The 72,089-nt window shown below is 44.1% G+C and overlaps 2 protein-coding genes across 3 annotated transcripts in view; both read right to left on the reverse strand.

Annotated features, from left to right (window-relative positions):
• Positions 1-20,200: 20,200 nt before the first annotated feature.
• Positions 20,201-47,964, reverse strand: LOC115197281 (mucin-2). 2 transcript variants are annotated; one of them, XM_029758668.1, is made up of 13 exons: positions 47,665-47,964; positions 28,227-33,023; positions 27,784-28,026; positions 27,547-27,653; positions 27,394-27,452; positions 27,001-27,146; positions 26,493-26,630; positions 22,949-22,991; positions 22,695-22,732; positions 22,483-22,570; positions 21,547-21,751; positions 21,098-21,130; positions 20,201-20,533 (listed from the first exon to the last, which is right to left on the reverse strand). In XM_029758668.1, exons 1-13 carry the CDS (start codon positions 47,714-47,716, stop codon positions 20,402-20,404), a joined length of 6,081 nt encoding a protein of 2,026 aa, XP_029614528.1. In that variant the 5' UTR covers positions 47,717-47,964; the 3' UTR covers positions 20,201-20,401. The 2 variants fall into 2 exon arrangements, with proteins under 2 accessions (XP_029614528.1, XP_029614536.1); XM_029758676.1 differs by lacking the exon at positions 21,098-21,130.
• Positions 47,965-68,938: 20,974 nt separating this feature from the next.
• Positions 68,939-72,089, reverse strand: part of LOC115197296 (zinc finger protein 281) — a 12,216-nt gene continuing 9,065 nt past the window's right edge. Inside the window, exon 7 of the mRNA XM_029758682.1 lies at positions 68,939-72,089. This exon is cut by the window's right edge and continues 636 nt beyond it. Coding sequence (XP_029614542.1) covers positions 71,136-72,089 — 954 coding nt within the window. The 3' untranslated portion in view covers positions 68,939-71,135.

Raw genomic sequence — 72,089 nt, forward strand, 5'->3', positions numbered from 1 at the left:
ATTATAAACTGGTTACCAACGTAATTAGAGCAGTAAAAATACATGTTTTGTCCTACCCGTGGTATACGGTCTGATATACCACGGCTGTCAGCCAATCAGCATTCAGGGCTCTAACCACCCAGTTTATAATCAAGGACAACTCGTGACAAAACCCAGCATGAGAGCTACAACGTCATCATTCACTTACATGCGTTATACGTGCCTATTACCTACGATGGGTATGTATCCTTTTAAAAGTTCCCCTCCTCCCTCTAACCACTCCTTTGAACAGCAGAGTCAGTGGATGGGGACCAGAAATAGAGAGATCAAATTTTAATGTCTCATTTTCTTATGTGCAGAGACTAGAGGTTTATAAAGACAGGGTGTGAATGCCCAATAAATCTAAGCACAAAGACAGCCGAGAGAATTGGAGCTGCAGAGAGAAGAGAGGAAGGACAGGATCACAGTGCCTCAACACACTTATCGTACTCTCAAATGAACATGTAAAAAACCACGCAGTCACAAAGACGCCCAAAAATATGAAGTTAGAGGCCCTTTCTTTTTCTAAGACATGCACAGAGAAAGACACCCGAGGACAGGACAGGGAAACACGCACAAACAGAGAGACATGCACACACACAGCGCTTCGCAGGCCCACATGGTGCCTTAGCAAGGTAGCAGAAGCATCAGTACCTTAGGTCGTAACCAGGCGATAATGAGGGTGTTGATTAGAGGCCTGGGTAGAGGCCTGGGTAGAGGCCTGGGTATACCTGACAACCCACAGGAGGCTGCTGAGGGGAGGACGGCTCATAATAATGGCTGGATTATAGTGAATGGAATAGTATCATGAGTTCGACACCATTCCATTTATTCCTTTCCAGCCATTATTATGAACCCGTCCTCCCCAATTAAGGTGCCACCAACCTCCTGTGCTGACAGCAAGGTTGTAACCTTGGCCTGGGTAGACCACAGCCTCTCTCTTGGAACAGCAGGGGTCTCCTAGTCTGACAGGCACCATACTGTGTGACAGGCACCATACTGTGTGACAGACACCATACTGTGTGACAGACACCATACTGTGTGATAGACACCATACTGTGTGACAGACACCATACTGTGTGACAGGCACCATGCTGTCTGACAGGCACCATACTGTGTGACAGGCACCATACTGTGTGACAGGCACCGTACTGTGTGACAGGCACCATACAGTATGACAGGCACCATACTGCTCTACAACCCCATCGCCGCAGGCAACAAGATACAGGGGTCATAGGCTTCTTCACCTGCATTGCTTGCTGTTTGGGGTTTTAGGCTGGCTTTCCGTACAGCACTTTGTGATATCGGCTGATGTAAAAAGGGCTTTATAAATACATGTGATTGATTGATAGGCTAGAGTATGCCCCGGAAGAAACATCAGCAGGACGTTGTCATCATCTTCATCATTTCAACCACCAACCACACGAAAGACGTCAATCCATACTATAGCATAGATTATAATGACTCCATACTGGACAGGAGCAGTGTTAGCAGAGGACAAATTAGTAGGGGACCATCCTAGGTGAATATGGATGTATGACGTCTTTACAGCAGTGAGAGGAGCTTGGTCCCCCACTGCACATAACTGCACACAACATAATGTTGTCTCTCTGTCTCTCTGCTACCAACAGACCATTTGTTCCTCTATCACAACTGCACCCATAGGAGCCCCTCAGGCAGGCTACTACAGTACAGCCACCGTATGCTACCTGCCTACCAGGCCCTTTTTTTAGAGTGTTACGTACTCCTCAACGTATGCTGTCGTTGTCGTTCTAGCGTTGTCACGGCAAACGACAGCGATTTCTGAGAGCACAGACTTCCTGGCTGGGCTGATGATGTTGGATGAGAATCCAGCACGAGGAGAGACTCAGAGGGCTGCTTCAGTGGACATACTGTACGTGGTCTAAACGCTCAGTGATCTATGGTCGTAGGGTGCGTCCCAAATGACGAAAACAAATCTGTTTTAACAGATTACCGTTTGGAGAAGGACGCGTTCACGGTTTGGGTCAACACTGTCTGTCCCACTTTTAGGGTCAAATGCTTCCGTTCTGAGCCTGCGGGTTTATATTATGCATATGGTGGGAATTGACATTTACAAAGCAGGCACCAAATGTAATGTTGCAGGCACCAAATGCTGTAGAGAGTGGCCTGATGCCAATACCAAATAGCTTCTAACTAAGTATGACAGCACATCAACATTCTACACAACAGTCAGTGAGTGGGTGATGACACGAGGTGCATACAAACTCTAAAATCAGTGAGTGATGACAAACCTACCCCCCCCACCCCGCACCCACGTACCCCTGCCACCACACTGACTAAGTGATGAACAGTTTCTCACTGACAGCCCTGATCAATAATGAGGCAGACTGTGTCTTGTCTAACACCTCTGCTCTACGATACTGGCTACTGTCTGCACAAACACTCAACTAATCCACTGCTACGAAACAGCACTGACAGCAGCGCTGACCATACTTGGGCAAGGTCCAAATGTGTCTTTCACACGCAACACACGTTACCCTCACTACTAGCCCCTCAATCTTCCTCTAACCGACATGTATTTACAGCAGCTGGGACATGAACCGTGGCACACAGCCAAAACCCTGTCTCTTTTGTACACACACACACACACACACACACACACACACACACACACACACACACACACACACACACACACACACACACACACACATACACACACACTCACACTCACACACACACACACAGAGGTGACAACATCAGGAATCTCATGTTGAGAACACACAGGAGAAGTAGCAGTGTGGTCCAAGGAGTCCAAATACCATTCATCATGTGTAATATGGAGGAAAACCTTCGGTGTTGACATTTCACATCCTTCTTGCTGCATGGTGTCAGTCAAACACACCCCGTCCCTCTCCTCTCCTCTAATGGCCAGGCAGGCTCACTTGCTTTTCCCTCTCTTCCTCTCCCTCCCATTCCCACTTCCTCTGTCTGCGTAGCATCCTCTGCCTGATGCGCCCTCTCTCCCTCTTCCTCCCTCCTTCTGTCATCCTCCTCTCTCTCTGCAGTGCTACGATGCTCTGTGTTCCTCACGTCGCCGGCCGGCCGGCCGAGAAGGAACACAGAGTATCTTCCTCTAGCTGACGCTTCACAGACAGACTAGAAACACAAAACATCAGGAGCCGACATGACAGTAACGTACACACAGACATTTCCGTACCGTTCTCTCTGTCTCTCTGTCCTTCTCTCTCTGTATGCGTCTCTCCTTCCTCACTGCAGCCACACTGTTTCTCTCGCTCTGATTCCTCCTCCGGCTTCTGCGCTCACAAACCTGCTGCTACAGAATGTCCGCCTCCTCCCCTCTCTCTCTCTTCTCTCTCTCAACTCTCCCCTCCCCTCACGGTCCTCCCTCCCCTCCCCTTCCACCAGCTCTCTCACTCTACCCCTCTCTCTCTCTCTCTTTCTCTCTCTCTCTCTCTCTCTCTCTCTCTCTCTCTCTCTCTCTCTCTCTCTCTCTCTCTCTTTCTCTCTCTCTCTCTCTACCCCCCTCTCTCATTCTCTCTGTCTACAGCATCAGACTGCTTTGGAGCTGTATTGGAGCTGACAGCTGGGATCTTTATATTGCTATCTGTTATGACATATACAGGGCATACTGTATATGGTCAGTACCCTCCAGAACAGAGTATCTATTCTCCTCCATTAGACCTATCTCCCTCTATTTTCTCAATCCCTCTCTCCTATCCTCTCCCTTCTGCCCTCCTGGTTAATTGCCTTCACCCGGCTGTCTTCGATACTCGGCGCATTCTCTCTCTCATTCACAATCAGTCTCGAGGATGAAAAAGAGACAGAGAGAGAGAGTGCTGTCCCCTCCCCCTCTCCTCCTATGTCGGTGCTGTGGCTGCTGGCTGGCTGAGGCTATGGATGATGGCTAGCTAGCGGCTGCTTCTCCTTTGTCCGCTAACGTGCAGCTCTCTCACAGAGACACACAGCGTCTGAATAAGGGGTTCCCCCCTGTATTCTCATGGTAATAAGTGTTGTCTGTGTCATGTGAGGATTTCTCCCAGGGTCCTCGGGGTAACAAGTGAGCAGCACAGAGAAACACACCCACACACACACAAAGACAGTCATCATTCTCAAATAAAGAAACACATTCTCACATATTTTATTTAACCAGGCAAGTCAGTTAAGAATAAATTCTTATTTACAATGATGGCCAAACCCAGACGACACTGGGCCAATTGTGCACCGCCCTATGGGACTCCAAATCACAGCCGGATGTGACACAGCCTGCATTTTAACCAGAGACTGTAGTGACACCGCTTGCACTGAGATGCAGTGCTTTAGACCGCTGCGCCACTCGGGAGCCCAAACAAACAACATAAACACACCTACACACATCAATAAAGGATAAAGATGTGACAGACAGCCATTCCTCTGTCTTAGTGTGTTCTCTGTACGTTATGACTTTGTGCACTGACACTGGCGCAAGCACCCACCCACACACACACCCACCCACAGACACACAGACACACGCTGTTGCTGTCGTGACCTGGAATATGTGTGTATATCAGCATCATGATACCCCTGGCCTCTGAGAGGTCACATGGTATGAGGGGTGTCCTCCTTCCTGCCAACAGACTTTGTTAATTACAGCAGAGGTCGTTATGGGTCTCTGGTCTATCTGATTCACAGGCATCTGTTAACCTCATCCTGTCTGGGGAGAAAGGATGGAGCAATGGAGGGATTTGGGGAGTGTGTGTGTGTGGGGGGGGGGGTGTCAATAGAAAAAGGAGCATTACCATCTGTCTGTTTTTCTGTACTGTACATTATGTGCTTGTCTGTTTCTTCATAGCATCCCTCTCCCCCGCTCTCCTTTTCTCAGCCGGCCCTCCATTTCACATATAGGTCACAGAGACTTGGTCTGCAATAAACATGTGACACACTGATACCTCAGTCTACAAAGACAACTTAGGGAGAGAGACAGACTAATACTACCTATCTTGTGTTGTTTCTATGATTCATATCATTCAGGTTAGAGTGAGAAGGAAGGATTCAATGTCTCATATGGACTGGACCACCTGTCACCACATACAGTGCATTTGGAATTATTCAGACCCCTTCTTTCCCGCCAGATTTTGTTATGTTACAGCCTTATCTAAAATGGATTAAATACAAATCTTCATCAATCTGCATTCAGTACACCATAACGACAACGTGAAAACATTTTTTGTTGTTGTTGCAAATTTAAAATAAAAAGCAAAGTAAGTATTCATACCCTTTGCTATGAGACTTGAAATTGAGCTCAGGTGCATCCTGTTTCCGTTGATCATCCTTGAGATGTTTCTACAACTTGATTGGGGTCCACCTGTGGTAAATTAAATTGATTGGACATGATTTGGAAAGGCACACACCTGTCTATAGAAGGTCCCACAGTTATCAGTGCTTGTCAGAGCAAAAACCAAGCATTTAGGTTTAAGTAATTGTCTGTCCGTAGAGCTCCTTGCGTCGAGGATCAGATCTGGGGAAGGGTATCAAAACATTTCTGCAGCAATGAAGGTCCCCAAGAACACAGTGGCCTCCATCATTCTTACAGTTTTTGACGATTGCTTACACACTGAAAGTGAATGTTTAGACAAAAGCATCAAAACTTCAACTTTTGTAACCATGCCTTAAACAAAGGCACCAAAAGTACAAACACATTTTCTGCTTTGCACTTTGTTTGCAATTCTGCAACACAGCTGCAAAACACTACACACTGTTTCTTACATTAGAAACTTCGTTCAAGAATTAAATCTCTTGCAATCATCGGGAAAACATACCTGAAGTTGGTAACACCCACACAAACACATGAAAACACAGTAATTGAACACCAATTAGTCTGAGCCTCAGCACTACAAATAGACCTCAGGTAAGATCACCTCTTTTGTGAGAACTTTGCAAACATGGAGGCAGTGAGAGCGAGAGGAAGAGGAAGAGAGAGAGGAGAGGGAGGAGGACGAGGACAAGAACAAAGAAGGGGACCAGGCAATAGACGGAGACATATTTCCGACAACATTAGGGCCACTTTGGTGGACCATGTCATAAATCATGGCCTGACGATGAGGGAGGCTGGGCAGAGAGTCCAGCCCAACCTGAGTCGCTACACGGTAGAATCCATAATACGGACATTTAGACTGGAGAACAGGTATGTCTTCAACTTTCTACACTAGACTGTACCTATGGAATTGTTGCACATCATTCTGCATCACAGTACAATACAATGTAGTCCTACAATATTAGGTCTATGCTCCTCAGTGAACAAAAAAATAGGTATAGTACTGTGAAGTTTTGATGTTACTGTGTACAGTCTGACAGCCTGTAGCTTGTAGTTTTGACTGAATGTGTCTGACCCAACCCACCCCCCACCCCCATAGACATTGTCGTTCTGTGTTTTGAGTTACACCATATTCACGGTACAGTGTATGCATTTTCTGTCACAGAGAGTCCCGGACTTTGATGCAGCTGCACAGCCTCAGGAGTTCATTTTCATTGATGAAGCTGGATTCAATCTGGCTCTTTGTCCAGGACAACCAGGACAAAGAGCCGTTGTGAATGTCCCTGGGCAGCGCGGGGGAAATATCACCTTGTGTGCCGCCATTAGTCTGCAAGGAGTTCTCCATCACCATGCCCCCCTAGGTCCCTACAATACTACACACATAATCATATTTCTGGATGCACTACATAATGCAGTTGTACAGGACGGACCAGAGCAGCCCAGGTTTGTTGTCATCTGGGATAATGTTAGTTTCCACCGGGCTGCTCTGGTCAGGGACTGGTTCACCAACCACAATAACTTCACAGTTGTAAACTCGCCCCCTTACTCTACATTTCTCAATCTGATTGAGGAATTACTTTTGGCTTGGCGTTGGAAAGTGTATGATCGCCAACCACATGACCGCCTGCCTCTTCTGCAAGCAATGGAAGAGGCATGCGGAGACATTGAGGTGGGGTCAGTCCAGGGTTGGATACAAGGCGATATTTTCCCCATTGCCTAGCCAGGGATGACATTGCTTGTGATGTAGTAATGTGGCCAGACCCTAACAGAAGGCGGGATCCATAAACCATCCACCCCATCCCTTACAATACTTTTTGTTTACCATTGCACTGTAATTTTACAGTAATTATTTTTGTTTCTGTGAGTTTACAGTAACATCTTGTACTGGTTACTGTACTGTAATTCTACTTTTCTTTGTGTTTTGTTGTTGTTGTAAAAACCTGCAAGGGCAAAAAAATAAGCTGTATATCTTTTTTCTGAAGCCTTTCTATTTTATATGTTCATTGAAATGTGAGTAGATTTACTGTACTGGAACAATATTTCACAGAAGCCTGTATGAGAAAAATGAAAGGTATACAAAGTACTAAAGACAGCAGTGTTTTGTATAAAGTACATCAGTGTGTTGTTGCTGCTTTGAAAGAGTTAATCAAATGGTGCATGTGTGTATCATTTTGTTAGCAAAATGCTTCATTTTGACATAGAAGTGAGATGTTTATCTCCAAGTGTTGTGTCTTTGTTTTGACACAATGAGCCAAATTCTGCAACAAGTGTGTAAGCATTCGCAAAAACCTGTAAATGGAAGAAGTTTGGAAACACCAAGACTCTTCCTAGAGTTGGCGGCCTGGCCAAACTGAGCAATTGGGGGAGGAGGGCCTTGGTCAGGGAGGTGACCAAGAACCTGATAGTCACTCTGACATAGCTCCAGAGTTCCTCTGTGGAGATGGGAGAACCTTCCAGAAGGACAACCATCTCTGCTGCATTCCACCAATCAGACCTTTATGGTAGAGTGGCCAGACGGAAGCTACTCCTCAGTAAAAGGCATGACAGCCCACTTGGAGTTCGCCAAAAGGCACCAAAAGCACTCTCAGACCATGAGAAACAAGATTTTCTGATCTGATGAAATCAAGATTGAACTATTTGACCTGAATGCCATGCATCACATCTGGAGGAAACCTGGCACCATCCCTACGGTGAAGCATGGTGGTGGCAGCATCCTGCTGTGGGGATGTTTTTCAGCGGCAGGAACTGGGAGACTAGTCAGGATGAGGGAAAGATGAATGGAGCAAAGTACAGACAGATCCTTGATGAAAACCTGCTCCAGACCTGCAGGACCTCAGACTGGGGAGAAGGTTCACCTTCCAACAGGACAACAACCCTAAGCAGGGGCGCCGCCAGGGATTTTGGGCCCCATGAAACAATATCACATTGGGCTCAACCACCACAGGCCACACCAACCCTGCGTAATTGCTGTAACCACACACCTCCAGAACCCAATCGACCCATTCAAAGCTTTAAAAAACTCTACCTTTGCAGGCTTGCAACTCTCTTGTAATCCAATATTTGAGCTGTGAAAATATAACACTGTGCAGACATACATGCAACATTCTGCATACAGTGTAATTCACTATTTGATGCAAGACTGGTACCCCTATAAGAAATGTGCTAAAGGCCATCTTTTACAGTCTAAATGTAATTTTAATGGTAAAATTCTTAAATGGAAAAATCTCTTAACATTAATGAATAACTTAAAATGAATATGACTTAAATATACATTAACCTCTTCGATTAAAATAAATTAACATTATCATCTATAGAATGATTTAACAAACAAAATAATAAAATCAGTAGCAGATTTTTGAACTAAGTATACATACCAACTAGAAAATAAGCAGCTGGAAAAGTGGAAATGGAAAACAATGGAAAATGGAAAACAAAATGGAAATGAAAAGGCCTGATGGTGGCGCTAGAGGAAAGGTCAAGTGGCCACCAAATCAATAGGTTTCTTCCACTTGGGGTCTTGATTGTGCACAACAAATTATATGGCAATCCAGCCACTACTTTGAGATATGAGTGATCCAATATCCATAGCTATGCCATTTAACAGTTATCACTGGCCCTTGCTCAGCCTTACTCAACAAGAGCCCAGTGCCGAGCCTTCTTGCTTGCAAAGTCGCTGATCAGCTTGTTTTTCAACACCCTCACTTTGTCTGTCTCTTTCTGTGCACCTTCTCTCATTTGCTCCATCCTCATCATCTGCATTGGTACTGTCTTTCACCTCTTCCTCCACTTCCACACTCCTCCCTGACAAAACGGTATCACATGAAGATGGTCCTGGCTCTGTAATGTACATGACGCATATGATAATATGTCCTATAATATAATGCCATTTGTAATAACATTATAACCACATTTTTAGTTACTACCATTTTTTTTACTTAAATTATCTGCATGCACCATTGAAAAAATTTAACAGCACTGAATCCTGAAGAATATTGACACAAATTACCTGCAGTTGCGATTACCACCACTAGATGTCAGTAAATTACAATATTTCAGTCTGCATCAAAGCCATGGAAACATACTTTGGCCATATGACTTGAAGGTATTATTTTAACATTGGCTGTCACTTATACAGACTGAGTCACTCAATGCTTCAAACTATCCAGCATCCAATACAAAAAAAATACAAAAAAATAATTACAGGGTTTGAATTCTTATCATTGAAATCATTTTAATCATTTTTTTCCCCATAATAATAAAAAAAGAAATTCCCACGGACCCCCTGCAATTATGCCAACTGACATGTCATTCATCACAATGCTGCTCACCTCCTTCTTCAGTTGGGAGTAGGGCTGGTTCAGGGGTATGGGGATGGGGAGACAGGGCTGGTTCAGGGGTATGGGGATGGGGAGACAGGGCTGGTTCAGGGGTATGGGGATGGGGAGACAGGGCTGGTTCAGGGGTATGGGGATGGGGAGACAGGGCTGGTTCAGGGGTATGGGGATGGGGAGACAGGGCGGCTGAGCCTGAAGCTACATCTGTTGGGCCTGGCACCAGGCAGGGGCAGGGACAACTGATTTAGTAAGAATAGCTTGCTAAAAGTTTGCCTGCATTGATTAAATGTCGGCTGAAAGAGGAGCGAAATTTAAACACAATTTTCTGTGAAGATATTAAGTAACTAATGTTATGGGAGCAAAAGTAGCCTATTTCACTACGGACTAAGCTAACAGGTTAATTTCCACCTCTCACGGACTACACCCACATTCCTTTGTGAAAAATAGGGTGAAATACTGTCATCTTTTCTTTTTTCTCTCCTGTCTTTCTTTTCTTTCTTTTTGTTTTTGGAAGCCAGATGTTTTTTTAGGCACCTGGTTTGGGGACAGGACCGAACCATTTCATGTAAATAGGGTGGGGGGGGGGGGGGGTTGTGCAAAACAGAGGCTCTCAGGATGTTTACTTTTTGCCAAAAACAAGAAAATAAAAAGAAACCGTTAGTTTTATTAGTACATTGTATATACACATATTATATTAACAATATTTTATGATACTTCCCCCCCCATACGGCACCCCTGACCCTAAGCACACAGCTAAGACAATGCAGTGGCTTCGGAACACGTCTCTGAATGTCCTTGAGTGGCCTATCCAGAGCCCGGACTTGAACCTGATTGAACATCTCTGGAGAGACCTGAAAATAGCTGTGCAGCTGTAATCGCTGCCAAAGGTGCTTCAACAAAGTACTGAGTAAAGGGTCTGAATACTTACAGTGGGGGGGAAAAGTATTTGATCCCCTGCTGATTTTGTACGTTTGCCCATTTACAAAGAAATGATCAGTCTATAATTTTAATGGTAGGTTTATTTGAACAGTGAGAGGCAGAATAACAACAAAAAAATCCAGAAAAACGCATGTCAAAAATGTTATAAAATGATTTGCATTTTAATGGGGGAAATAAGTATTTGACCCCTCTGCAAAACATGACTTAGTACTTGGTGGCAAAACCCTTGTTGGCAAACACAGAGGTCAGACGTTTCTTGTAGTTGGCCACCAGGTTTTCACACATCTCAGGAGGGATTTTGTCCCACTCCTCTTTGCAGATCTTCTCCAAGTCATTAAGGTTTCGAGGCTGACATTTAGCAACTCGAACCTTCAGCTCCCTCCACAGATTTTCTATGGGATTAAGGTCTGGAGACTGGCTAGGCCACTCCAGGACCTTAATGTGCTTTTTCTTGACCCACTACTTTGTTGCCTTGGCTGTGTGTTTTGGATCATTGTCATGCTGGAATACCCATCCACGGCCCCTTTTCAATGCCCTGGCTGAGGGAAGGATGTTCTCACCCAAGATTTGACGGTACATGGCCCCGTCCATCGTCCCTTTGATGCGGTGAAGTTGTCCTGTCCCCTTAGCAGAAAAACACCCCCAAAGCATAATGTTTCCACCTCCATGTTTGACGGTGGAGATGGTGTTCTTGGGGTCATAGGCAGCATTCCTCCTCCTCCAAACACGGCGAGTTGAGTTGATGCCAAAGAGCTCCCTTTTGGTCTCATCTGACCACAACACTTTCACCAGTTGTCCTCTGAATCATTCAGATGTTCATTGGCAAACTTCAGACGGGCATGTGTATGTATTCTTGAGCAGGGGGACGTTGCGGGCGCTGCAGGATTTCAGTCCTTCACGGCGTAGTGTGTTACCAATTGTTTTCTTGGTGACTATGGTCCCAGCTGCCTTGAGATCATTGACAAGATCCTCCCGTGTAGTTCTGGGCTGATTCCTCACCGTTCTCATGATCATTGCAACCCCACGAGGTGAGATCTTGCATGGAGCCCCAGGCCAAGGGAGATTGACAGTTCTTTTGTGTTTCTTCCATTTGCGAATAATCGCACCAAATGTTGTCACCTTCTCACCAAGCTGCTTTGCGATGGTCTTGTAGCCCATTCCAGCCTTGTGTAGGTCTACAATCCTGTCCCTGACATCCTTGGAGAGCTCTTTGGTCTTGGCCATGGTGGAGAGTTTGGAATCTGATTGATTGTTTCTGTGGACAGGTGTCTTTTTGACAGGTAACAAGCTGTGGTTAGGAGCACTCCCTGTAAGAGTGTGCTCCTAATATCAGCTCGTTACCTGTATAAAAGACACCTAGGAGACAAAAATCTTTCTGATTGAGAGGGGGTCAAATACTTATTTCCCTCATTAAAATGCAAATCATTTTATAACATTTTTGATATGCGTTTTTCTGGATATTTTTGTTGTTATTCTGTCTCTCACTGTTCAAATAAACCTACTATTAAAATGATAGACTGATCATTTCTTTGTAAGTGGGCAAACGTACAAAATCAGCAGGGGATCAAATACCTTTTTCCCCCACTGTAAATAAATGTAATATGTCCGTAATCTTTTTTCATACATTTTCTAACATTTCTAAAAACCTGTTTTTGCTTTGTCATTATGTGGTATTGTGTGTAAATTGATGAGGGGGAAAAAAACTATTTAATACATTTTAGAATAAAGCTGTAACGTAACAAAATGTGGAAAAACTCAAGGGGTCTGAATATTTTTAGAATGCACTGTGTACTGTACAGCCTATCAGAATCTAACACAATATCCACAGCCAGCAGACTCAATCCAATAAGTACATTACATAATGGATTACAACAATTACATAGAAATGATCAGACATGACATCTATTAACAACAGCTCCTGATAATAACCTTTTGAGTGGAGCCACATCGTGATCTAACCTCTGGATCAGGTCGAGAGGGTGTCGTGACACATCCTAGCCTAAAACAGAACCCCACACTGGGCATGAGTCACTTCCTTACCCGCCCCCCTCTCTCCAAGGACTGGATGACTTACAGGCTCAGACAGATAAACAAACAGCCGATAAATAAATAAATTACGAGGCACACAGACTGTGCCACTGCCAAGCATCAACTTCTGTCAAGAGTTGTACTTGATTCAGTACTGATTTAAGAGGAAACGTAGGCCTTCCTCTGTTATGGAAGACGTCTGTCCTTTATAGGCACTCAATGAATGGCCCTTTTGGCCCTTACACTTAGTCTAGATAAAATATGATCTCATGAAAATTGATTACTATTGATGTTATTATTGGATTTTCCAGTGGTTGTAAAGGGACTGGGGTTATATTATTTGATATATAAAAATTGGAATGAATTAAAGGAGAAATCACAGCGTCGACTGTGCTGAAATGTCCTGATATTAACTGCCCTCATATTTATTGCTCTCGCTCTCATTCTCTCTCTCTCTCTCTCTCTCTCTCTCTCTCTCTCTCTCTCTCTCTCTCTCTCTCTCATATAAATCAGATTGCTGTCGTTTAGTTGGTCTGGAGGCTCAATGCCCTTTTAGCCTAATGCCATTCGGCGCCAGGTTCTCACTGTTTTCCTCCCTGCAGCAGCCAGGAGTGTTCGATATGATTGCCTATCTCCTCCCTCCCTACCACTCCCTGCATTAGCTCCTGGCAGACAGCCTTCTCAAGGCCATAGCTCTCAACTCAGGCCCCTCCATCTCCACTTCTCTGTCCAGGCTGCTGCAGATAACAGCTAGGAGAATGATCCGATACGACCAATAACAGTGGCACACGTTCAAGTTTGAAGCTATCAGATAGATACGTCACTTTGCCAGAGATACTGCACGTGGACAAGAAAATAGGATGAACTCATGGCACTGCAAATGAGGTCCATTTTCAGTAGAACTGATACAGTATTTAAACAACAAACCACAGGTAAGGAATAGAATTCATTTCATCCACTCCCGCTTTCTCCTTTACACTACATTTGAAATGCTTAGCTTTTTTTAAATTAAAAGTCAATATTGCAGAGCACAAAAAGGGCAACAAGGACCTCCGGATATGACGAGTGAGAAAATAAACAGATGCCTGACGGATGGATAAATGGATGGTTGTATGGTTGAAGGGACAAATGACTGAAGAAGTGAAAGGAAAGGTATAATTCTATCAGTGAGGTGGACCAAGCAACGTTTTGGCAGCTGCCACCCGGGATGCAGGGTTGCTGGGAAAATATTTAATTGTGTTTAAAGCTGCGGTTCTGCAGAAGTAGGATACATTCATTTAAGTCAATTACAGCCTGCCTGTCTGCACCAAACAGAGAGGAGTGGGAGGAAGGAGGAGAGAAGAGGGAGGGAGTAGGGAGAGAGGAGACAGTGGATGCGATCCTAACCTTTAACAGCTATAAAATAGTTGACCAGGCCAGGTGGCTCCAGCTCTCTTTGTAGTACCAGTCTTCCCTTTCATATAAATGTACTAGATTGTATTATTATCATCATCTGTCATGCACTGTTACATTTTAAGTCATAGTGATAGTAAACAATGACATCCACCATCTGCCAGTGTTACACCTCTTCTACTCCCATACAGCAGCCCTTCGACATCTGCTCTCCATGCAGCTGTTTGTGGTGCCTCTACTACCTCTATCAATATATAGTTGTTCCTATTCCATCCTATCTCAACATTTCAACACTCAAATCTCCTCCGGTAGCAGTTGACATAAGGCTGTAATGTAACAAAATGTGGAAAAAGTCAAGGGGTCGGAATAATTTCCGAAGGCACTGTACACTGAGTGTACAAAACATGCTCTTTCCGTGACATAGACTGACAAGGTGAATCCAGGTGAAAGCTATGATCCCTTTTTGATGTCACCTGTTAAATCCACGTCAAGCAGTGTAGATGAAGTGGAGGAGACAGGTTAAAGAAAGATTTTTAAGCCTTGAGAAAATTGAGACATGGATTGAATATGTTTGCCATTTAGAAGGTGAATGGGCAAGACAAAATATTAAAGTGCCTTTGAATGGGGTATTGTAGTAGGTGCCAGGCGCACCGGTTTGTGTCTAGAACTGCAACTCTGCTGGGGTTTTCACACTCCCGTGTGTATCAAGAATGGTCCACCACCCAAAGAACATTGGGCCAACTTGACACAAATGTGGAAAGCATTGGAATCAACATGGGCCAGCATCCCTGTGGAACGCTTTCGACACCTTGTGGAGTTGAAGCTGTTCTGAGGGCAAAAGAGGGTGCAAATCAATATTAGGAAGGTGTTCCTAATGTTTTGTACACTCAGTTTAGGTAGGGCTAAAGTGACTAGGCAACAGGAGAGATAATAAAAAGTAACAGCAGCGTATGTGATGAGTCAAAAGGGTTAGGACAGAAAGTGTATTGCAGATAGTTTGGGTAGCTATCGGTTAACTATTTAACTAGCTTTTTAGCTATTTAGCAGTCTTATGGCTTGGGGGTAAAAGCTGTTCAGGGTCCTGTTGGTTCCAAACTTGTCTACAACTTGCCTATGACTTGGGTGGTTGGAGTCTTAAACAATTTTTAGGGCCTTCCTTTGACACCACCTGGTATAGAGGTGCTGCTATAGGGTTTTGAATGTAGTCCCTGTCCCCCTGATAGTGGTGTGATAATCCGTGTCCCTGGGACAGTGGTGGTGTGATAAATGTTCAAACCACAGCTCTATCTCACCGTGTGAGTCTGACTGAATGAGACAGACTGGATCTCTGGGTAATTTATCTCTTTATCGGTTCAACACATGAAGAGGAAGCTGTAGAAGGCCTTTCAAAAGGAGCAGGGGAAGTTCCTCGAGACGACGCCCTGGCTCTGGTTGCTCGAGGCTCGATAGTTGTTGGATTGCATCCCCATTCCCACAGCTCCGGCGGGTCAAATGACTGGGATGTGTAGCGCACAGACACTAATTCAACTGGATGTGCCTATGGGCTGGGATGGGCTGATGTAGGCTAAATAGCATGAGGCATCTTCCATGTACAGTGCCTCAGAAAGTATTCATACCCCTTGACTTATTCCATATTTTGTTGTGTTATAGCCTGAGTAAAAAAAATAATCTCACCCTTTAATGACAAAGTGAAAACATGTTTTTCAAAATCTTTTCAAAATGTATTGAAAATGAAATACAGAAAAATCGCATTTACAGAAGTATTCACACCCCTGAGTCAATACATGTTAAAATCAATTTTGGCAGCGATTACAGCTGTGAATCTTTCTGGGTAGGTCTCTAAGAGCTTTGCACACCTGGATTATACAATATTTGACCATTATTCTGTTCTTCAAGCTCTGCAAAGTTGGTTGTTGATCATTGTTAGGCAGCCATTTTCAAGTCTTGTCATAGATTTTCAAGCCTATTTACTAAAACTGTAACTAGGCCACTCAGGAACATTCAATGTCGTGTTGGTAAGCAACTCCAGTGTATATTTGGCCTTGTGTTTAAGGTTATTGTCCTGCTGAAAGGTGAATTTGTCTCCCAGTGTCTGTTGTAAAGCAGACTGAAACAGGTTTTCCTCTAGGATTTTGCTTGTGCTTAGCTCTAATCCGATTATTTTTTATCATAAAAAACTCCCTAGTTCTTTCCGATGACAAGCATATCCATAACATGATGCAGCCACCACCATGCTTAAAAATATGAAGAGTGGTACTCAGTGATGTGTTGTGTTGGATTTGCTCTAAACATAACGCTTTGTATTCACGACATAAAGTTAATTTCTTTGCCACATTTTTTGCAGTTTTACTTTTTGCAAACAGGATGCATGTTTTGGACTATTTTGTATTCTGTACAGGCTTCCTTCTTTTCACTCTGTCATTATGGTTAGTATTGTGGCGTAACTACAATGTTGTTGATCCATCCTCAGTTTTCTCCAGCGACACAAAATCTAAATGTTATCCATTTTAAATTCAGGCTGGAAAAAGTCAACGGGTGTGAATACTTTCAGAAGGTACTGTGCTTTCTCCTATAGGGCCTACTCACGAGAGCTGTGTCTGCAGGATTTGTGTGGGTGTAGTTACAGTCAGAAGGGTGTTAAAACCTAAAACGAATGCCAATAGGGATGGACGTTAAGCTGCAGAACAGAATGATTAACACATGCACACACTGATACACACACACACACACACACAAACACACACATGCATGTACACACAAACTGAGCCCCTGATTTCAGCCCCCTCGGTGTGTGTGTGGGTTTCTGGGTGTGCTTTGGTGCCCCACTAGCCAAGATTAAGACCTCTCAAAGCCAGCATTACCAGCACCAGTTTGAATCCCTGTTTGCCTTCAAGAGCATATGAGGATCCGACTCCTAAGTCCTAATGCCACAATATCATTCTGCTTGCCAAATATTCACAGGCATTCCTCTTCCCACAGCAGGCCTCTAGAGAGGTTAGGCCAAGGCAGCAGGCCATCCTGGGTGACAATGGCTGTGTCCCAAATGGCACCCGATTACCTACGGGCCCTGGTCAGAAATATTGCACCGTCAAGAGAATATGGTGCCTTTTGGGACACAGCCTAGGTAGTACTGCCGGTGTAATAAAGGGGTGCTAGTTGAAACGATGTGAGAATAACAATAACATGAATGGCTATGTGTAGGGAAGGATCTCCTTCACACTGCGGTTGGTGTGGCGACCCAGTCAGGTTTTTATAGACTGGTGTAAAATGCATTATGTAGCCACTGCTGCGGCACTGCTGCGGCTGGTGCAGACTGCAGATTGAAGTCATGTTGAAATTCAGTCCAAACGTATTCCTGAAAAAGCGCATAAACAAAACTGCCAAATGAATTTATAGGTAGCGTCTGTTAGTTGGAACCTGAAGCTCACCACAGCAGATGTTGTTTTCACTGTACTTCCTAATTACCGTGTGAAGAAATGCAAACCATTCTGAACGAACAGAAGGTAGAAAACAGAGAAGCATTAATATCAGTGCAGGTAGTTGCTCTGCTCACGTTGATCCTTAAAAGGGTTATCCGTCCTCCGTCCCTCTCCCTTCTCGCTATATTCCGAATCTGGATCGAGGTGAGTTGTCTCACACCAAATAAGTACAGTATCTGATAGCTTTGCTATGAAATCTCCATGAAAGCACATCTGGTATCTGCAGTGTACTCTTCCTAAACAAGGTCAGAGCAGAGCCTCTACCCTCTGATGAATTTAGTGGAGATTTATTTGGACCAGCAGGTTGGGCCAATTCCAACTCTGTCCATATGGGCTAAATCCAAATCCACTCCACCTCCCTCTGCTACACACTGTGTTACCGTGGATTACCAGCACTAACATAGAGCTCTGTTCTTCCGTCTATGAAATGAGTTAAATTGGAGGCTGACATCACAGGATTTCCTAATTCCTCGGACTTGATTAAAGTGTAGTAGGCATGGCTCCACGGGCTCTGCACTGCGACTGACTGACCCTGTCCTCCTCTCGACAATGTGTGTCATGTGGTTTGTTGGTTGTCTAGCGAAGTTGTTGGGATCAGAGCAAAAAGACGAATCTCCTTCGTAACCTGTGGATTATACATAGATACATCCACTAATGTTTATTAACAACGTTTCTATGCATGATAACATAAGGCAAAGTCATGTTGTGTGTTTGAATGTATGTATTTTCATCACACTTACATCATTCTCTGCAGTAAGACGTTACATTTACAAAAGTTGTATATACATTTAGAAAATTGTGCACAAGACACACATACTCACAAATACACACAAATACATATGAGACTTCCATAAACATCATATTTTTTGCGGAAGTGTGTAGACATGGTAATTGGCACATCTGAGAACAAGCTTTGTCGAGAGTTTGTTTTGCATAATTTCCCTATTCTTCAAAAAGACCAATCAAAACAGGCACGTTTGCAGATGCAGGCAGCTTCAGCAGGGAAGGTACCAATAACAGAGGATGTAGGCCTACTCAGCTCCAGGCCAGACCAATAGACTGTAGAATAGGTCTACTCAGCTCCAGGCCAGACTAATAGACTGTAGAGTAGGCCTACTCAGCTCCAGGCCAGACTAATAGACTGTAGAGTAGGTCTACTCAGCTCCAGGCCAGACTAATAGACTGTAGAGTAGGTCTACTCAGCTCCAGGCCAGACTAATAGACTGTAGAGTAGGTCTACTCAGCTCCAGGCCAGACTAATAGACTGTAGAGTAGGTCTACTCAGCTCCAGGCCAGACTAATAGACTGTAGAGTAGGCCTACTCAGCTCCAGGCCAGACTAATAGACTGTAGAGTAGGTCTACTCAGCTCCAGGCCAGACTAATAGACTGTAGAGTAGGTCTACTCAGCTCCAGGCCAGACTAATAGACTGTAGAGTAGGCCTACTCAGCTCCAGGCCAGACTAATAGACTGTAGAGTAGGTCTACTCAGCTCCAGGCCAGACTAATAGACTGTAGAGTAGGCTACTCAGCTCCAGGCCAGACTAATAGACTGTAGAGTAGGTCTACTCAGCTCCAGGCCAGACTAATAGACTGTAGAGTAGGACTACTCAGCTCCAGGCCAGACTAATAGACTGTAGAGTAGGTCTACTCAGCTCCAGGCCAGACTAATAGACTGTAGAGTAGGTCTATTCAGCTCCAGGCCAGACCAATAGACTGTAGAATAGGTCTACTCAGCTCCAGGCCAGACTAATAGACTGTAGAGTAGGTCTACTCAGCTCCAGGCCAGACTAATAGACTGTAGAGTAGGCTACTCAGCTCCAGGCCAGACTAATAGACTGTAGAGTAGGTCTACTCAGCTCCAGGCCAGACTAATAGACTGTAGAGTAGGACTACTCAGCTCCAGGCCAGACTAATAGACTGTAGAGTAGGTCTACTCAGCTCCAGGCCAGACTAATAGACTGTAGAATAGGTCTACTCAGCTCCAGGCCAGACTAATAGACTGTAGAGTAGGTCTACTCAGCTCCAGGCCAGACTAATAGACTGTAGAGTAGGTCTACTCAGCTCCAGGCCAGACTAATAGACTGTAGAGTAGGTCTATCAGCTCCAGGCCAGACTAATACAAAATCTCCCTTTACTGTATAAACCCCTGAACTAGGGATCCAGCTCCTTCAGCCATTCACACACACAGCTCTCCTCATGAAAACACAATCAATCCTAAAGTAAAAATACAAAAATATATTTGCTCTCACTGAGAATGTGTCTATGATCCCCCCCCCCCCACCCAAACAAATCACATGTAGTGAAACGCAAATACATAATTTAGTGCAATTGGCAATAGATGAATCACTTTGAAATACTATGTTGATTGTGAGAGCGTAGACACTACAATGCAGAATGACCAATCTTCAATAAAATAGATCAGTAATCTCTTCAATAAGACATTGACATCCAGGTAACTAAATGTACCAGGATACTGTAGAAAAAAAGAGCACGAAAAGCTTGACCCTGAACAATGGAGACAACTAATGGCTATGACAAGCTATATTCAGCTAACTCTTCATTCAATAAGGCTGCGTTTAAGGTAGTCCAATTCTGACCAACCACATCAGATCTTTTCACACCAGATAGTTTTCAAAAGAGAAAAAATATATGATTTGGGCTGCCAGTCTTAACGCAGCCTAATGGACACAAATAAAATTTCATTTTATATATATTTTTTTTACAAATCTTGTTCAGAATCCTCTCTTTGTATTGCAGAACAGGATAAAGACTATGATCGGATGAACGGAACGTTTCAAAAGTGAACCAGGAATTTATAGTGATCCAAAGAAGGCAAAAACGATCCTAGATCAGCATTTCTGCTCAGAGACACGTTGTGAGTACGGGCCAATGTCTCCAGACGTCACTGAGCTTCTCATACGGGTCTCCTCTCATCTGCAGGTTTGAAGTAAGGGTTCTCGTGGCCCTGCACCAGGTAGGAGTAGCGAGACGGGTTCTTCCCCTTGAACGTGTTCATGCTGTCTGAGGTCAGGTCATACGACCCGGTCTGAAACATTGACAGGCGGGAATGTCAGAGATCGCGCTAGACACACGCACGCACGCACACGCACGCACGCACGCACGCACGCACGCACAGACACATATGCACAGACACATATATACACACACACACACACACACACACACACACACACACACACACACACACACACACACACACACACACACACACACACACACACACACACACACATATGCACACACGCAGACACACACACAGATACATGCAGATAACACACACAAAAGCACAAATCAAACAGCAACATACATGAAATGAAGATGACAAAACTGACCATTCATGAACGTTTGTGTTCCCAGTTATTTTTTGAACTATTGATACCCAATACGAGTTATTTTCCTCCTAAAACAAGTGGATCACATATTGGTATGTGGAAGCTACTTGACTGTTCCATCAAGCGTTCATGAAGTTTCCGTCTTTCCCATCACCAGCTCAAAGGACAGGATAGGTTTAGTAAAATCGTCAGCAGAGGTTATAGGCTTGATTAGTAAGGAGAGGGAAAGCAAAGCATTACTAGACTTAGAACCTTACCTTCTTCCCCCGTTTAGGCAGGATGTGGAATCCCTAAAGCAACACACCGGGAGTCAGGCAAGGAAGGGAGATAGCACATACATGCTAACTAACTAGCAAACATCAACACTAGCAAACACTACACTCTCTACAATGACAGCTACAGTCATAGCACAAAAAGCAAATAAAATATTACGTACGATTTTGCCGGGTAATATAGGAGTTAAATAACAAGTAGCAACACAGCATTTAAGGAGACAAAACCTCAAATCATATTAAAATATTTTACACAAGACAGAGAAGATCTTTGAGTTAGCGGATTAGGTTTCCAGAGGACAACAGCAGGGAGAGGAAAGCAGACAGGACAATAACAATTTGGGGCAATGTACAAGCAGGAGGTTTATCTGGTCTCCATATGGTCTAGAATCCATTAGGCCAGAAGAACACAGGCTTAATCACAAGTGACTCACCGCTCCGTTGGTGTGGGGCTTCATGTCAACCAGGGTGTGTGTACTGCCCCCCTCGGTCATCTCCATGGGGGTTGAGTCCCAGTTGGTGCTGGCCCGGGGGATCGGGGTGATGCCCTGGGTGGTGGACCAGGGGCCTCGGAAGTCCTCCACAGGGTACGGGCTGCTGAACTCTGCTGAAGATTTCTTCACCGACTGCGACCGGTACCTCCGAGACACACAGATAGGACAATGTAAATGCACAGCCCTTATCGGTAAGTCTCTTTGATGATACATTGTGGTGAGACGCCAATATTTTGTAGGGTGGGTGTAGAGCCAGGGGTGCAGCTAACACTTGACAGAGTAATGGTTAGAGGAGGGTGGTAGGCCTCTGATGAGGGGCAGTGTGAATGGAGGTTAGGGCTTGGCAGGAAGGGAGAGGAGAGAAGGTAGAGGAGAGGAGAGGAGAGGAGAGGAGAGGAGAGGAGGGAGAGAAGGTAGAGGAGAGGAGAGAAGGGAGAGGAGAGGAGGGAGAGGAGGGAGAAGATGGAGAGGAGAGAATGGAGAGGAGAGAAGCGAAGCGAGAGGAGGGGGGAGAGAGAGGACCTCCGAGAGGAGAGGAGGGAGAGAAGGTAGAGGAGAGGAGAGAAGGGAGAGGAGAGGGGGGAGAGGACGGAGAGGAGGGAGAGGACGGAGAGGGGAGAAGGGAGAGGACAGAGAGGAGAGAAGGGAAAGGACGGAAAGGAGAGAAGGGAGAGGAGAGGAGGGATAGGAGAGGAGAGGAGGGAGAGAAGGGAGAGGACAGAGAGGAGAGAAGGGAGAGGAGAGGAGGGGACGGAGAGGGGAGAAGGGAGAGGACAGACAGGAGAGAAGGGAGAGGAGGGAGAGGAGAGACGGGACAGGAGAGGAGAGGAGAGGAGGGGAGAGGAGAGAAGGGAGAGGAGGGTGTTATATTCTTACCAGCAGCAGTATGCAAGCAGGGCCAGCAGCATGATGAGGAGGACTCCCCCTAGTACACAGGCGATGACTACCACTGCCAACAGAGCCGCTACACAGAGAGAGATACACACATGAACACACTTCAGATAACAAGGAAATACAAACACCACACTAACTTTTATCACATCTCTGGATCCATTTGGTTCAGTAAGAGGAACTTTAGTCCAACTTACAGTCAGCGCAGTTGAATCCAGCGTAGCCAAACGTGCATCTGGAATAGAACAATAATAGCAAACATGATACACATTTCATATCATCTGACTACAATATATTGTTTTAGGTGACAGCAGTTCCTGGTGCAATTACACAGTCAGGGCACAAGGGGGCGCTAGTTACTTGCAGCTATCTACGATGCTTTAATGCATTCTCAACAGGGGAACTCTGCCTGTCTCAACCAAACAAAAAGAGATTCAATTAAAATACTCACGGCACACATGTGTCTCCCTCTGCCCTTTGACCACTGGGACAGGCTATGGAGAAAGAGGAAATAGGTGAGAGACAGCCATAGAATTACATATACAACCATGTGATTTATAGGATCTCTATGGAGACAATGATGTCACAGTTTCACAGAGAGGAACTAACATGAGAACACTGTGATCTTAACACCCACTCTGTGTACTGTAGCTCCGCTATCACAGGAGAGAACAGGTGAATAACAATAACCAACATAATAAACACGTGCTCTTAGAGAAGTTGATATATGTTGTAACATCAGTACGTACAATTTTAGATTTGAGGAACAGGCTACACAATATGTGTAGTTTAACATGGGGCTGTGGGGAGCAGGGTCATCTATGTTTAGTAGTTCTCCCCAACCCATAACTTCCCTGCTGGACAAAACTAATCCAGCCCCTGGCTCGGCAGATAGCCACCATGATTCTTCAACTGGTTTCCAGGGTAACACCCCCTTTGCAGACGAATACATTAAAGAGAGAGTGCCATGGGTCAGAGCGGAGAAACGTCTACACAGCACTTGACCCTCTCTCTTTCTCTCTCAATTCAATTTCAGTTTTAATTTTCAATTTAAGGGCTGTCTGTAAACAATCTGTAAGTCGCTCTGGATAAGAGCGTCTGCTAAATGACGTAAATGTAAATGTTTATTGGCATGGGAAACATATGTTAACATTGCCAAAGCAAGTGAACTAGATAATAAACAAAAGTGAAATAAACAATACAAATTTACTGTAAACATTACACTCACAAAGGTTCCAAAATAGTAAAGACATTACAAACGTCATATTATGTGCAAATAGTTAAAGTGCAAAAGGGAAAATAAATAAACATAAATATGGGTAGTACACTGCTCAAAAAAATAAAGGGAACACTTAAACAACACATCCTAGATCTGAATGAAAGAAATAATCTTATTAAATACTTTTTTCTTTACATAGTTAAATGTGCTGACAACAAAATCACACAAAAATAATCAATGGAAATCCAATTTATCAACCCATGGAAGTCTGGATTTGGAGTCACACTCAAAATTAAAGTGGAACACCACACTACAGGCTGATCCAACTTTGATGTAATGTCCTTAAAACAAGTCAAAATGAGGCTCAGTAGTGTGTGTGGCCTCCACGTGCCTGTATGACCTCCCTATAACGCCTGGGCATGCTCCTGATGAGGTGGTGGATGGTCTCCTGAGGGATCTCCTCCCAGACCTGGACTAAAGCATCCGCCAACTCCTGGACAGTCTGTGGTGCAACGTGGCGTTGGTGGATGGAGCGAGACATGATGTCCGAGATGTGCTCAATTGGATTCAGGTCTGGGGAACGGGCGGGCCAGTCCATAGCATCAATGCCTTCCTCTTGCAGGAACTGCTGACACACTCCAGCCACATGAGGTCTAGCATTGTCTTGCATTAGGAGGAACCCAGGGCCAACCGCACCAGCATACGGTCTCACAAGGGGTCTGAGGATCTCATCTCGGTACCAAATGGCAGTCAGGCTACCTCTGGCGAGCACATGGAGGGCTGTGCGGCCCCCCAAAGAAATGCCACCCCACACCATGACTGACCCACCGCCAAACCGGTCATGCTGGAGGATGTTGCAGGCAGCAGAACGTTCTCCACGGCGTCTCCAGACTCTGTCACGTCTGTCATGTGCTCAGTGTGAACCTGCTTTCATCTGTGAAGAGCACAGGGCGCCAGTGGCGAATTTGCCAATCTTGGTGTTCTCTGGCAAATGCCGAACGTCCTGCACGGTGTTGGGCTGTAAGCACAACCCCCACCTGTGGACGTCGGGCCCTCATACCACCCTCATGGAGTCTGTTTCTGACCGTTTGAGCAGACACATGCACATTTGTGGCCTGCTGGAGGTCATTTTGCAGGGCTCTGGCAGTGCTCCTCCTGCTCCTCCTTGCACAAAGGCGGAGGTAGCGGTCCTGCTGCTGGGTTGTTGCCCTCCTACGGCCTCCTCCACGTCTCCTGATGTACTGGCCTGTCTCCTGGTAGCGCCTCCATGCTCTGGACACTACGCTGACAGACACAGCAAACCTTCTTGCCACAGCTCGCATTGATGTGCCATCCTGGATGAGCTGCACTACCTGAGCCACTTAGGGGGTTGTAGACTCCGTGTCATGCTACCACTAGAGTGAAAGCACCACCAGCATTCAAAAGTGACCAAAACATCAGCCAGGAAGCATAGGAACTGAGAAGTGGTCTGTGGTCTCCACCTGCAGAACCACTCCTTTATTGGGGGTGTCTTGCTTATTGCCTATCATTTCCACCTGTTGTCTATTCCATTTGCACAACAGCATGTGAAATGTATTGTCAATCAGTGTTGCTTCCTAAGTGGACAGTTTGATTTCACAGAAGTGTGATTGACTTGGAGTTACATTGTGTTGTTTAAGTGTTCCCTTTATTTTTTTTAGCAGTATATTTTCAATGGTGTTTGTTCTTCACTGGTTGCCCTTTTCTTGTGGCAACAGGTCACAAATTTTGCTGCTGTGATGGCACACTGTTGTATTTCACCCAATAGATATGAGAGTTGATCAAAATTGGGTTTGTTTTCGAATTCATTGTGTATCTGTGTAATGTGTAGGAAATATGTGTCTCTAATATGGTCATACATTTGGCAGGAGGTTAGGAAGTGCAGCTCAGTTTCCACCTCATTTTGTGTGCAGCGTGCACATAGCCTGTCTTCTCTTGAGCCGCCTTTTCTCAATTGCAAGGCTATGCTCACTGAGTCTGTACATAGTCAAAGCTTTCCTTAAGTTTGGGTCAGTCACAGTGGTCAGGTATTCAGCCATGGTGTACTCTTTGTTTATGGCCAAATAGCATTCTAGTTTGCTCTGTTTTTTTATTAATTATTTCCAATGTGTCAAGTAATTATCTTTTTGTTTTCTCATGATTTGGTTGGGTCTAATTGTGTTGCTGTCCTGGGGCTCTGTGGGGTCTGTTTGTGTTTTCTCTCTCTCTCTCATTTCAATTCAATTCAATTCAAGGGCTTTATTGGCATGGGAGACATATGTTAACATTGCCAAATCAAGTGAAGTAGATAATAAACAAAAAGAGACATAAACAATAAAATCACTCTTTCTATCTTTCTCTCTCTCTCACACACACACACGCACACGCACACGCACACGCACACGCACACGCACACACACACACACACACACACACACACACACACACAAACACAAAAGTATTTAAATGAACGCAAATGCATGCTTTTGATGCTAACTTTCCCATTTTGTTCACTCTGATGCTAAACCAAGTGCGCTTAACCTTGCTCTGAGTCTGTCTCTGTCTGTTTGTATCTCCTTTAATATTTTCTCTCTGTCAAATGGAATGTATTCAGCAGCTCTATTATACAGTAGCTAAGCTGTTATCTCGTGTCTTGTGTAACATTTCAATGCACTCAGTACACACAACCACAAAGACTAATAATACATATAATCACCGAGTCCTATCTTGAATTACCTTTCAATGAGCATAGAACCATTGGAGAAAGGTTTGTACTCACCTGTGCAGCTTTGGTTTGAGTAGAAGCTGTTGATATAGCCAGCCTTACAGGAGCATCTGGTCACTCCATCTTCTTTGTACTCGCACGTAGTAGAGCGGACATCACATGGTTGGGGGGTCTGATCACATAGGTCAGTGGCTGGGAAAAGGATATGGACACAGTCAGGATAGCGACACTATGCGATGGTACTTCATGCTTTATGGGACTTTTCATGGCTACAAAGTACGAGAATGTCAGTATTTTTTGTCTATCAATCAATCAATCAAATGTATTTATAAAGCCCTTCTTACATCAGCTGATGTCACAAAGTGCTGTACAGAAACCCAGCTTAAAACCCCAAACAGCAAGCAATGCAGGTGTAGAAGCACAATCTCCTCTGGTATAATAAAGTACGTATCTATCAATTATTTTCATTAATAGAAAGTATGGTTCAAGCTCTCAGGTAGTAAGAATCTCCCTGCTGGTCACTCCTTCTACACAGGGGGAAGCAGTAATGCACAGTACCCACCGGTAAAAGCAGCTCTTTCCAGTATAGTCCCACAGGTCATCTTACAGTCTTGTATGGCTTTATATATAGCGGCATTGGTCGAAGTCTGGGTGGCACTGGAACCTAGTTTAAACACGTTGTTCACGGTCGCTATCACACTGCCTTGCCTGTAGGGTCACAAAAACCATACATAATCACCATTACAAGCCAGCTGATAAAATGCATGGTCAAACCAATGTCCTGGTCGCCACAACAAATCCCACTGGGCACACACTGGTTGAATCAACGTTGTTTCCACGTTATCTCACTGAAAGTACGTTGAACCAACGTGGAAAAGATGTTGAAATTATGTCTGGCACGATGGGCTATACATTGGATAACAACCATTCTCGACAATGTAGCGTAGAATCCTACCTAAGCAGCACAACATCAGTTTGGGTGTATCCAGACTCGTTTTCCAAGGCTCTTCTCAGCTAAAAATAAGATAAGAGAGGATTATTGTCCCACTCCGTCGCTCTGAGAGGAGAATACACTGTAACTACTGGGCTTTGTGACTCAAGGACCTACTGCCTCTGAGATCCTGGCTGCTGTTTGCTGAAATATCACTGATGACCGGTTGCTCATTTCAGCCTGAAACGTCTGGTTGAGATGCAGGTCTCCAGAGAACACTTGGGCTGAAAATGAAGGGGAAAAAAGGAGTCAAAAAAGGAGTCATCGTCATCACCATTTATCCCCAACACCCTTATAATCTTCAGCATCATCACCATCGTTGTCTTCATTATAACACCAACAACAAGCACTAACCTTGTACACACTGGCCCTCTAAGAGGAAGGTCCCAGACATACACTGGCAGGTGCCATTGAGACAGATGCTATCATACGGACAGGGAGTGGAGGGACACACTATGGAGATGGGTGGAGGCAGGGAGGTGGCAGCAGTGATGGCTGATTCTGGCCGGGTGGTGCTTCCACCGGTAGGGGAGGTCGAGGTGTGGAAAGGAGGAAGTGGGCTCTCACTAGTTTTGCTAGTTGGTTGCCCAGGGGTTTCTGTGGTAAAAAAAAGGAAAGAAGACATAACAAAGATCAAATTAGAAAGTAAGTTTCAACATTGATTAACATCTCACAATGAAGATAATATCTTTGTTTTTAATCAGTTTGCGGCATTATATTTAGTCCTCCTTCAGACATAACACAGATCCAATCATGTTTACAACATATGACACGTACAATTCCATTTCAAAGCATACCTCCTGTAGGTGTGATGGTGGGTGAGGGGGTAGGGGTGGTGGTGGAGGTGTCTACGGGGGCAGCAGTGCTGCTGCCTGGGGTTTGGGTTGAGCCTGGAGAGGGTGGACTGGAGGAAGAGCTGGAGGTGGGGGGCGAAGCTGCAGTGCCAGCTGTGCTTGTAGAATTGGTAGTCCCCTCTGTTCCAGTGGTTTTGTCTGTATGAGGGCTCCCTGTAATGGTAGCGGTGGGGGATGAGGACGTGGAGCCATCGGTCACTGGGAGAGAGGACTCAGGGCCCCTTGTAGTGGCTGCGAGGGGTGTTGAAGACAGGGTACTAGCCTCAGTTACTGGGAGAGTGGACTGACCCATTGGTAGGATAGTGGACTTTGTGATCCCTGTACCTGTGGTCTCACTGTCTTTGGTACCTGTATCTGTGGTAGCTGTATTGATAGCTATTGTTTCACGTGTGCCTGGTTCTTTGGTACCTGTATTGATAGCTGTTGTTTCATGTGTGCCTGGCTCTTTGGTACCTGTATCTGTGGTAGCTGTATTGATAGCTGTTGTTTCATGTGTGCCTGGCTCTTTGGTACCTGTATCTGTGGTAGCTGTATTGATAGCTGTTGTTTCATGTGTGCCTGCCTCTTTGGTACCTGTATCTGTGGTAGCTGTATTGATGGCTGTTGTTTCATGTGTACCTGCCTCTTTGGTACCTGTATCTGTGGTAGCTGTATTGATGGCTGTTGTTTCATGTGTGCCAGGCTCTTTGGTACCTGTATCTGTGGTAGCTGTATTGATAGCTGTTGTTTCATGTGTGCCTGCCTCTTTGGTACCTGTATCTGTGGTAGCTGTATTGATGGCTGTTGTTTCATGTGTGCCTGCCTCTTTGGTACCTGTATCTGTGGTAGCTGTATTGATAGCTGTTGTTTCATGTGTGCCTGGCTCTTTGGTACCTGTATCTGTGGTAGCTGTATTGATAGCTGTTGTTTCATGTGTGCCTGCCTCTTTGGTACCTGTATCTGTGGTAGCTGTATTGATGGCTGTTGTTTCATGTGTACCTGCCTCTTTGGTACCTGTATCTGTGGTAGCTGTATTGATGGCTGTTGTTTCATGTGTACCTGCCTCTTTGGTACCTGTATCTGTGGTAGCTGTATTGATGGCTGTTGTTTCATGTGTGCCTGGCTCTTTGGTACCTGTATCTGTGGTAGCTGTATTGATAGCTGTTGTTTCATGTGTGCCTGCCTCTTTGGTACCTGTATCTGTGGTAGCTGTATTGATGGCTGTTGTTTCATGTGTGCCTGCCTCTTTGGTACCTGTATCTGTGGTAGCTGTATTGATAGCTGTTGTTTCATGTGTGCCTGGCTCTTTGGTACCTGTATCTGTGGTAGCTGTATTGATAGCTGTTGTTTCATGTGTGCCTGCCTCTTTGGTACCTGTATCTGTGGTAGCTGTATTGATGGCTGTTGTTTCATGTGTACCTGCCTCTTTGGTACCTGTATCTGTGGTAGCTGTATTGATGGCTGTTGTTTCATGTGTACCTGCCTCTTTGGTACCTGTATCTGTGGTAGCTGTATTGATGGCTGTTGTTTCATGTGTGCCTGGCTCTTTGGTACCTGTATCTGTGGTAGCTGTATTGATAGCTGTTGTTTCATGTGTGCCTGCCTCTTTGGTACCTGTATCTGTGGTAGCTGTATTGATGGCTGTTGTTTCATGTGTGCCTGCCTCTTTGGTACCTGTATCTGTGGTAGCTGTATTGATGGCTGTTGTTTCATGTGTACCTGCCTCTTTGGTACCGGTATCTGTGGTATCTCTATTGATGGCTGTTGTTTCATGTGTACCTGCCTCTTTGGTACCTGTATCTGTGGTAGCTGTATTGATGGCTGTTGTTTCATGTGTGCCTGCCTCTTTGGTACCTGTATCTGTGGTAGCTGTATTGATGGCTGTTGTTTCATGTGTACCTGCCTCTTTGGTACCTGTATCTGTGGTATCTGTGTTGATGGCTGTTGTTTCATGTGTGCCTGCCTCTTTGGTACCTGTATATGTGGTAGCTGTATTGATGGCTGTTGTTTCATGTGTACCTGCCTCTTTGGTACCTGTATCTGTGGTATCTGTGTTGATGGCTGTTGTTTCATGTGTGCCTGCCTCTTTGGTACCTGTATCTGTGGTAGCTGTATTGATGGCTGTTGTTTCATGTGTACCTGCCTCTTTGGTACCTGTATCTGTGGTATCTGTATTGATAGCTGTTGTTTCATGTGTACCTGCCTCTTTGGTACCTGTATCTGTGGTAGCTGTATTGATAGCTGTTGTTTCATGTGTACCTGCCTCTTTGGTACCTGTATCTGTGGTAGCTGTATTGATGGCTGTTGTTTCATGTGTGCCTGCCTCTTTGGTACCTGTATCTGTGGTAGCTGTATTGATGGCTGTTGTTTCATGTGTACCTGCCTCTTTGGTAACTGTATCTGTGGTATCTGTATTGATGGCTGTTGTTTCATGTGTGCCTGCCTCTTTGGTACCTGTATCTGTGGTATCTGTATTGATGGCTGTTGTTTCATGTGTGCCTGGCTCTTTGGTACCTGTATCTGTGGTATCTGTATTGATAGCTGTTGTTTCATGTGTGCCTGGCTCTTTGGTACCTGTATCTGTGGTATCTGTATTGATGGCTGTTGTTTCATGTGTGCCTGGCTCTTTGGTACCTGTATCTGTGGTATCTGTATTGATGGCTGTTGTTTCATGTGTACCTGCCTCTTTGGTACCTGTATCTGTGGTATCTGTGTTGATGGCTGTTGTTTCATGTGTGCCTGCCTCTTTGGTACCTGTATCTGTGGTATCTGTATTGATAGCTGTTGTTTCATGTGTACCTGCCTCTTTGGTACCTGTATCTGTGGTAGCTGTATTGATAGCTGTTGTTTCATGTGTACCTGCCTCTTTGGTACCTGTATCTGTGGTAGCTGTATTGATGGCTGTTGTTTCATGTGTGCCTGCCTCTTTGGTACCTGTATCTGTGGTAGCTGTATTGATGGCTGTTGTTTCATGTGTACCTGCCTCTTTGGTAACTGTATCTGTGGTATCTGTATTGATGGCTGTTGTTTCATGTGTGCCTGCCTCTTTGGTACCTGTATCTGTGGTATCTGTATTGATGGCTGTTGTTTCATGTGTGCCTGGCTCTTTGGTACCTGTATCTGTGGTATCTGTATTGATAGCTGTTGTTTCATGTGTGCCTGGCTCTTTGGTACCTGTATCTGTGGTATCTGTATTGATGGCTGTTGTTTCATGTGTACCTGCCTCTTTGGTACCTGTATCTGTGGTAGCTGTATTGATAGCTGTTGTTTCATGTGTGCCTGCCTCTTTGGTACCTATATCTGTGGTATCTGTATTGATGGCTGTTGTTTCATGTGTGCCTGCCTCTTTGGTACCTGTATCTGTGGTATCTGTATTGATAGCTGTTGTTTCATGTGTGCCTGCCTCTTTGGTACCTGTATCTGTGGTATCTGTATTGATGGCTGTTGTTTCATGTGTGCCTGCCTCTTTGGTACCTGTATCTGTGGTATCTGTATTGATGGCTGTTGTTTCATGTGTGCCTGGCTCTTTGGTACCTGTATCTGTGGTATCTGTATTGATAGCTGTTGTTTCATGTGTACCTGCCTCTTTGGTACCTGTATCTGTGGTATCTGTATTGATGGCTGTTGTTTCATGTGTGCCTGCCTCTTTGGTACCTGTATCTGTGGTATCTGTATTGATGGCTGTTGTTTCATGTGTGCCTGCCTCTTTGGTACCTGTATCTGTGGTATCTGTATTGATTGCTGTTGTTTCATGTGTGCCTGCCTCTTTGGTACCTGTATCTGTGGTAGCTGTATTGATGGCTGTTGTTTCATGTGTACCTGCCTCTTTGGTACCTGTATCTGTGGTATCTGTATTGATAGCTGTTGTTTCATGTGTACCTGCCTCTTTGGTACCTGTATCTGTGGTATCTGTATTGATGGCTGTTGTTTCATGTGTACCTGCCTCTTTGGTACCTGTATCTGTGGTAGCTGTATTGATGGCTGTTGTTTTATGTGTACCTGCCTCTTTGGTACCTGTATCTGTGGTATCTGTATTGATAGCTGTTGTTTCATGTGTACCTGCCTCTTTGGTACCTGTATCTGTGGTATCTGTATTGATGGCTGTTGTTTCATGTGTACCTGCCTCTTTGGTACCTGTATCTGTGGTATCTGTATTGATGGCTGTTGTTTCATGTGTGCCTGCCTCTTTGGTACTGCTGGTTGGGGTAACGTCTGGAGTTGTGTTTGACTCTGTGGGGACATCAGTTGAGGTACGGCCTGTCTCAGTGGTGACAGAGGAGGTTTCGGTATGTTCCGTGGTAGACGGAGAGACACCTCTGCTAAGGGCAGGTGTGGTGGTGGGTGTTGTCATGCCACTGTCTGTTGACGGACTGTCTTTTTCCGTCGACTCAGGGGAAGTGACAGTGTCCGCTGTGGTCTTGTGGGAGGAAGTAATCTCTGTTGTGCTGATCGACGAGATAGTTCTTGTTTCTGTCGCAGTGGTGCCGACTGTTCTCGTAGACTCTGTCGTATCAGAAGTTGAGGTCAGGTCTGTTGTAGTAGAGACCTCTTCAGTTTTAGAGATGGCTGCTGTTGTGGGTGAGGTGCCATCAGTGCTAGGGAGGACAGTTGAGGGGTCCTGGGTGGTGATGGTGGCTCTGTCTGTGGTGGTGGAGCTGGGTTCAGTGGAGACTGGGGTCATGGATGTATCTGTGGGCCCAGGACTGCCATGTGTGCCAGGAGCCGGGATGTTGGACTCTGCCCCTAAAGAAAAAGATAACACTACAAACATACAGTAAGTCATAAGCTGAGCTTCATGTGCCCCATACACACTCTGCAAAACACCCAAAACCTGCAATACTGAAACAGACCTGTTATGTTAAGGTCAAAGTTTAAGGAGTCAAAGACTGTGGTCTCAACCAGAAGTCTGAAACCTTGGGCAGTTACTCTTCTGGTGTTCCTGTCCCCCCTATAATCAGGGATGACTTAGATCTGAGACTGATGAGTGAATTTAACTACCAGGTAGAAACAAAAAAATCTGAAGTGTTTGGGCCCTCCAGAAAATAAATGGAATAGCCCTGGTTTACAGCATGCGTTCCAATACCACTTGGGCTATCTGCAAAAGAACTGGAATCTAAACACCAAAAGTGTTCAGTGTTTGAGCTCAGTGATGAAAATTCATCGTGGCATTTGCTTAAGCTTTACCTGAGCTCACCATTCCAGTTGTGTCACAAAGACGTACAAAGGTGCATCCCGTCATAAGCGTGACAAAACACACAAGTACACATCCCCTTACTGACGTACCTCAAATGCCACTGACTGCATCACGTAATAGGTCAGTGTTGTGTCTAGCCACGTTTATTACCAGTCTCTTCAAAGAGGACTCAGCGTCTTATTTATCTTAGCGTGTTGTGGTGACGCCTGTCCACTGCGCTGTTAAACCCAATCTGCTCTGGTCTCTTTCTGTTTGGAGGAGAACACAGGCATTTTCACAGCAGCTTGAGGGGCAGCACACCCAGCAGGAGGCCTTTGATAGAATACTGCCTCGGCCTGCTTACCCAGAGCCGCGGAGCTGGGACCTCATCTGTATGCGTTGGCTGAATACATTCAACCTCCTTTTCTATTTTCTCCTCCAGCTAGAGTAGAGAGGGAACACACGTACAACAGGGGCCCATTCCAAATGGCACCCTATTCCCTACATAGTGCAATACTTTTGGCTCTGGTCAATATAGGGTGCCATTTGGGATGCAGTGGTTGCCTAACGCCTTATACAAACCCTGTGTTGTTCCTACCTTACCAGGCAGCAGAGATGCAGGAGGAAGTGGGGGGGAAACCAAGACTAATATCTGATTCGGTGTGTGATTCAATTATTTTCCAGGTACACGCCAAAGTTTACATTGCATCGTGTGACCTAATGGCTCTGTAGCTTGGTAACCAAAACCCATTTACAGATGAAAAATTACCAAAGAGCACACACACACCTGTCAAGGCCAAACGGAATGGCCATCCGTATTTGAGATAGAGAACACACTTGTATCCACATAGACTCCCCCCCCCCCAGCACACACACACACACACACACACACACACACACACACTGGTATGAGGGAGTGGATTAAATAAATACAGAGCTATCTGATAGGATGGATGGTGGACTGAGGGAAAGGCTTTTATGATCACATTTTATTGGTTATGACGATAACAAGGCGAGGTGACCGAAACCAGAAAGCAGCTCCCGAAACTAGACCAGTGTGTGACCAATGCGGCAAAAGACAGACGTAGTTTACACTACTGTATCAATCTGTTAGTAACTCATGTAGATTAAGAATGGAAGAAGATAGCCCCAAGGTTCTTAGTTGCATCACCAGGGATGAAACCCAACAAAGACTAATGAGAAAACACAATATTTAATTATCCCATTTTATTCACAGTGCAAGACACAAGAAGTCAACAGTATGTTCCTATAATGACATTCCTGGCAGTTATGCCCATCCCGCTATCTTCATATGATGATATGGTGACATAGCTATGAGTAAGAGTCTTTCCCCTGAATACTGTACATTCTGGGTGTATCACCACAGTGTGTCACAGTACACTTTAATCTCTTGGTTAGCAAATTAAAACATTCTGCCCCTTGGTTAGATTCCTTCGCATAGATTTGCCAGTGGGCCTTGGCGATGCAGACATGCCTGAGAGAATGTGTTGTGTTCAGACCAGCGTCTTAGCAGAAACCTGATAAAATACACAATAATGAAACCTAGCAATGTGGTTGCTAACTAAAACCTGGCAACCTAATCTATGGTCCATTGTATTGGAAAACAACCATACAGATTCCAAACATAAGAAATCTCCCTGGCAACCTGAACAAAAAGCAGGCCTAGCATAGATCATCCAGTGTGATCCTGGACAAGGCTGGAACAATGGCTGGAATTGACTACCTATCTAAGATGCATCAATGTCAAGCGCAAACATTTACAGTAATGTAATGTGTAAATGGGTGTTAAAGCAGATGGTGGTGACAGAAAGCAGGCCCTGCCCCACAACACAACTACTGGGAAGTCAAAGCCTAATTTAGCATCTACACACAGTAGGCACTTAGCCCACTACTTCCTGCTATTCTCCATCCAACACACAGACCTTTTCCTCGGTCAGGCCCATTGGTAGCTCTGAGGTGTCGGTTAAACGCCACTTGATTTTGCACCCTCTAAGTCAGCCTTTCTTAAAGTAGGGGTTGCGACCCAAAGCGGTCTAATTGCAGGAAATTAGCTGTAAAACTGAAAGGTTTTTCTCTCTGACCCATTGTAAAATGAGCAGAATTGCATGAAATGTTTTATAAAATTGCTAAATGTCCTCTCCGCCCCATGGCATGATTTGTAGAATTGCAGAAAACTTGCTTTAAAACCGTGACATTTTCTCTACGCCCCATGGCAAAATTTGAAATGACTGAACACTGAATTTCTAATTTGGGACCCAGGCTGAAAAAGTTTAAGAACCCTTGCTCTAAGTCATGAGCTATACAAATCTGTTGTGAGAGGTGAGAATAGGTGAGAACCGTTGATAACTATTGAGAACAGTTGATAACTATTGAGAACAGTTGATAACTATTGAGAACAGTTGATAACTATTGAGAACAGTTGAGAACTATTGAAAACAGCTGAGAACAGTTGAGAACTATTGAAAACAGTTGAGAACTATTGACAACAGTTGAGAACTATTGATAACAGCTGAGAACAGTTGAGAACAATTGAGAATAGACTGGATGTCAAATCAACAACAAACCGATATCAAAATGATACTGGATGTAAAATCAACAGACTACTACGCACTATACAATACTTTCTAAAAACACCAATAGTAAATCTAGCCACATCCCCAATACTGCTGCCATGCAAACAGCCATACAACGGACACCATGATATCCAAGGCAACAGAGTGGAAACAGAGGGTAAATTGGTAAGTTAAAGTAATGACAGAGATATCTGATCACTTCTCTCTCAGCACCGCAACATTGACAAAACTGCCACGATGGTGTGTGTTTGCGGTTGTGCGTGCGTGTTTGTGATGACCTTTCCATACTCCCCCCCCCCTCATTCAAATGCTTCTGTCCTGGAAAAGTTGAACCTCTCTTGAAAACAATCACCGACGTGTCATTTCGATCCACATTAGACAGACTGGCTTGGATCACGGAGTTGGTTCTCTATGGATGGAATCATTCTGCTATATTCCAAAACACATTTTGTGCATGATGTGGGTATATCATGAGAGTGTGGCCATATTGGAAAACTGAAGATCACTTCCCAGACAGGTCAACATGAACATGAGTAAATATAGCTACTGGGGAGCCTTGACGGCGTCATAAAATACCCCCTGCCTATCTGTCACTGGACTAAGGAGGAAGTTCCGGAACTAAGGCACAATTCCCCAGGCAAGAATATCACGCCTGACACACACTCACGCACATGTGCACCCCCCCCCACACACACACACAGGTTTTCATCAAACACGCACACCGAGGCTATACTGTGTCTTACAGAGTCATCTGAGGATTGTGTCCCTGAGTACAATACTTCCACCACGGCTGATTCAGATTCAGAGTGCTCACAGTAATAGTCACATGTACATGCTTGCTGGTGTGATTGCAGGGTTCAGTGAAAATCTTAGGCTTAGAGCTCCAACATACAGGACTAAGTGAAATAAAATAATGAAAATGGCAATGAAAAAACACAATAGAAATAGCATCATATACATAATGTCACGGAGGCTCAACGCACTGCTAAAGCTAACTCTCTCTCCTCTGCTCTCATCCTTCTAGACCTATCTGCTGCCTTTGATACTGTGAACCATCAGATCCTCCTCTCCACCCTCTCCGAGTTGGGCATCTCCGGCGCGGCTCACTCTTAGAATGCGTCCTACCTGACAGGTTACTCCTACCAGGTGGCGTGGCGAGAATCCGTCTCCGCACCACGTGCTCTCACCACTGGTGTCCCCCAAGGCTCAGTTCTAGGCCCTCTCCTATTCTCGCTATACACCAAGTCACTTGGCTCTGTCATATCCTCACATGGTCTCTCCTATCATTGCTACGCAGACGACACACAATTAATCTTGTCCTTTCCCCCTTCTGATAACCAGGTGGCGAATCGCATCTCTGCATGTCTGGCAGACATATCAGTGTGGATGACGGATCACCAGCTCAAGCTGAACCTTGGCAAGACGGAGCTGCTCTTCCTCCCGGGGAAGGACTGCCCATTCCATGATCTCGCCATCACGGTTGACAACTCCATTGTGTCCTCCTCCCAGAGTGCTAAGAGCCTTGGCGTGACCCTGGACAACACCCTGTCGTTCTCCGCTAACATCAAGGCGGTGACCCGATCTTGTAGGTACATGCTCTACAACATTCGCAGAGTATGACCCTGCCTTACACAGGAAGCGGCGCAGGTCCTAATCCAGGCACTTGTCATCTCCCGTCTGGATTACTGCAACTCGCTGTTGGCGGGGCTCCTTGCCTGTGCCATTAAACCCCTACAACTCATCCAGAATGCCGCAGCCCGTCTGGTGTTCAACCTTCCCAAGTTCTCTCACGTCACCCCGCTCCGCCGCACACTCCACTGGCTTCCAGTTGAAGCTCGCATCTGCTACAAGACCATGGTGCTTGCCTACGGAGCTGTGAGGGGAACGGCACCTCCATACCTTCAGGCTCTGATCAGGCTCTGATCAGGCCCTATACCCAAACAAGGGCACTGCGTTCATCCACCTCTGGCCTGCTGGCCCCCCTACCTCTGCGGAAGCACAGTTCCCGCTCAGCCCAGTCAAAACTGTTCGCTGCTCCGGCACCCCAATGGTGGAACAAGCTCCCTCACGACGCCAGGACAGCGGAGTCAATCACCACCTTCTGGAGACACCTGAAACCCCACCTCTTTAAGGAATACCTGGGATAGGATTAAGTAATCCTTCTAACCCCCCCCCCCCCCCACACCCCCCCACCCCAAAATATATAGATGTACTATTGTAAAGTGGTTGTTCCACTGGATATCATAAGGTGAATGCACCAATTTGTAAGTCGCTCTGGATAAGAGCGTCTGCTAAATGACGTAAATGTAAATGTAAATGTAATGACAGCTGTGGCAGTGATGAATAAATACTTGTCCATTGGTGTGGAGGCAGAGTTACGACTGTTAAGGGGGTGGAGTGGAACGACCACAGGGGGAGCAGCATGGCCATTGAGGGGACCAAGTGAAATAAAAAACAATAACAATTATAATAAAAAAGTTAATATATACACATTAACAACTGCATCATTGATGAATGTTGTTGGGAGGTGGGCTGATGTTTCCCTGTTTCATGAGCAACATAAAACTAAACTGGTGAGGAATTAAACAACTCGCAGGGGAAGGTTTGTGTTTGGTTTCAAATAGCACTGCTGTCAGAGGAGGCTGGTGGTAGGAGCTATAGGAGGACGGCGCATTGTAATAGCTGGAATGGAATAAATGGAACGGTATCAAATACATCAAACATATGGAAACCACGTGTTAGACTCCGTTCCATTCATTCCATTCCAGCCATTACAATGAGCCCATCCTCCTATTGCTCCTCCCACCAGCCTCGCCGGCCTGCTATTTCGTTTAAAGTTCCACGTTCTTTTATTTTTTTACATTCTTAAACATCAGGACCGGCACGTTGTCCAACTACCACTCCTTTGAAACTTTATCTTCACTAACTTATTACCAGGAACTACTGGTAATGTTGTATTGAATAAAGCATATCAAACCAGAAGAGACACTGTACAGGTAGGGTGCAGTACAGTATAGTGTATATTATGTATAAGGTATATTGCAGGACAGTCAGAAGCCCTCTTTTAGGTATTAACCTAGTGTGACAGCCAGATAATCTCAGGCAGACACAATGAGATGATGGGGTTAAATCAGACCACACAGGGGTCAAAGGACACCTAGAGGACTTCACCATAGGCGACCACACACTCAGGAAGAGCTAATATTTTTGTAAAGTGTATTGAGACATGTGAAATGCACTGCAAATAAAACTTGACTTATAACATAGAGAAAATGGTTCAGTTTGGGTTGGACCAGATTCACATCAAGTCACTGCGACAGTGTATACATTAGTGTCATACAGTGTCACACCCAGGGTCGTACTGCGCGTCACACCCACAGTGAACTAAACACCGACAGACTCACAAACAGAATGAACTAAACATGGTCACAGTCAGTAACCCTGCCACACCCCCACCCTCCCCTTCCCACACAGGAAGAAAAGGGAACAGCGTCGAGAGGAGGCTGAGCAATGTGGGAGTGTGTCCGTTGCCAGGAGACATCCGTTACCAGCTGTCAAAGTTCTGATGGCCACACTACAAACCACTGAGGGAGAGAGACAAAGAGACAGAGAGACAGAGAGAAGGGGGAGAGGGAGTGGGGGAGAGAGAAGAGAGAGAAAGAGGGACAGAGAGAGAGAGAGAGAGAGAGAGAGAGAGAGAGAGAGAGAGAGAGAGAGAGAGAGAGAGAGACTACACGCCGATGACGCTCGTCTGTCACCCAGCGCCACACTTCACAGGCTTTCTTTTCATGTGGCACAATGGTACTCTTGTGAAGTGCCCCTTTATGAACTCAACCTACTGCCAGATAAACAATTACCTTGCTACCTGTTGCCCCCCCAACCCCAACCCCCACAGACACTACTCTGTAATGTACTTCTTAGCCAATATGTGTCCCAAATTGAGAACACCCATGAATAGGGTGGCTGGAGTTTTTGACCATTTTTAGGGCCTTCCTCTGACACCGCCTGATGTAGAGGTCCTGGATGGCAGGAAGCTTGTCCCCAGTGATGTACCAGGCAGTTGCCATACCAGGCAGTGATGCAACCAGTCAGGATGCTCTTGATGGTGCAGCTGTAGAGCCTTTTGAGGATCTGAGGACCCATGCCAAATCTTTTCAGTCTCCTGAGGGGGAATAGGCTTTGTCGTGCCCTCTTCACAACTTTCTTAGTGTGCTTGGACCATTTTAGTTTGCTGGTGATGTGGAAGCCAAGGAACTTGAAGCTCTCAACCAGTTCCACTACAGCCCCATCGATGAGAATGGGGGTGTGCTTGGTCCTCTTTTTCCTGTAGTCCACAATCATCTCCTTTGTCTTGATCACGTTGAGTCATGACGGTTCCTGCATCCAGTACACACTTTCAGTCACTTGGAGTTGCCACGGAAACATGCCCAGTTTACGGTTGGGGGATTAACGAAACGCATTCCTGAAATAGTTTTTATCACATCTACCAGCACTGTGAGAAACACAGACCTGATTACGGAATGCTCACAGAAAAATGGAGAAAGAAAGAATGAAAGAGAGACAAAGAGGGAAAGAAATATGGGCCATCAGGTTAGTGACTGACCCCACAGAGACTGATAACGGAAGGATTTTCTAATTAGCGGAATCACAGTAATGTGACGTCCCATCAGAGTTGATTACTGTAGTCTCGTCTGTCTGTCCATGCTGTTCACCGTTTACAAATTCTATACTAATAGGAATAACAGTTACTAGTAGTGCTCACAAATGACACATCAAACACTCTTAAACAATAGGGGGTGTAATAGCATGTATAACATCTCAGTACATAACATGTAAATAACAACATGTACATGGCATAGGACTAGTAATGTAGGACTTCAGTCCACGCTAATTAGAAGTTCCAGGTACATTCCTCAGAGCCGGCTAATGAGGTGGACATTTCTAACATACTGCTTTATGAACTGGTGGAGCAATGCTTGTAGGGGCTCTGTAGGGAATGTTCCCCTTCTTACATCGCACGCACGCACGCACGCACACACACACACACACAAACAAACAGTAGCAGCAAGCAGGTCAATTTCCTTCAGCTTCCCCTGGAGTAGGGAGTCTATCTGCCCTTGGGGCCCTGTCCATTTCTCTGTTACCACGGCTGCCACATCAAAGCTGGGCAGCTGACGCCAGTTCACCAGGGGTGACCCTATGTCATGGAAATGAGGAGGAGCTTTCATTTTCACCTCTTACCGACCAACCACTGCCATATCCCTGTGTCTGCTATTCTCTTTCAATCACTCCCTCCTCCCCCCCCCCACCCCTCTCTCTCTCTCTCATTGAAAAGGTGCCTGATCAAGATAATAGTCCTTTCTGAAACCTCTTCTCTCGGATATGGGGATATAAACCTTCAATTGAACCGTCATGTTTCTTCGTCCTTCTGCTTAGTCTGGCGTTTGTAAAGCAACTTTGGGTCCTTGAAAAGCGCTATATAAATACCATGCACTATTATTAAGGTTGCTGATGCCGCTGCACTGTCTCTGTGACAAAGATTCCTCACATAGTAATAAATGCTGCTTGGGGGACAGATTCCTAATTAGTCTAATCAAGCTGAACATGTCCATGGTCAATGGAAGGAATGAGAATGGTCCTATCGCACTACATTTATCCACTATCATGATGATGAAGTCTACTGTGCATAGTTGCTCATGGGAAAGTTGCTTGTGACGATGTATACCGCATCTTACACTCAAATCAACACGACAATAGCCATGTGCATTGTCATAACTGGGTAAGGCAGGTAGCCTGGCGGGTAGGAGCGCTGGGCCAGTAACCGAAAGGTTGAAGGATTGAATCCGAACCCGAGCTGACAAGGTAAAAATCTGTCGTTCTGCCCCTGAGCAAGGCAGTTAACCCACTGTTCCCCGGGTGCCAAAGACGTGGATGTCGATTAAGGCAGCCCCCCGCACCTCTCTGATTCAGAGGGTTTGGGTTAAATGCGGAAGACACATTTCAGTTGAATGAATTCAGTTGTACAACTGACTAGGTATGCCCTTTCTCTAAAGGTCTTGTATTATTTGTCTGTGAGATTACATCTATGGAATCAACAGGTTTCCACGCTGTTCTCAAATCAAAGTTAATTTGTCGCGTACACAGATTAACAGATGCTAAAGCAGGTGCAGCTAAATGCTTTTGTTTCTAGGTCCAACAGTGCAGTAAATGTCTAACAGTACAATACTAATACAGAATTATAAACTGGGTGGTTAAAACCCTGAATGCTGATTGGCTGACAGCAGCGGTATATCAGACCGTATACCACGGGTATGACAAAACATTTATTTTTACTGCTCTGATTACATTGGTAACCAGTTTATAATTGCAGTAAGGCACCTTGGGGGTTTGTGATATATGGCCAATATAACACGGCAAAGGGCTGTGTCCAGGCTCTCCGCGATGCGTCGTGTCTATGAACAGCCCTTAGCCGTGGTATATTGGCTATATACCACACCTCCTCTGGCGTTATTGCTTAACCCCCCCCCTAAAAAAGAAGAAACAAGAGATTAAGAAATATCAGAACGAGCAATGTCAGAATCTGGGATATACACGGGTTACGGGACGAGCAGATGCTTGAATTTTGTTTCAGACAGGGCGTGTTTGACATTTTTTAATTTGTCACACAATGCCTGGAGGAGAAGTAGAAATGTCCTGTTTGGCTAGATGGTGGCTGTACCGGCCATGATTACTGTATGCATATAATCTGTCAAATGTTATTTTGTTTTGCAGTGTCTTGGAAGCCTATGTGGGCTGGGCACCGGTAGGTGTATGACACTTAAATAAATCATATCATATCAAATATGTGGTGTGTATAGACAGTACGGACAATATATAAGTAGGACCAAGCTATGTACAGCAGTAGTTATATAGGAATAGCTATGTAGTAATCAATGAGTAATCATTGAGTACAATTATTCAGAGATCAAATTGAAATCTATAAATAAAGTCACACTCCATTCCCATTCTCCATGCTCATTAAACATATAAATAGATGAATAATAATCAGCAATAATTGAGCTATGCACATATTGACGTCAAAGTGTCCCTTCCCCCTAGGCTTGGTCTGGTTCACGTATGCATACAAAGCAGAGAGGAACTCATCTGGTCTCCAGCTCGTACTCTTCCTGTGCCTCGCCTGTCTGGGGTAGGGCCCACACACACACACACACACACACACACACACACACACACACACACACACACACACACACACACACACACACACACACACACACACACACACACACACACACACACACACACACACACACACACACACACACACACACACACACACACACACACACACACACACACACACACACACACATCACTCACAGACACAAAGACACACACACTGACAGAAGAAAGGCAGTAACACAGCTAGAGGGTCTTGTCTTGTATTTGTCAACACCGGGCACCACAGCAGGACTCATCACTATGGGTGGCACGGAAGGACACACAGAGCACAGTACTACTTTCTATATTAGGGAAAGATCAGAAGGTTTAAGTTGCAGTCCTTGTTTATTCTCTTGTCTTTTTCTTCATCGTTACCTCAGTTGATTTATTTACATGCTTTTCCCCCTTGGTCTCTCTCTCTCAGGGACCTCTCTACCTTCAGCTTGACCCGTGCCTTGCCCTAGTTGTAAGACTTAAGGGGAGGTGGGTTGTGTGTGTCTACGTCCCCCTCCCTATACCCTATATCAGCCCAGAGGGCTCGTCCAGCCTTGACTATCTGTAGGTAACATATGGTTCCCTAGAGCAGCTAGCGCGCCTCTCTCACTGGGCCTCTGCTCTGAGCACATATCATATCCTATTAAAGCTCGGCCGGCCCATGCTTTCCAATTACAGAGTGAGATTTACAGCCCCGGAGAGCAGCCCTAATCTAACTCAGCGAGAGGGAGGAAAGAGGAAGGGAGAGAGGTGACAAGATGAAAGACAAGATGAAAGAAAAAAGAAGAAGAAGCAAGAGTGTCTATGAAAAGGGGAGGGCAGGGAGCAAGAGAGAGAGAGAGAGATCATGGGTAAAGTCTGAGCGGTATAGTGAGGAGAAAGGAGAGGTCTCAGACAGTCTCCACTGAAAATGGCATTGTTGGACAATGATGTAATACGGTACTTTAAATGATGATTTACAACCCGATGGTGATTCAACTTTCTGGAACTGGCCTAGGATCAGTTTGCACTTTGACACAGAGAGAGAGACACTAACAAACCCATGTCACACTCACCGTACACCTTTACTCTGACCTCGGCATAGTGATCACTCGTTGATATCTGGGCTTCATCACACTTAAAAGGGAGGACTGATGAATGTGTGTGTGTATGTGTATGTGTGTGTGTGTGTGTGTGTGTGTGTGTGTGTGTGTGTGTGTGTGTGTGTGTGTGTGTGTGTGTGTGTGTGTGTGTGTGTGTGTGTGTCCTCGCTCTGTCCACCCCATCCATTACCTCCTGTAAAGACCCTGCATGCTCTGCACATATAATATCATGACTAACCACCAAACTATGAAGCTGCTGACATGAATAATGTATGTGGTCAGAGAGGAAAGAGACAGGGTTAAGAAGGGGAGGAGAAGAGACACTGAACATGCTCTTTTTTTCCCCCCTCTTTGAGAGGTTTCTTATCGGGGGCACACACACACGCTGGACGATGGCGTCCATGGCGCCAGACTCAGGGGAAGAGGTGATCGACCCTCAGGAGGTCCTTCATCTGTTTCTTTTTACTGCTGCCTGCATGCCGCACACACACACACACACACTCAGTCATGCTTCTTGTACAAGCCTCCTTCAGTTCAGAGACTAGCTCTCTCCCTGAGTTACAGAGTCCTTAAACACATGACAAGTGATTGAACTATAAAAACAGCCTGCAGGGACCAGGGGACCAACAAGGACCGAGCCACATGACAGTGGCTCCTCTCAGGCCTCTGATGGTAACCTTTGACCTTAAATATGGCCTTCCCTATAGGGCAGGGATAGGCAACTTTGATGAAGGTGAGGGCCACAAAAAATCAGAATTCATCATGAGGTCCTAGCCTTTTGGGGGCCCTAAGCGGTTTTACCATGGGGCGCAGAGAAGATTTCGTAATGTATAACTCATTTCATGCAATTGGACTCATTTTGCAAAGGGACAGCAAATTTTTTTTTACAGTTTTACAGCTTATTTCCTGCAATTGTACACATTTTCCAATAGGGTGGAGAGAAATGTTTGATGTCTTTTAATATGATATCTGAATGAGAGTGACTAACAAAATCAATGGGGGCCCCCTGGTTGGTAATTCGACCATGATACTAAAAGTTTAGATAGCTGGATGCTAGACTAACTTACCAATCTAAAAAATTTTAGCTGACATTGGCTATTTGAGTGATTGTCAGTGACAAACATAACATAGGAGAAAACCGGCTGATGCACAACCAAATTTCGAAATTGCACTTTGTGTATTCTACTATTTTAACTCGCAGCAGTAAGTTGAGATCCCGACTCAGTTCCTAAACATTTTTAAAATAATTTGTCCGTGGGCCAACAAAAGAGGGCACGCGGGCCGCCAGTTGCCCATCCCTGCTATAGTTGGCAACGTGATGAAGCAAACCCAGAGCAGCCCTAATTAAGAGACTGTGACCAATAGAATCAACTTCCATATAGGGAAGCAGGGCTAAGCAGCAGCATGGCTGAGCCTATAGGCTCATTAAGATTCCACAGTAAACTTCACCAGTGCTGCAGGCTGAAAGAGTATAGAAGAGAGATTCTCTGAATGGTTAAGATGTGTGTCGCAGGGAATTTTGACTATATCCCCCATCCCTGACTCACACCCATTCAGAGAGCATTAGAACCAATGACTCAGTCTTCAGTAAGTCTTAGCCTCTATTTGGAGATTTTGGGGGAATCTCCTGCTAAGAGTCCAAGATAGCCACTAGTTTTTAAGTATTAGTACTGTATATATGAAAAGATATCTATCAGAGCCTTCTTAAGTAATGGTTTCCTACCTTACATAATAATGGATTCAATAAAACACTTACACTATATATACAAAAGTATGTGGACACCCCTTCAAATTAGTTGATTCGGCTATTTCAGCCACACCCATTGCTGACAGGTGTATAAAATTGAGTACACAGACATGCAATCTCCTTAGACAAACATTTGCATTAGAATGGTCTTACTGAAGAGCTCAGGGACTTCCAACGTGGCACTGTCATTGGATGCCACCTTTCCAACAAGTAGGTTCGTCAAATTTCTGCCCTGCTAAAGGTGGCCCGGTCAACTCTAAGTACTTTTATTGTGAAGTGGAAACGTCTAGGAGCAACAACGGCTCAGCCGCGAAGTGTTAGGCCACACAAGCTCACAGAATGGGACCGCTGAGTGCTGAAGTGCGTAGCGCGTAACAATTGTCTGTCCTCGGTTGCAACACTCACTAGCGAGTTCCAAACTGTCTCTGGAAGCAACGTCAGCACAAAAACTGTTCGTCGGGAGCTTCATGAAATGGGTTTCCATGGCCAAGCAGCCGCACACAAGCCTAAGATCACAATGCACAATGCCAATTGTCGGCTGATGTGGTGTAAAACTCACCGCTATTGGACTCAGTGGAAACGCGTTCTCTGGAGTGATGAATCACACGTTCCCATCTGGCATTCCGTTGGACGAATCGGGGTTTGGAGGATGCAAGGAGAATGCTTCCTGTCCCAATGCATAGTGCTAACCTAAAGTTTGGTGGAAGAGGAATAATGGTCTGGGGCTGTTTTTCATGGTTCGGGCTAGGCCCCTTAGTTCCAGTTTAGGGAAATCTTAACGCTACAGGATACAATGACATTCTAGACGATTCTGTGCTTCCAACTTTGTGGCAACAGTTTGGGGATGGCCCTTTCCTGTTTCAGCATGACAATGCCCCCGTGGACAACGCGAGGTCCATACAGGAATGGTTTGTCGAGATCGGTGTGGAATAACTTGACTGGCCTGCACAGAGCCCTGACCTCCACCCCTTCGAATACCTTTGGGTTGGGACTGGGAGTCAGGCCTAGTCACCCAACATCAGTGCCCGACCTCACTAATGCTCTTGTGGCTGAATGGAAGCAAGTCCCTGCAGCAATGTTCCAACATCTAGTGGAAAGCCTTCCCTAAAGAGTGGCGGCTGTTATAGCAGCAAAGGGGGGACCAACTCCATATTAATGCCCATGATTTTGGAATGAGATGTTCGACGAGCAGGTGTCCACATACTTTCCGGTAATGTAGTGTATTTGAAAATGTAACTTACTTGACTCTAGGGTAGGCTAGTGATGGGAAATATAGTTTGAGTCTATACACTGCATTGCTATCCACCTGGCAGCTTTAATGTTATTACCTCGTTATTCTAGTGACATTGCAAACTTATGGGAACAAAAATATAAACATAGCCTATTGCAATGGATAGGCAAAAATGGTTAACGTTCAGAGATTGATTTAAATACCCTACAGAACTCAGGATTTTCCATGTATATCCTACACGAAATGGCACCTGCTTTGAGAAGTGTATTTGGAACAATATTCCACAGAATGATCCATGCGTACAAGAGCGTTTCAACAACAAGACATTATTATCCTATAAAACATTTAAATGAAGCTTACCTGTGACAACAATCCATAGGAGGATGAAAAGCTGATGAGAAAATAATATCATATTCACTCTGTGTAACGTTTCGTCCGAGTTCAGATAATCAAGAGCAACAAGAACAGCGGTGAAGTAACGGTCCTACTGGAGACGCAATAACTAACTCTCTTCGTTTGTCCGTGTCTGACACAGGTGGGTCTCTCTTTGAGCCCGTTTAGAGGTCTCAGCCGTATTAAATGCTTAGTCCCTCCTCATGGGGCGGGCTCTGCTGCCTCCCTCCAACAAGCTCGGTCACTGACAGTCCTGAGTGTCCGCTCGCCACAACCGGGAAAGTAGATAAGATGAGTGCGCCCAAGACCGAGGCCTGTGGTATTTTTGCCATTGTCTGGCATTGGCGGTTATTTTATGTGCTTTTATATTACAGTATTTTAACTATTCAACCAACACTCACTTTTGGACATTGTTTGCAAGTAAAACTTCTCTGATGACAAATTAAGTATAAAAACGTTTTATAAGACCTGCACTAATGTCCCCATCTGAAGGAAACGTTTTGATAAGTTGAAGCCTGCTACATTTTTCATAGAGGACTTGTTTATACAAATGAGCAATTAAGCTTTAATAAATACACATTTGCGAGTCTTTATGAGCTATAACCTACTGTAGGATAATGTTCCCGTTGGGGGGATTTTATGGCTGCATCTGATCAGATAGCATGTCCATCACAACACGTGGCATTTGTTTGCATCTGGCAATATCAACCCAACGTATCAACATTTATATGGTTCCTGGACCGTGGCATTTATAACTTTATGCATTCAAATATATGCGAATGGTCCGTTTAGGCAAAATTTAGAAGCATTGTAATAGCCTACTGAATAGACAAAGGCAAATGATGGACTCTACACAAAAGGTGCTATCTAGAACCTAAAAGTGTTCTTCGGCTGTCCCCATAGGAGAGCCCATTTGAATAATTATTTTTGGTTCCAGGTTGAACCCTTATGGTTCCAGGTAGAACCCTTTTGAGTTCCATGTAGAACCCTTTCCACAGAGGGTTCTACATAGAACACAAACGGGTTCTACCTGGAATCAAAAAGGGTTCTCCTATGGGGACAGCTGAAGAACCGTTTTGGAACGCTTTTTTTCTGAGTGTACCTAACCTTTTCTATAATTTAATCAAATTAGCCCGAGCTGTTCTTGCTCTGCAGGTTTTATTGATCTGAAGATGTCAGACATTTGACAGCACAAAAGCTGTCTCAAAGGGTAACATATTCATTAATACGCACGTATTTGATCTCAACACTAAACTTTCAGTTGCATCAAGTGCTTGCCTCTTATCGTCAGATATTTGAGGAGTGCCAAGGATAACACACATCACACCTGTTTGCTAGCCTATGCAGTCTCCCCACTAGATATTAACGACAACCAGAGACATCTTGCTTAATTTATGAAATTCACTCCGGGATAGGTATATCTGTCTGACAATGCCATTTTAATCGTTCCTTAGAGTTATGCGATTATTACAGGTGAATTAATTGGATTCAATTTAATTGAATTGTATGGATTTTATTGTTTGCGGCGGTGTTAGACAAAATAATCTCCAATCCATTCCCTAATCTCCAATCAAAATCACCAATTAGGCCATTTATGTGCAGGCCTAGGCTAGCCTGCATAAAAATCATATCCAGTCGACCAGTTTTTAAAAACCTCTCAAATTCAACATAAAGCTAGTGTTGTGTCTTATAAGGGGTTGCACCCTGGTCTCATAGACTGGACGTCAGCGGGGTTTATGTGGCTTAGGCTTTACAGTGATTCAAATCGTGGGCACCATCCGAGAGAGAACAAGAGACATCGGCATGGCATGCCGTGGTGCACTTGACTGGCAGGCCTTGGGGTAATTACACATGCTTAGATATTCAAACAGATAAAGCAATATTGTGCAACACTCTTCAGTGTTTCCCTTACAGTCAGTGACGGCCAGTATTATCACCGCACGCATGTAAAGCAGCAATGAGATTCAGTCCCTTGGGTGACCTGGCAGAGGTCATGGTTGGTATGAGTACAAAATTGCTAGACTCCTGGCGTCTCTTTGGGGTTCTCTCAGTTGCCATCAGTTTTCAGTTGTCTTCTCATCAGACTGTTGCATAATGGTGTTTTCTCTCCATTTGATAGCCTACAGGACTTGTTCTTGGATGTATGTTCCACTTCTATTTTCATTGGTTTTATCCAAGCATTTGTCCAGTCATAAGTTTTATATTCTTTGTGATGAGTCAGCCTGGTCTCATAGACTAGAAGTAACATATTAAACATAAATACGAAATACAGAAATTAGTATGATATGTTACATTTGGTATGGTTACATAAGACAGAAAGACTTAAAGTGGAACTGACAGCATTTTAACCACTTTGCAGATATGACACAAACAACAAAATTATGACAATTTTGTCATATCAGTCAAAAATATAAAATTCCCAGTTTATGCTTCAAAACCAACTTGATAAGAGGTTTTAAAAATAGATTATATTTGACTCAAAATTCCCTGACGTATAGTAAGGCATTGTTGACAGTATAGATAGATGGATGCAGTTCAATGCATGATTAATATAATTCACCATTACATTTCTTGGTAATCCCAAAAATATTACTCTCAGGTTGTAAGTCACAGCTGGCCTGGTACATTGCTTGCTGCCGCCACCCATTCAGTTTAAATGACTCAATATTTTGAACAAAAACAGACGACTGTCTGTAACTAAGGCTGGGAATGTCAATACAATTAAACTAGCAAATCACAAGTCAGTCACAATGTGGCTAAAAGGCTAGCGCACGTGTCAAACACAAGGCCTGCGTGCTGAATAGGACACACAAGCGAGTATAAATGAGTCAACAGTTGAGTCAACTGCTTTATGAAATTACAGCCTGATGCGCTCGCATCGCTGAATTCAACTTCAATTGCGCTGCTTTCGTGTGGCCCGTTTACAGTGTGCAGTGGAGGGAAAGTGTATAGACACATGCCAAATTCCTAGCTACTAGGCTACTAAAATGTTGCAGTCTTGCTTCAGTTTTTAAAGCTTGACAATGAATAGCCTAAAACAAAACCTGCAACAAAACACCATGCTAAGGAGAAACATGTAGGGCTATTAGAGCAACGTTTGGGCAGTAGCATACGCTGGCTAATCAGCTACAGTACATTTTGAATGCACCATACAGCAATGATGCGTTCAACTGCACCGGAGATCCATGTAGTGCAAAACAATGAAAGGGTCACACCATATTATGCACATCTGCAAGCATAGCAGCAAGGCTGGACAAATATTATTTATCTCTTCTTTTGTTTTATTATGTTAAAATGCTATAGACAACATCTTAAGTGGACATTATAAAGGGCCATATTTTTTCTAATAAAACAATGGTCAGTGTGGGTCGCAGTGGCACGAAAAAAAATGACCTGCGAATTCTGTGTTTTTTTCAATATGGCCCTTGCGCTGATTGAGTTTCACACACCTAGGCTAGCGTATCTATTTAACACAGAGTCTAACGTTAGCTATCTAGCTAACTGCTGGGAGGATATCATGTCATCGAAATAGTGCGTGAGTAACCAACTGTTTCCCCTCTTATCGTTTTTCGGTGGCAACAGCTAGAGATGCAGGTGTCATTCGGTTAGCTAGCAAGAAATGTGAATCACTTTTCCAGCTAACTAGCTATGCTGAACTTGAATGACTGTTATCCACAGTTAGCACATATCTTAGTTGTCAATCAAATGTATTTGTCATCGATCAAATGGGCTGGTAGGCAGCCAAGTTCCCATTCAGTTGTCAAAATGTGGGTTGAGACGAGCATGCATTGGCAGGCAAGCTATAGAAGGACAAGCAGGCTACTATTCCCCATAGTTTATTAGTGCAATTTTGACTGCCAACTAGCTGAAAAAGTTTGAGAGGGTTTATCTAATATTCCCTTGTTAGATTTGTAGCTCATCTCGCTCTAGCTAGCATTAGTTGTTGATCTCGTTGTTGTTGATGTGCATACGCAACTGAGGGAGAGAGCCTACCTTTTTATGGTTGTTTGATCAATACAATTGTGAAGTTCCAAAATGTAAGAGGACTCCCATGGTATTTACATATTCACAGAAATCCATTCAGGGGTATTTTGTGTCTTTTGGGGAATGTGTTTTAATGATCTAACGTTGTGCTACTGCTACTGCCTGTAAACACAGTTCAAAGATAATGAGGACAGGCCTGTGTGGCAGTAGAACACAGGCCCACCATAGCTCTGACTGGCTATGGCGCACCGGTCTGCGTAGACTCCAGTCCTGGACAAGACAGATGTTTTTATTAGATTTTATTTACTGCAGTAAATATTCATTGTCCAAACGCATGGCCTCTTTCCCACTGTATTTCTATAGAATTCACAAATGCCTTACTATAGGTCTTTCCCAAACATTCTATGAATTTATGAAAATGTGAAAATGATCAAATCTAATGTTATTGGTCACATACACATGGTTAGCAGATGTTATTGTGAGTGTAGCGAAATGCTTGTGCTTCTAGTTCCGACAGTGCAGCAATATCAACAAGTAATCTAACAATTCCACAACAACTACCTAATACACACAAATTTAAGTAAAGGGATGGAATAAGAATATGTACACTACCGTTCAAAAGCTTGGGGTCACTTAGAAATGTCCTTGTTTTTGAAAGAAAAGCTAATTTTTGTCCATTAAAATAACATCAAATTGATCATAAATACAGTGTAGATATTGTTGATGTTGTAAATGACTATTGTAGCTGGAAATGGCACATTTTTTATGTAATATCTACATAGGCGTACAGAGGTACCATTATCAGCAACCATCGCACCTCTGTTCCAATGGCACATTGTGTTAGCTAATCCAAGTTTATCATTTTAAAAGGCTAATTGATCATTAGAAAACCCTTTTTGCAATTATGTTAGCACAGCTGGAAACAGTTTGCTGATTAAAGAAGCAATTAAACTGGACTTCTTTAGACTAGTTGAGTATCTGGAGCATCAGCATTTGTGGGTTCGATTACAGGCTCAAAACGGCCAGAACAAATTTTCTTCTGAAAATTGTCAGTCTATTGTTGTTCTGATAAATGAAGGCTATTCCATGCGAGAAATTGGCAAGAAACTGAAGATCTCGTACAAGGCTGTGTACTACTCCCTTCACAGAACAGCGCAAACTGGCTCTAACCAGAATAGAAAGAGGAGTGGGAGGCCCCGGTGCACAACTGAGCAAGAGGACAAGTACATTAGAGTGTCTAGTTTGAGAAACAGACGCCTCTCAAGTCATCAACTGGCAGCTTCATTAAATAGTACCCGCAAAACACCAGTCTCAATGTCAACAGTGAAGAGGTGACTCCGGGATGCTGGCCTTCTAGGCAGAGTTCAAATATTATATCTGTTTGGGATTCTTGGAGTCAATTTCCAGTCAAATGATTTGTAATTATTTTCCGACCATACGCTCAAGATAAAAATTGTCCCTTGGCTGAATCTAATTGATGATCCCTGTCCTATGGGGACAGCCAAAGAACCGTGTTAGGTTCTAGATGGAACCTTTTTTTCTAAGGTTGTAGCCTAATAGTTGGAATAGTAACTGAAGCTTGGACACAATGTAGGCCTCGCATGTAGCCTATTATAATATTAACTCCTTCAGAATGAAGTATTCCTCACAGTAAAATGATTGACCTAATCTTAATTTTGTCTGCAGAACAGATCTCTGGGAAAATATGATTTATTTCTTTCATGATCTTGAGAGAATGTCAATGCGTGCTTAGGGACCTGTAGTGTAGCCTAAACTTTCTTTCAGCGACATAAAAACTGACAGTATTTAATTTTCAAACACTTAGAATATGCATCCAACATGTTTCTGATAGTATTTCAGTTAATCTCGGATCTTCTTTTACAGCTTTTAATTTCCTTAAAACTGGTCAAACTGATTGGTCATTTGGAAATCTCCCTGGTCCGTAAACGTCCTCACTTACACATGTCAACTATACTGATAGCTTTTATTCACTGCTCAAAAAAATAAAAGGAACACTTAAACAACACAATGTAACTCCAAGTCAATCACACTTCTGTGAAATCAAACTGTCCACTTAGGAAGCAACACTGATTGACAATACATTTCACATGCTGTTGTGCAAATGGAATAGACAACAGGTGGAAATTATAGGCAATTAGCAAGACACCCCCAATAAAGGAGTGGTTCTGCAGGTGGGGACCACAGACCACTTCTCAGTTCCTATGCTTCCTGGCTGATGTTTTGGTCACTTTTGAATGCTGGCGGTGCTTTCACTCTAGTGGTAGCATGAGACGGAGTCTACAACCCACACAAGTGGCTCAGGGAGTGCAGATCATCCAGGATGGCACATCAATGCGAGCTGTGGCAAGAAGGTTTGCTGTGTCTGTCAGCGTAGTGTCCAGAGCATGGAGGCGCTACCAGGAGACAGGCCAGTACATCAGGAGACGTGGAGGAGGCGGTAGGAGGGCAACAACCCAGCAGCAGGACCGCTACCTCCGCCTTTGTGTAAGGAGGAGCAGGAGAAGCACTGCCAGAGCCCTGCAAAATGACCTCCAGCAGGCCACAAATGTGCATGTGTCTGCTCAAACGGTCAGAAACAGACTCCATGAGGGTGGTATGAGGGCCCGACGTCCACAGGTGGGGGTTGTGCTTACAGCCCAACACCGTGCAGGACGTTTGGCATTTGCCAGAGAACACCAAGATTGGCATATTCACCACTGGCGCCCTGTGCTCTTCACAGATGAAAGCAGGTTCACACTGAGCACATGACAGACGTGACAGAGTCTGGAGACGCCGTGGAGAACGTTCTGCTGCCTGCAACATCCTCCAGCATGACCGGTTTGGCGGTGGGTCAGTCATGGTGTGGGGTGGCATTTCTTTGGGGGGCCGCACAGCCCTCCATGTGCTCGCCAGAGGTAGCCTGACTGCTACCATGACTGACGCACCGCCAAACCGGTCATGCTGGAGGATGTTGCAGGCAGCAGAACGTTCTCCACGGCGTCTCCAGACTCTGTCACGTCTGTCATGTGCTCAGTGTGAACCTGCTTTCATCCATTAGGTACCGAGATGAGATCCTCAGACCCCTTGTGAGACCATGTGCTGGTGCGGTTGGCCCTGGGTTCCTCCTAATGCAAGACAATGCTAGACCTCATGTGGCTGGAGTGTGTCAGCAGTTCCTGCAAGAGGAAGGCATTGATGCTATGGACTGGCCCGCCCGTTCCCCAGACCTGAATCCAATTGAGCACATCTGGGACATCATGTCTCGCTCCATCCACCAATGCCACGTTGCACCACAGACTGTCCAGGAGTTGGTGGATGCTTTAGTCCAGGTCTGGGAGGAGATCCCTCAGGAGACCATCCGCCACCTCATCAGGAGCATGCCCAGGCGTTGTAGGGAGGTCATACAGGCACGTGGAGGCCACACACACTACTGAGCCTCATTTTTACTTGTTTTAAGGACATTACATCAAAGTTGGATCAGCCTCTAGTGTGGTTTTCCACTTTAATTTTGAGTGTGACTCCAAATCCAGACCTCCATGGGTTGATAAATTGGCTTTCCATTGATTATTTTTGTGTGATTTTGTTGTCAGCACATTCAACTATGTAAAGAAAAAAGTATTTAATAAGATTATTTCTTTCATTCAGATCTAGGATGTGTTGTTTAAGTGTTCCCTTTATTTTTTTGAGCAGTATATATATATATATATATATATATATATATATAAATATATAAATAAAATGCAACATGTAACAGTTTCATACATTTTACTGAGTTATAGTTCATATAACGAAATCAGTCAATTGAAATAAATTCATTAGGCCCTAATCTATGGATTTCACATGACTGGGAAAGTGCGCAGCCATGGGTGGCACTGGGAGGACAGGGCCACCCACTGGGGAGCCAGCCACGCCCAGCCAATCAGAATGAGTTTTTTCCCATAAAAGGGCTTTATTACAGACAGAAATACTCCTTAGCACCCCCCTCAGACGATCTCGCAGGTGAAGTAGCCAGATGTGGAGGTCCTGGGCTGGGGTTGTTACTGCAAAATTCTCTAAAAGGACATTGAAGGCGGCTTATGATAGAGAAATTAACATTAAATTCTCTGGCAACAGCGCTGGTGGGCATTCCTGCAGTCAGCATTCCATTTGCATGCTTCCTCAAAACATGAGACATCAGTGGTATTGTGTTGTGACAAAACTGGACATTGTAGAGTGTCCTTTTATTTTCCTCATCGCAAGGTGCACCTGTGTAATTAATGATCATGATGTTTAATCAGCTTCTTGATATGCCACACCTGTCAGGTGGATGGATTATCTTGGCAAAGGAGAAATGCTCACTAACAGGAATGTAAACAAATTTGTGTACAAAATTTGAGAGAAATAAGCTTTTTGTGCATGTGGAACATTTATGGGATCTTTTTATTTCAACTCATGACACATGGGACCAACACTTTACGTGTTGCGTTAAAATTTTTGTTCAGTATAGATTGTTGATGATGCATTGGTCTTTCTATAAATGTATGACATTCTTGTGAACAAGGCTTTGTTTAGTATTCTAGACAAGCATCTAGTAATGACGGAAGAGAAGCTGCATGCATCTAATTATAGACAAGTTGACTAACAAATAGCCTACAAATTGTTGAAAATGATAAGCAGAAAAATATTTAAATGAGGCTTTAAAAACATTTTTTTCCCCCCTGCACCACCAGTCTTTCCACCGTCCTTGAGTAACGTACGCAGGTAGCCTACATGAAAACATAATGACTGGTTGTGTTTATGCCACATTAAAAGGTAGACTAATACATTTTAAACGTTAAATGACAAATCTTTACTATTAGGCCCATGGAGATTCTATTAAATGAATAGAGATTCATGTGAGTTCCTGTGTGGCTCAGTTGGTCGAGCATGGCACTTGCAATGCCATGGTTGTGGGTGTGAAACCCAATGGGGACCAATATGAAAATGTATGCACTCTGAATAAGACTCTGAATAAGAGTCTGTTAAATGACTAAAATGTAAAAACAAAAATGATTCTATGATTAGGCCCATAAAAAAAGTGTGTGCAGACATACAGTAGGAAGTCTCTGTACTGGGAATAAATTAACTCTACTTTCACCCTTGTCCATACAAATGCAACATATTATATTAATTTCAGTGTCCCGGATTTACATTTACTAGGTTATATCTACCCCAGAGTCCAGGTTGGATGAGTCCCTTTCCATAAACAAGAGAGGCCTCTAATATAGAATATATCCATATATGATGTCTCAAACTGATTGCGCAAACCTTCGAGAACAATGGCAATTTTCTTTGGATTTTCAAATACGCTTGCCCGTTTAAAATAAATTGGCTATGTTGAGTTGAAGAACAGAATGTACAATGAAAGCACAGATCTCAAAATGACCCAATCTGAAATTATTTGTGTAGCCAACTATAAAGTTAGTAAAAAGATTGTAAACTGCTGTAAACTCTCTGTTAACAACATTTCACGTAACTCATGACTAATTATCAAGGAAGTCATTTCTCAGAAATGGAGTCAATAAAATGTACCACTATGTCATTGTGTTTTCCCAAGGAGTGGTCAATAGTTTTTTACATTTATCATACTGAGATACCATAATGCAGTAACTATTTGAAGAATACCCATTATTTTGGCTTCCAAGTCTTAAAGCTTACTGGTATGCATTAAACAACAAAACTCAACCCCTCAATGCTTTGAGGATAAGAATGAGCTAGAGTATTTTTTGTTTGTTTGTCCTTAATACAGTTAAGAACAAATTCTTATTTACAATGATGGCCTAGGAACAGCGGGTTAACTGACTTGTTCAGGGGCAGAACAACAGATTTTTATCTTGTCACCTCGGGGATTCAATCTAGCAACCTTTTGGTTACTGGCCCAACGCTCTAACCACTAGGCTACCTGAGTATCGTTTGGCTAGACAATAAGTTGGAAAAACAGAAATGTACTGCCTGGCACCCAGGCTACAACTCCAATACTGAAGAATCCATGATGCAAAACAAAAGCTGCCAACTTTTTCAGACATCTGCCATAATGAATATAGAACTCTAACAAAACAAAACAAAACAAAAATCGTATATATATATTTTTTTTTGAGATAAATGGACTACTTAATGACACCCTCTTGATAACTCATAACAAAGCACAAGGAACTGCTCTCTGTTTACAGCATTTACCATAACTCATGACTAATTACCAACGAAGTTATTAGACTCAGAAATGGAGTCAATCAAATGTACTACTATGTCATTGTGTTTTCCCAAGGAGTGCTAAATAGTTTTTTAAATTTCTGATACTGAGATACCATAATGCACTGACTATTTGAAGAATATACATTCGTTTGGCTTCCAAGTCTTAAAGCTTACTGGTATGCATTAAACAACAAAACCCAAACACTCAATACTTTGTTGAAGATAAGAATGAGCTAGAGTAGTCTGGTTTCTAGATCTGTTTGTGCTTTTGCCAACTCCTCGGCCGTATGGTGTGAACAATCTTCAGGAGTTGTCTAAAGCACAACGAGATCTGGCGACCAGACTAGAGCTAGACACACCCACATGCATCTATAGGTGAATGTCTCATTGAAAAGATCCAAGATTCAGCAGGTCTGACCATCATGTATTTGGGATATCTGTCAGTCAGTTTCAGGACGAAAATGGGGTCCAACCAGAGTCGAAGGTCTCAATCTACATTTGGGCAAAATGTCCTTGTATCTCACGTACTGTACCATCCCCAAACCAACACCAGGCCCAGTCCTGGCTGAGGATCCTTCAGCTCCAGACAAGCTCAGCTCTGGCCTTGGTCAGTATGAATGGAGTTCAACTCCCTCTCTCATTATTGTTTACTACTCAATATCTCCTATATATGTAGCCTTTCTCCTACACATCCCAGATGTTGAGGGATGTGTAGGAGAACTCTGCTGAGTTATCAAGTGCTTTGACGAGAAGAAACAAGTTGATAAAGCCTAAAAGAGAGAAAACAAACTGGCAGGCCACTCTAGGCTTTCATCAAAACAGTGTTTAGAGGCCAAGGTTAAGTCAGTGCTTGGCCTCCTTGATGACCAGCCAAGAACACCTCCTTGACATTCCACTCAGCACAAACTGGGAGTCAACCCCATTGATTTGAGCTTTAATTAATACAAACATGTATGTAAACTGTATTTTTCCTTGTTGCTGCACCCCTATTGGCATTATGGGTTTCTTCCTGTACGTTTCAATTATGACAGGAAATGTGGAACGCGACTGCTTCCACATATCAGTGGAAGTATGATAGGGTGACACAGCCCATTGACTAAACCACGTATCATGTCTGATGTATTATACACCATTCATCCAAACGCGCTCACCTGATACAACTAACACAGACATACAGTAACATTGGGGAAGGGAATTAACTAACCTGAATTCCTGACAAATAAATCAAAGTCAAACCACAGGTAAATGAACAAGGCACTCCTTCATGTAGATATAAAGCAGAAGGCTTTTATCAATGTTGGCTACATATTCTTCCACGAGGGTGTAACGAAAGTCAAACACGTAGACCAATACAGCATGGCAACATCAAAAGATATGAAATTGATTACATCACTGCTAAACGCTGGTTTTGGCTAATAATTCAATAGACAGAAGTAGGTCATTCACTCAGGTCATAAAAATTCATAACATACTCTAAATCTGTAGGCTAATCAAAGGTCAATTATCAAATACATCACAACTACAATGGCAACATTAACAGAAATCAACACATACTCCTACATGTAAATGCATAGAAATCAACACAAACACCTACATGTAATGCATAGAAATCAACACAAACTCCTACATGTAATGCATAGAAATCAACACAAACTCCTACATGTAATGCATAGAAATCAACACAAACTCCTACATGTAATGCATAGAAATCAACACAAACACCTACATGTAATGCATAGAAATCAACACAAACTCCTACATGTAATGCATAGAAATCAACACAAACTCCTACATGTAATGCATAGAAATCAACACAAACTCCTACATGTAAATGCATAGAAATGGAATACATGGCAATGTTGTCTGATTTTAACCTGGGGAAGCACTTTCATTTCTCAAACAGTGTCTGAAGATGAACTGACAAGGTGTCAACTCACCAGTACATAACCATGGGAGAGTGCAGAGCTTTTGAAAGTAGGCATCCTCGTGGAAACCTCTACTAACAACGCCAACATGATTGTTATTTTGTGTAGAGGACTATGCACACAGTGATGTGTGGGTTGACTCATAACCCGCCTATTTAGGGTCATGAAATACTGTGTGGATGAAAGGCGGGTGGGTGGTGGGTTCAATAAAGTAATATAAATCCATAAATGTATAGCCTAATTATTGTGATTTACATCTATAGGCTACATTTGTTTTTATTGTATTATTGTAGGCTATCTGGCATTAGGGTCATAAAAAAGGCTCTGCATGGTCAATCTGACATCTGCAGTGGCCGTACAGCATTTACTGTGATGCAGCCTATGCAGAAGTCAGAGCATTAAGAGGCAATTTATGCTTGATCTGAAAATGTGGTCGGAGACTCCGTATGGAGGGTGGGACGCAATTGCGGATCCTCCAGAGGCATACAGAGGCCAAAATGAGCTCCGTATCGCATCACTGCGCCTCCCAAATTTTGTAACAATGCAGAGGGCTCTGTATAACTCCGCTTTGACATGATTGGTTGACGGTAGGTAGGGGTGGGAGGTCCTGTAAAGACTTTCTTCACAACAGCTCTGCGCTGCTCTGTGAAGTGCAAGAAGTATGAATGCCCTGCCAATGCAGATGTCGGATTGACCATGCAGCGCCTTTAACGAGAAGTTTGTGTTTATACAGGACCTCCCGCCCCGACCTACCGTCAACCAATCATGTCAATGTGGAGCTATACGGAGCCCTCCCAATTGTTACAAAATTTGGGGGGTGCATGGCGATGTGGTATGGAGCTCACTTTGGCCTCTGAAAGCCTCCGGATGCTCTGCATCTGCGTCACCCTCTGTATGGAGCTTCCGGGAACGCGTTTCCAGAGCAAGCTGAAATTGGTATTAACTTTACATGAGCCAAATAGCCTTACACGCCAATCGCCAAATGCTTCTAGGAACGGCAGAAAAGGTTAAGGTTCCACTGAGGCAAAAAGGACAATTTGAGTTGAATTCAATAACAGAAAAGCTGCGAAATGGAGAGTTGAAAATAAAGAGAAGGGAGGGCTAGGAAAGTAATGTTTGAGAAAGATTTGGTGAAGTGGTGAAAGAGGATGATAGCAGTACTGGCTATGTTATGTGTGATGATTGTGAGGCGCTATACAAATTCGACAGTCACAAGACGGGGACTTAAAATAGGCCTATGGCACGTCAAGGGAACTGTAGACTACTGTTCAGATTAGTTAAATTGAAATCTGGACACCAACTGTAGGTCTACATAACCTTACTATTAACTCCTGCAGAATTAAGCACTTCTTGCAGTAAAACGATACACCAAATGTACATTTTTATCAGGAATCAAGGTAAGACCCAGATGCAGACTGTCGAAGTAACAATGTTTATTGTAGCAACCAGGCAGGCAAAGACAGGCAGGAGTCGAAAATCCAGGGTAAGGCAAAGGTGCAGGCGGATTCAGGGTCAGGGACAGGCAGAGTTCAGTAATCCAGAGGTGGAGCAAAGGTACAGGACAGCAGGCAGACTCAGGGTCAGGGACAGGCAGAGTGGTCAGGCGGGCGGGTACAGGGTCAGGACAGGCAACAGTCAAAACCAGGAGGAAGAGGAAAGAGAGGCTGGGAAACGATAGGAGCTGACAGGAAAACCGCTGGTTAGCTTGAATGAACAAGATGAACTGGCAACAAACAGACAGAGAACACAGGTATAAATACACAGGGGATAATAGGGAAGAGGGGCGACGACTGGAGGGTGGTGGACACAAGCACAAGGACAGGTGAAACAGATCAGGGTGTGACATTTTTGACTTGGGAACAGGAGTGAATAAACATTTATTTCGAATGCACAGTTAGGAACATCTGTAGAGGTACTATCTTGATCAGTATCATAAAAGCTGATAGTATTTGGTCAAACTGATGCAATTTGGAAATTTCACACAGAAAATCTTTCCTGTTTTTTAGGGGAGCATTTTCTCCCCAGTGCCTAAATGTCTTTGCTTCATGAAAGAAGCAGAGATGACAGAGAACTTTACCGAAGTCGACTAGGTTGAAGCATTCATTCTATCGATTTATGACATTCTGGTGAGCAAGGGTTTATTTTGTTTTCATGGGCAACTTACACTGAGTTTCCAAAACATTAAGCCCTTTCCATGACAGACTGATCAGGTGAAAGCTATGATCCCTTATTGATGTCCCTTGTTAAATCCACTTCAAATCAGTGTAGATGAAGGGGAGGAGACAGGAAAAGATTTAAGTGCCTTTGAATGGGGTATGGTAGTGCCAGGCGCACCGGTTTGTGTCGAGAACTGCAGCGCTGCTGAGTTTTTCACGCCCAACAGTTTCCTGTGTGTATCAAGAATGATCCACCACCCGAAGGACGCCCAGCCAATTTGACACAACTGTGGGAAGCATTGGCGACATGGGCCAGCATCCCTGTGGAACACTTTCGACACATTGTGAGTCCACACCCCGACGAATTGAGGCTGTTCTGAGGGCAAAAGGGAGGGGGTGCCACTCAATATTAGGAATGCGTTCTTAATGTTTTGTACACTCAGTGTATAATGACAAGAGAAGCTGCATGTATCCAATTACAGACAGTTGACTGAGAATTGTCTTTAAAGTTCTGAACCGTGATCGATTTGAATGGCATCAGCAATTTTCTTGTATTCTTTTGAACTTAACATGAATTGGGGTATTGAGTACTATATTTAGAGCCCGTTGCACTGTAAATGAGGAAATATATGACTGTTTCTCCCTCGAGTTTTGTGAGAAACCACACGCTTGCTCCGTAAATGCACGTGAGAACTATGCACATTTATCCCAAACAACATGGGAGAAATCGGACTCTTGCGCTGACATGTCAAGACTGTTCTCTTGGTACTTAACCATGTCTCTGGACTTCACACATCTCCTGAAATATGTGGTATTAAAGACTCTGGTGACTATGGATTGTCGTTCAAGTGCTATCTGTAAATCCAAATGTCATAACCCTCGATCTAGACTTGCCATTATCTAGTTGCTTCTACTGTCTGGAAATGTGCAATCTAACCCAGGTCCTGACATTCTTACCCCTGCCAAATTAAGTAGTCAGAGAGGCCTAAAGTTTCTGCATATGAATGTAAGAAGTCTTCTGCCCAAGCTTGATTTTTGTGAATATATGGATAAAAACTGCCGACCCTGATGTATTTATGCTTTCTGAAACCTGGCTCGAAAAATCTATTAGACAAAAATATTGGCATAATTGGTTACAATGTTTTTTGTACAGATCGTAAATCTAAGGGTGGTGGTGTTGCTGTATATGTAAAAGACAAGTTCTCGGCGGCGTTCTGACTTCTGTTACTAAACCTAAGCAATTTGAATATCTGTCTTTGAACCTAAACCTTGGCTCATCTTATTGTTGTATCTTGTTGTTATAGACCACCTGCTACTGCTGGCTCTCTGGATTGTATTTTCAAATTATCACAGAATGTCAATTCTGAGTTTGTCCTGATGGGTGATCTGAATCAGGACTGGTTAGCATATAGCTCTGATCAACTCAAAATTCTATGCAATACCTATAATCTCACTCAGATTGTCAACAGTGTGACTAGGTTGAATATAAAATATCCTCAAATCCTCTTTGATTGATTTGATCTTATCCAATACCCCTCATCGTTTTAATGCTTCTGGTATTTTTGCAAATTACATAAGTGATCACTGTGCTATTGCCTGTGTGAGAGATGGTCAAATTCCTAAGCAACCTCCACGTGTCATTACGAAAAGAAACTGGAAGCGGTTTGATATTCAAGGTTTTTTACATGATGTATCTAGCATTGAATGGAATTAATCCCTGATGTTGAACCAGCCTTTTCTTACTTCCACAACGCATTCCAAAATGTATGCAAAAGGCATGCCCCTTTTAAAAAATTCAGGATTAAGGGCAGAGAGAACCCTTGGTTTACTGAGGAATTTACTAAAATCATAAGGGAACGAAATGCTATGTGGGCTAAAGCAAGAGGGTCTGGTTCGGCGGATGGCTTTTAAACGTCTTCGAAATATGGGTGTGGCTATGATCCGTAAATTGAAAGCAGACCACTCCCTGAAATCTACTTCGGATCATTTAAATAATCCATCCAAATTTTGGCAAGTAGTGAAAGGTTTGGAGTGCAAAAAAGATACACAGCTTCCCAAACAATTGTTGGTAGATACACAGATTGTAACTGAGAGAACCTCCATTCTGAAAGCCTTAAATCAGCATTTTCTAGATGCAGGCAGTTTATTTTAAAAAGTCAAATTGAGCCCCCTATAAATACATTTTAGTCATTTAGCAGACGCTCTTATCCAGAGCAACTTACAGTAGTGAGTGCATACATTTCATGCATTTTTTTTTTTTGTACTGGCCCCCCGTGGGAATCAAACTCACAACCCTGGCATTGCAAACACCATGCTCTACCAACTGAGCCACAGGGAAGGCCCTGTGGTTTTAGGTCTGGCCACAGCACTGTTTCAGCAACATTGAAGGTTTTAAATGACATCCACTGTGCTCTTGACAAGAATTTACATTGTGTCTGTCTTTATTGAGTTGTCGAAGGCATTTGACACCGTGAACCATGCTGTGTTAGTGCAAAGGCTAAAATGTTGTAGAATTGGTTTATAAATTACCTATCAAATCGTACACAACGTGTAATGGCGGATGGTTCTAAATCTGAGTCCATAGAGTTGTGCTCAGGTCCTCCGCAAGGTTCTATTTTGGGCCCACTGTTGTTCATTTTGTATATCAACAACATTGGGGATCATATTGAAACGGTGCATGTTCATTTTTATGCAGATGGATACTATTCTTTTTTCAAGTGGTAGTTGTTTCTTTAGCTTTTGAAAATGCCCAAAGAGTATTTAACATAATACAACAGAATCTTTATGATTTAAAGCTGGTTCTGAATTCAGGTAAAACAAAATGCATGGTATTTTCAAATGCTAGACATGTTACTAATCATGTCATTGCTACATTGGCTGGACATGCTACAGAGCAAGTCAAAGTGTACAAATATTTGGGTGTGTGGGTTGATGACAAGCTGAGCTTCACCGTGCATGTGGAGAACTTGATAAGGAAGCTCAAACTGAGAATCGGTTTTTGTTACCGGCGTAAGGCTTGTTTTTCTCTGGAGGCCAGGAAGGAGCTGGTACGATGTACATAGATTTTAGTGATGTTATATATATGCAGGCCTCAACCACTACAGAGTGCACTTGATTCAGTATATCATGCGGCCCTCAGGTTCATTACGAATTACAAAAACGTCTAGCATGATTGTGATCTCTACAGCGCTGTTGGCTGGTCGTCACTGACCTTGTGTAGGTTTAAACACTGGTATATACTGATTTAAAATGCCATTTTATCTCTGTTCTTTTTTAATCAGGTCGGTAAATACATATCAATTACAGTCCCATTCTCATTTGCTTTGAACAGTACCAAGAATTAGAACAAGTCATGGTAGAAATAGTTTTAGTTACTCAGCTCTGTGGTCCTGGAATTCTCTCCTAAACGTTTAAAAACTTTGATCTAGTCTCATTGGTGGAGTTTAAACACTTGATCGATGTAAATATCATAGAATAGTGTAACTGTCTTTTTGACAGCTGTTTTAGTCAAGACATTAGTGTTTTTTTAACGTAATATATATAATTGTACTGTATGTGTGTCTATAGTTTTGTTTAATGTTGTTAGTGTGTAAGTTGTTCTGAAACTTTGTTCCCCCTGTTGCTATTGGACCAGGTCTTTCGTGAAAAAGAGATGTTAACTCAATGAGAAAAACCTGTATAAATAAAGCTTAAATAAAAAAATAGGTAAAGACCATTGCACAGAACAAGGCTGTCAATAACTCATTTAATAAAAATGCTGATAGAACCTTCTAGTCCCAAGTTTTCAAAATAGCCTACCAAAATGTCAGAAATAAGCTGAAATAAACTCAAGCAAAAAAGAAGCGTCCTCTCACTGTCAACTGCGTTCATTTTCAGCAAACTTAACATGTGTAAATATTTGTATAACCATAAGGAGATTTAACAACTGAGACATGACATGGTTCACACACATGTGAATAACAGAAATTGAATAATGTGTCCCTGAACAAAGGGTCAAAAGTAACAGTATCTGGTGTGGCCACCAGCTGCAGTAAGTACTGCAGTGCATCTCCTCCTCATGGACTGCACCAGATTTGCCAGTTCTTGCTGAGATGTTACCCCACTCTTCCACCAAGGCACCTGCAATTTCCCGGACATTTCTGGCGGGAATGTCCCTAGCCCTCACCCTCCGATCCAACAGGTCCCAGACATGCTCAATGGGATTGAGATCCTGGCTCTTCGCTGGCCATGGCAGAACACTGACATTCCTGTCTTGCAGGAAATCACGCACAGAACGAGCAGTATGGCTAGTGGCATTGTCATGCTGGAGGGTCATGTCAGGATGAGCTCGCACAGCGTTGAGATTGCCTGCAATGACAACAAGCTCAGTCCGATGATGTGGTGACACACCGCCCCAGACCATGACGGACCTTCCACTTCCAAATCAATCCTGCTACAGAGTACAGGCCTCGGTGTAATGCTCATTCCTTCGACGATAAACACGAATCCGACCATCACCCCTGGTGAGACAAAACCGCGACTTGTCAGTGAAGAGAACTTTTTGCCAGTCCTGTCTGGTCCAGCGATGGTGGGTTTGTGGCCATAGGCAACGTTGTTGCCGGTGATGTCTGGTGAGGACCTGCCTTACAACATTTACATTTAAGTCATTTAGCAGACGCTCTTATCCAGAGCGACTTACAAATTGGTGCATTCACCTTATGATATCCAGTGGAACAACCACTTTACAATAGTGCATCTAAATCTTTTAAGGGGGGGGGGGGGTTAGAAGGATTACTTTATCCTATCCCAGGTATTCCTTAAAGAGGTGGGGTTTCAGGTGTCTCCGGAAGGTGGTGATTGACTCCGCTGTCCTGGCGTCGTGAGGGAGCTTGTTCCACCATTGGGGTGCCAGAGCAGCGAACAGTTTGGACTGGGCTGAGCGGGAACCGTGCTTCCTTAGAGGTAGGGGGGCCAGCAGGCCAGAGGTGGATGAACGCAGTGCCCTTGTTTGGGTGTAGGGCCTGATCAGAGCCTGAAGGTATGGAGGTGCCGTTCCCCTCACAGCTCCGTAGGCAAGCACCATGGTCTTGTAGCAGATGCGAGCTTCAACTGGAAGCCAGTGGAGAGAGCGGAGGAGCGGGGTGACGTGAGAGAACTTGGGAAGGTTGAACACCAGACGGGCTGCGGCATTCTGGATGAGTTGTAGGGGTTTAATGGCACAGGCAGGGAGCCCAGCAAACAGCGAGTTGCAGTAATCCAGACGGGAGATGACAAGTGCCTGGATTAGGACCTGCGTCGCTTCCTGTGTGAGGCAGGGTCGTACTCTGCGAATGTTGTAGAGCATGAACCTACAGGATCGGGTCACCGCCTTGATGTTAGTGGAGAACGACAGGGTGTTGTCCAGGATCACGCCAAGGTTCTTAGCACTCTGGGAGGAGGACACAAGGGAGTTGTCAACCGTGATGGCGAGATCATGGAACGGGCAGTCCTTCCCCGGGAGGAAGAGCAGCTCCGTCTTGCCGAGGTTCAGCTTGAGGTGGTGATCCGTCATCCACACTGATATGTCTGCCAGACATGCAGAGATGCGATTCGCCGCCTGGTTATCAGAAGGGGGAAAGGAGAAGATTAATTGTGTGTCGTCTGCATAGCAATGATAGGAGAGACCATGTGAGGATATGACAGAGCCAAGTGACTTGGTGTATAGCGAGAATAGGAGGGCCTAGAACAGAGCCCTGGGGGACACCAGTGGTGAGAGCACGTGGTGCGGAGACAGATTCTCGCCACGCCACCTGGTAGGAGCGACCTGTCAGGTAGGACGCAATCCAAGTGTGGGCCGTGCCGGAGATGCCCAACTCGGAGAGTTACAACAGGCCTACAAGCCCTCAGTCCAGCCTCTCTCAGCCTATTGCGGACTGTCTGAGCGCTGATGGAGGGATTGTGCGTTCCTGGTGTAACTCGGGGAGTTTTTGCCGTCCTGTACCGGTCCCGCAGCTGCGATGTTCGGCTGTACCGATCCTGTGCAGGTGTTATTACACGTGGTCTGCCACTGCAATCAGCTGTCTGTCCCGTTTCCCTGTCTTAGGCGTCTCACAGTACGGACATTGCAATTCATTGCCCTGGCCACGTTTGCAGTCCTCATGCCTCCTTGCAGCATGCCCAAGGCATATTCACGCAGATGAGCAGGGACCCTGGGCATCTTTCTTTTGGTGTTTTTCAGAGTCGGTAGAAAAGCCTCTTTAGTGGCCTAAGTTTTCATAACTGTGACCTTAATTGCCTAGCGTCTGTAAGCTGTTAGTGTCTTAACGACCGTTCCACACTTGCATGTTCATTAATTGTTTATGGTTCATTGAACAAGCATGGGAAACAGTGTTTAAACCCTTTACAATGAAGATCTGTGAAGTTATTTGGATTTTTATTAATTATCTTTGAAAAACAGGGTCCTGAAAAAGGGACGTTACTTTTTTTGCAGAGTTTATATCTACATTAGGCAACAAACCAACAAATCCTGCACTCCCTCCAAAAAAAAAAAAAAACATTCCACTGTCTGACTGTAGCCTACAATATATTTTCTATATTTGCGGGTTAGGGTCAGGGCATCAGATTTTAGCAATGGGTTATTAGTAATTGCGGACGGGTGAACAAACAGTTGACCCGCACACCACTAGCGCACAAAACGCATCTCACCAACACCATATAGTCCCAGTCACGGGACAGAAAGAAACATAAGGGCAGTAGGCCCTAATGATAAAGACAATGCCACGTGGAGGCAAAGCTGTGTATGGCAGGATACAGCTATTGCTTGCAACAGACCTTTAACATGTAAATTCAGCCTAAACATATATAAATACTATTAAGCATGCTGTGGAAGTATTTGCAATTAACACAAATCCCAGATAACTTTTGCCTTAAGTGAACACCTCATGGACAACGTGTAAAACACCATTATAACAATCCACTTGTTTAAGTGTCACACCAAAGTCAACAAAATCTCAATAACAGCATTTATTGTTTTTCCCTAATCAATTATAAATTCATTGGACAGGTACAGCCCTGCAAATCATTAGAAGAATCTGGAACAAAATAAGAGGGAAGATAACGTCAGCTACAAATTTGGTGTGCTGACAAATAGAAAATGAGAGCTGTACAAAAAAAGTTATGCGAATAATAATCCGGGGCAAGATTTAGATGTAGTGTTTTGTAAATTCTCTTGTAAACAATAGGCATACAATATAGGAAGTAACAAATGTTACCTTGGAGACAATGAGTTGAACTGTAGACTGCAACACTGGCTGGGATGATTAGGCATTTACAGAACCCTAAAGCAATAACATACCCTCCTTAACATGTCCAATAAATGTCATTAACACAAGGTTTTAAAAATGGCCACATACGCCAGCATCTCTGCTCCATACATCCAACCTTTTGTCCTGTCCCTGCTTGTGTGTTTAGTGATAACGAGGTATAGAAAAAGGTCAAAGTCTTTATTGTTCACCTCTCAGCCACCTATTCAATAAAAACAGAGCATGGTTGTAGTGGTCAGTCATTGTTCCCTATGATATTGCAACGTTACAGAATCATGAAACATGGCTGAATGACTGCAAGACAAAAGGGGCATAAGGAAATAAAAGGATAAATAAAAATAGAATATATATTAAAAAAAAAAAAGTGTGATAGCATTTCTAGCACAAAAGGCCAGTCGTGGCTATGGAAGAAAATGCAATTGTTTGATTTACAAAAGTACATCAAATAAATTAAAGATTCATTGCAGGACCGCAAGAAATTACATAATCAAACGATGCATTAGACACATGCACAGAGAAATGTACATTTCATTTAGACAATGTGTACGTCCACAATTGCACCCTATTCTTCTATGGGCCCTGGTCAAAAGTAGTGCACTTTATAGTGCCATTTGGGACGCATACAATTTGTAGACAACATTTTCCAGGACTAGGCACCCCATTCCTCATAAAATACCATTGTGGTAGTGCCAGCACACCAGAAATGCCTAATGCTTTGGGTTTGTTATAAGTATATGGGTTATATGTAATCACATGATCACTTCTTTACATGGTTTCCAGGCTGTCTCAGTAACAGGGGAAGAAATATTCAGCCACTTTAATACACAAATCAACACATCTCTTTAGAAAGCAAGTCCGTTTGTTTCAAAATGTCTTCCATGATCTTATGGGGTAGTTTAGTTTATTCATTAAATGGCTCAAAGTGCTAATCGGACTCTTAAGGAAAGAAAAGAAAAGAATTGAAGAGGGGAGAAATATGAGGAAGGCCATTCCACAGCTGTCCAACAGCAACCTCTATTGGCCAAGGAATAGCATCACTATGTTCTCCTCAAACTAACAAGGAAAACAATCCCCCCCCCAAAAAAAAAATCCTCTACCTCACCTGGCAGTTCCCCAGAATGATTATAGCTGTTATTATACATGTATATATTGTTGTAAATATATATGGCCCTTATTGAAAGAAAACATGAGTTTTACATTGACAAGAAAGTACCATAATCTCTATATAGCTAAGTGGAAAGTGTTCTCAGTGTAAGTGAGCTGGCAGCAGCCTCCATTATTTGTTGCACTCATCAACCAAGGTATAAAACACAAGAAATAACCACACAAAGCATCCTCTTTGTAGTTGCAAATTTACACCTCTAAAATGAGTGCTCACTGCACTATACAATTTCTTCCTTTTACACTTTTTCCTGAGTAATACTTATCCTTGTAACAGACAATATCATTATTTCTTTTTTGCTATTTCAGTTCTGGGCTATTCCCTGCCGCCATCATTGTTATTCTCATTATTACGCTAGCTACAATTGTAAAGTTGATTGCTAAAACCCTTAATTAAGCTCATGGGAGAAAAAACAAGTTCATTGCTACTGTTTGCTTTAAAAAAAAAAAAAAGGTACTTTTCATTCCAGCGATTAACGAGCAGACCAAAAATGACAAGAAAAACAGACTAAATACATAGATTTACTTAAAAAATATATTTTAAAAAATTGCATTTGAATAGTCCTTGAAGACCAGTCCTGGGGAGAGGGGTGGGTCATACACATAGCGGCAGTGTAATAATAATAATTAAAACTTCACTTAATAAAAATAAAATAGGAGCACAAAAAATAAGTATGGACAAAACATGAACCTCCAACAGAATGCTGTCCCCTCCCAGGCCCTTATCTGTAGCTTTGGCTTGTTGGGGTTTTGGAACCTGTACTTACTGCCTCATTGACGTCGGCTAACAAACTAGTATACCCTGAGAATTCGGAGACTGGCGTCCTTATCCTGTGGTCCACCTCCCCGCAAGAGTCAGTGCCGTACGACAAGGCGCCGCGGCCGGCCGACTTGAATTGGGATCCAAAGGCCTGGGCAAAGTTCTCGATCGTGTAGGAGCCCTTAGAGGGGTCCAGAGAAGCCAGGTTCTGCGAGTCCTTCTGGCTGCCCAGGTCAGACGGGCTGATCTGGTAGGAGGAGGGGGAAGAGGAGTGTTGCTTCTCCATCTGGTCAGTGAGCTCCTGAGAAGGGGTAAGCTGCTGGTGGGTGGCAGGCTCCAGGTTGTTTAGGTGGAAGCCGTGCTGCGGAGAGGAGTCCGACAGCATCGCAAAGTGGGACTTTGGCACGGAGGAGGGCAGGGTGGGAGAGGCCACCGGCTGGCCAAAGCCACACTCCAGAGGGGATGTAGTGTACATGTGCTTGTCTGTAAAGAGTGGGTTGCGTTGGTGGGTGCTGGTGAAGGGACCTGTAGCTGGGGGCCCGGGGCCCAGGGGGAAGCCTGTGTTGTGGCTGGTGCGTTCCAGGGCCTGCAGCAGGAAGCGGGAGTACTCGTGCATAATGACCGTCTTGTCTCCAGACGGACTGGGGGAGTCTGCATCGTGGCTCAGGTCAGAGCCATCTGCTGAGACAGGGTGCAGCGCCACGTGCTGGTCACTGAGGTCAAAGTGCACGTCGTGGTGCGAGCTGTCTGGTTTCTGGGTGTAGTGGTCCAGCAGGCTCTGCAGCACCTCGTCAGGGATCCCTGACCTGTCGTGCTTGTCCACGCCCATGGGGGAGGAGTCTAGCAGACTCAGGGGCGAGTCGCTGTCCATCACGCTTGAGACCACCCCCTGGATAACCGACTGCTGGGACGACAG

Source organism: Salmo trutta, chromosome 1 (assembly GCF_901001165.1).
Source record: "Salmo trutta chromosome 1, fSalTru1.1, whole genome shotgun sequence".
Taxonomy (NCBI): domain Eukaryota; kingdom Metazoa; phylum Chordata; class Actinopteri; order Salmoniformes; family Salmonidae; genus Salmo; species Salmo trutta.

Coding starts and splice junctions, on each gene's coding strand:
- LOC115197281 (XM_029758668.1), bottom strand. CDS start 47,716: ATGATATTATTTTCTCATCAGCTTTTCATCCTCCTATGGATTGTTGTC. Junction 28,027..28,226: donor CACCATCACACCTACAGGAG/GTATGCTTTGAA, acceptor TTTTTACCACAG/AAACCCCTGGGCAACCAACT. Junction 27,453..27,546: donor CAGCCAGGATCTCAGAGGCA/GTAGGTCCTTGA, acceptor TCTTATTTTTAG/CTGAGAAGAGCCTTGGAAAA.